General features: G+C 46.3%; 1 protein-coding gene and 1 long non-coding RNA gene across 3 annotated transcripts; one reads left to right on the top strand and one right to left on the bottom strand.

Annotated features, from left to right (window-relative positions):
- The first annotated feature begins 13,854 nt into the window (after positions 1-13,854).
- Positions 13,855-14,972, top strand: LOC135907131 (uncharacterized). Its single transcript, XR_010565903.1, has 2 exons — positions 13,855-14,063; positions 14,800-14,972. It is a non-coding gene; the product is annotated as an uncharacterized lncRNA (long non-coding RNA).
- On the bottom strand, positions 14,927-29,273 carry LOC135921360 (uncharacterized). 2 transcript variants are annotated; one of them, XM_065455693.2, is made up of 7 exons: positions 28,655-29,273; positions 27,666-27,933; positions 26,575-26,930; positions 19,320-19,584; positions 16,814-16,979; positions 15,158-15,344; positions 14,927-15,043 (listed from the first exon to the last, which is right to left on the bottom strand). In XM_065455693.2, exons 1-5 carry the CDS (start codon positions 29,003-29,005, stop codon positions 16,888-16,890), a joined length of 1,332 nt encoding a protein of 443 aa, XP_065311765.2. In that variant the 5' UTR covers positions 29,006-29,273; the 3' UTR covers positions 14,927-15,043; positions 15,158-15,344; positions 16,814-16,887. The 2 variants fall into 2 exon arrangements, with proteins under 2 accessions (XP_065311765.2, XP_065311764.2); XM_065455692.2 differs by having other exon boundaries at positions 15,158-16,235.
- Positions 29,274-72,089: the final 42,816 nt, after the last annotated feature.

Here is a 72,089-nt window from a genome sequence, read left to right on the forward strand (position 1 = left end):
AATGTACATCCATTTAGTCAAATTAATTGGGCAAATAGAATGTACATTTGCAGCACGCTAACAAACCTGTCATTGAACACCATGTTACTTGCATCAATACAAGCTGGCTAATTGCATAGCTCAGCATATGTAGACATGTAAGGAACAAGCAGTGTAATAGACCGAGAGCTTACTTGTTTTGTATTGTAGTAGCCAACGACTATCTTCTGGGTGGCTGAAGAGTTTTATACAGATTTATACAGTACCAGTGGCACCCACGAAGATAATGGAAGAGAGAGTAGTCTAGAGGAATTCGAAATCCCACAGGTATCGCCGGAAGAAGTAAAGAAAGCCTTGGGAGCTATGCGAGCTATGCAAAGGGGGAAGGCAGCTGGGGAGGATCAGGTAACAGTAGATTTGTTGAAGGATGGTGGGCAGATTGTTCTAGAGAAACTGGCCACTCTGTATACGCAGTGCCTCATGACTTCGAGCGTACCGGAATCTGGGAAAAACGCTAACATAATCCTAATCCATAAGAAAGGGGACTCAAATGACTTGAAAAATTATAGAACGATCAGCTTACTGTCCGTTGCCTACAAAGTATTTACTAAGGTAATTGCAAATAGAATCAGGAACCTCTTAGACTTCCGTCAACCAAAAGACCAGGCAGGATTCCGTAAAGGCTACTCGACAATAGACCATATTCACACTATCAATCAGGTGATAGAGAAATGTGCGGAATATAACCAACCCTTATATATAGCTTTCATTGATTACAAGAAAGCGTTTGATTCTGTCGAAACCTCAGCAGTCATGGAGGCATTACGGAATCAGGGTGCAGGCAAGCCGTATGTAAAAATACTGAACGATATCTACAGCGGCTCCACAGCCACCGTAGTCCTCCATAAAGAAAGCAACAAAATCCCAATAAAGAAAGGCGTCGGGCAGGAAAATACCATCTCTCCAATGCTATTCACAGCGTGTTTACAGGAGGTATTCAGAGACCTGGATTGGGAAGAATTGGGGATAAAAAGTAATGGAGAATAGCGTAACTTGCGATTCGCTGATGATATTGCCTTGCTTAGTAACTCAGGGGACCAATTGCAATGCATGCTCACTGACCTGGAAAGGCAAAGTAGAAGAGTGGCTCTAAAAATTAATCTGCAGAAAACTAAAGTAATGTTTAACAGTCTTGGAAGATAACAGCAATTCACAATAGGTACCCAGGCACTGGAAGTATACTGTAAGGGAATACATCTACTTAGGGCAGGTAGTGACGGCGGATACGGATCACGAGACGGAAATAATCAGAAGAATAAGAATGGGCTGGGGTACGTTTGGCAGGCATTCTCAGATCATGAACAGCAGGTTGCCATTATCCCTCAAGAGAAAAGTATACAATAGCTGTGTCTTACCAGTACTCACCTACGGGGCAGAAACCTGGAGGCTTACCAAGAGCATTCTACTTAAATTGAGGATGACGCAACGAGCTACGGAAAGAAGAATTATGGGTGTAACGTTAAGGGATAAGAAAAGAGCAGATTGGGTGAGTGAACAAACGCGAGTTAATGACATCTTAGTTGAAATCAAGAAAAATAAATGGGCATGGGCAGGACATGTAATGAGGAGGGAAGATAACCGATGGTCATTAAGGGTTACGGACTGGATTCCAAGGGAAGGGAAGCGTAGCAGAAGGCGGCAGAAAGTTCGGTGGGCGGATGAGATTAAGAAGTTTGCAGGAACAACATGGCCACAATTAGTACATGACCGGGGTAGTTGGAGAAGTATGGGAGAGGCCTTTGCCCTGCAGTGGGCATAACCAGGCTGATGATGATGATGATCTTTAGGGTTCCCTTTAAGAGTGGACGTGCACTCCTACTGTAGCAACGGGTCCAGCCTAGCCTATGCTTCGGTGATGAGGAAAATGACAGTTCAGTGCCGGTTTGCAGATGATATTGAGCCTTCTGTCTTATTGCAGTCTGCTTCAATTTTATTGTCATGCCTCCGGAATACTAAACAAAACAAGCACGCCTGGCTTTCTTTATTCCAGGTAACACTTTATATGTGAAAATTCAGCAAAAAATTAATGGAATGTCTTCAGTAGAAAAGTTACTGAGCAGTACACAACAGAAGTTTAACTGTCATTGTGGTGGCTCAGTGGCTTGAATCAATAATACTTGAATAGGTCGTCAGCCAAAGTTTTTGTAATGGAATCGTTTTCGTAAGGTCTAGCAGCGCTAGTTAGGCCTAAGCATAGGCAATATTCATGTGTTCGTACGAGAGAGTCATCAACGATTGCATTCATGGGCTATATTATACTAAGGGCTGTAGAAGCAATGTTCAGGTCCCTGGTTGACCAGCGAACTACACTGAGTGTGCCTGCCAAGTTCATATGTATGCTTATTAGATGGAATGGGTTGATCTCGCATGTATATCAATCTGAATTTGCGCACTGCAGCCTAAACTCCGGCTGTCGTACCAACAAGATTGCCTGTGGCATTTGCAACTTGCAACACAACGGGCAAATGCAAAATGCCTCCGCGCCCTCGACAGCCGGGAAACTTAAAGTGGACTGAACCACAACACTGAGCAAGTGTTATGGAAGCAAATTTTGTGTATTGTCATTGTAAAACAATGTTGACATTTTTTCATAAGAATGTCTTGGGGGGGGGGGGAATAGCAGCACTATACATACAAATCGTTTCCCAAGGTGAAACTCTTCACAACTTTGCAGGTAAAACCCTTCCGTGTCTTTTTCCTTGGGGTCTGTCCACTCTTGGATGTGAAGTCGAAGGTTTATAGAAGTCCCGCACATATTTGAACTACTCACTTCAAAATTCTACAATATTACTGTTCAAATTCATTTAGAACCAAAACATTGACATGTGTGCAAGCCTAGTTTTGCGACATCACAACCTATTATTTTGCGCTAATATATATATTTTTAAGTACTGGTTATGCCTCTGTGTCATCCTAAAGCCAGGTGTGCATATTTCAAACTGTGAGCTGGGTTCGCAGTGGTTTGCTATTATACACATTTGCATATTGCACAGTAGATTGAACACATCGTGATCTAAATAAAGTACTGCATGATGTCAGTCACTTCGTTGTGCCTTTTCTGTGTTGTATAAAAATCCATAGCTTTGCACTAACCTATGCAAATGCTGTGACAGTTGATGTGCATAGGTCCTCGTGTAAAGCATAGAACTGCTGATGAAGTGACACCTTTGCTGCTAAGAAGGCTGTATGTAAAAATTTGTTGGTGTGATATGTGCAAAGTATGCCTCTGTTTCACAATGTGTGCGCCTATTGTCCTATTAATGTTGCGCCACGGTGCATGACATGCATGTGACAATGTCGCATTATCACAATGTGCTTTTTTGCATATTTTTTATATGTTTTCTTTTTTGCGCTCACTCGGTGATCCATGTGGTACTTCTCTCAACGGATCCTATCACTAGGGTTAGCTTGTCATTAAACGATGATAAGAAAGAAATAGAACAGAGCATAAAGAATTGAACCACAGTTTATCGAAGCCGAGAAATGCATTTCAAGTCAAAATAGATTACTGCAAAAAGTACTTCAAAAGATTCAGCAGAAGCGGAGTTATTGGCAATGAAATGTCGTGGTGCTTCAGCTGCTTCTTCAATGCCTTGCACTGCAAAGGCTACGGTGGAGCAGGGCGTGCTTGCAACGCTCTGCCTACTGAATGTCACCGTGCCACGCAGTTCAACTTTAGTTTTAGATGTGCACATAGACAGCGCTATTTTCGATTTTGGTGCCTGCGACGTGCCAAACGTATTGAGGAGCTTCAACCAAACGCGGTTGCCCTCAACGAACTGCAGTGCGCACAGTCAGCAGGCTTGTTGCGTCACCCAGTGGCGGCCGCGGTGTCTACGCTACATAGCAGACTGCAGCTACATGCAACTGTAGTCCATGCAACTGCAACTGTAGATGTATGTGCAGCATCTACTTTGTGCACGACAGGGCACGCTCGCACTCATACATGCTCCAGTCTGGCGTTGCTACGTGGTGCAGATCTGCCGTGGTTGCTTAGTGGCTGTGGTGTTGAGTTGCTAAGCACGAGGTCGCAGGATCGAATCCCGACCACGGCAGTCACATTTCGATAGGGCGAAATGTGAAAACACCTGTGTACTTAGATTTAGGTGCACATTAAAGAACTCCAGGTGGTCAAAAAATTTGTGGAGTCCCCCCTACGGCTTGCCTCGTAATCAGATCGTGAATTTGGCAAGTAAAACCCCATAATATAATTTTTTTTACAAGTTGCGGACCAGCTTTGTCCTGCTCCATCTTGACCAACAAATAACAGAACATTTTTAAGTGCTATCGATGACTCAATACAAAGCAAAGTCTGCCAAGGCGTATAACCAGAAGTGGCCAGGAGTGAGCACACGCTGGTAAGATTGCATGTGGTCTAACCATAACTTTCGAATGATTCAAGGCTAGTTGAGTGCTCAAAACTAGTCAAAACTAACAAGACCCGACGGCTACGATACCCATAAGCAGGGTGATCAAAGTTCAATTGCCTATGCGGGTGGCCGTGGCCGAGCGTGAGCAGACGATAGTTGGCTTCTTCCGAAAGTATGTAGTTGTTATTGAAATTCGAAAGCAGATTTTTTGGTTACTTCAGCCTGTTTATTGAACTGCGTCAATAAATCCGCACAGTAACAGTAGGAAGAAGTGCTCTGATCCAAACACCATTCTTTATTGATGTCGGCTATTGGTGTCCAGAAAAAAGTGAGGAGCATGCTTCTGCTGAAAAGGGAGCATTTGAGAAAAAAAAAGAGAAGGCGGTTCACTTATGCCGTGCACGAATGCAAAGTTTGCATTTGATGTTCACAGCACCGTACGTTATCCTTGAAATGTATTTTTTCATCAAGCCTGAAAGGCAGTTCAGGGCCTCTTAAAACCGACCCTAGGTAGGTACAATAAAATCCCAAGAGATGCCCCACCCCCAAAAGATAATCCACCCCTGGCTAAGCTCCCGGCTCAAAGAAGCTGCAGAGTTACCCACCTGAATGTTACCTGCCACACTGAAAGTTAGCCCACCCTTTATTTTCAGTAGATTTTTTCTCGATCTTAGATGTGCTCTCTCTTGGGATTTTACGGTAATGGACTATCATCATCAGGTGTTGAAAGGGCAGCAGTTGACCTTGTGCCATGATGCCTGCCTCCCCGAAGATAATTAAGCCAGGAGTGTATGAAGCAGTTGCTTCAGCTGATGGGAATCTCCCAAGGGCAGCGCCCACCCTCAGAACATGAATGGTGTCAAAGTGAGTGACAGCGTTCGTACCTGCGTGGATCGATGTTTTGCTGCTGCGGACCACACACATTTTGGTTTGCCGTTGTCAGGAGAGACGCTAGTAGATGCATCCGCACGGTGACATTCACATGCAGGAAATAATGCTAAGCGTATGGCTGTGAGGTTGGTGCACTCTTCCGCTAGCCCTCGCAATATCTCGAAAGAAAAATTGTTTCTTATTTTTCTTTTGTTCTTTTTTCTTATGAAACCTGCTTTTTCTTCTTTACCAACCCTAGAGCTTTTCATTTCTTGGATTTGCTATATGCATACTTGTGCAGTTAGCTGCCGTGTTGGCTTAGTGGTTATGGTATTGGGCTGCTAAGCATGAGGTTGCGGGCTCGATTCCCAGCCTCGGCAGAAGCATCTTGATGGTGTGACATGAAAAAAAAAAAAGCTTGTATACTTAAATTTAAGTGCACATTAAAAAAATTCCTGGTGGTCAAAGTTAAACTGGAGTACCACATAATAATATTTGGGTTTGGGCACATGACATCCCAGAACTACATTTTTTTCGTTTTATTCCTTTATTTGTCTTAGAGTCTGGTTTGCTATGCCACCATGCTATCACACATACTTTGCACACAACAGCAGCGCACTGCAAGGTTTTGCTCTCTGCACAGACTCTTGAAGCGGTATGTGGCGCCTGTCCGTGTATTTCGAAGGCCGAACAAGCAATATTGCACTGAATGACAACATCATGTGCATCGCATAGATTTTTTTTTTTCTTTTATATAATTTTGAGTAGAAGTGAAGATCTTCATTCTCATGCTCATGAAAACTTGTCAATTTTGTGGTTTTTGGGAAGCTTTAGCTCGGGGACGACTCTGATTTCCCTATTCAAATAACAAATGCAGAAATGCTTTCACGATACGACTGCTATAGACCCATTTGAATGAAATTTGTTGCATTTGAGAAGAAACATCCAACTCTAGGAAGCAGAAATCTGATTTAGGATCTCGACGGTCTTGCACATATTGGCAAAAATTAAAATGTTAGTAAAAAATACAAATACGAAGTTTACAAATCCATTATGCTGCACCAAGAACAGATATCACGGTTCTGTAAAGTAAATCTGTTAGAGCATCTCAAGAGGATAAATTTTATATTTTAATTTGCAGCATGCATTGAATTACATTGCTTATGAGGGTTTTGCAAAAGACCTATGAAAAAATTAGCAGCACATTTCGGAGCTATGTTTAATACATCGCCTTTGTACACTTATAGTTTTTCACGCGTGAGCGTGTATGCCCCCACTTTGAATATTTGCGAGGTGGGTGTACGAAGCTCGGCGATGAAAGATGGCACAGCGGCAAGAATGAGGTCAGTTTCGCAGCTATGATGGTGCACTATGGATGACCTAGATTAGAATAGGCAAGTGGCACTGCGAATGATATCATTGGCACAGATGGCGCGGTGCCAATTGGCACAGGTAGCATGGTACGGAATGGATGGCTTCAGTGCCCGATCTTGCAGCTGAACGGCGAGCTGGAAGGACGGTAATTAGATAATGACAGAAATGGGCGAAAGTACACTCGCATGAAAAACGGGTTGACTTTGTGGATCGAGGTCGTTCTTTATTGCTGTTTTGCAGAGTTGTTAACTCGGTACTTGAACTTCTTAAAATTCAACAATTTTGGAGTATTTTTTTAAGAGAAGTTCGTGGCATAAATTGAATATTTACTCCTACAGCTACTGGCTTTTAATGGTTACTTTCAAATAACCTCATTAAAAAATGTGTATTGCTTGCCAAGAAGTATGATTTCTTCGTTCTCATACATAGAGATAGAAGCTTCCAAGCTAAAGCTTTCGTTTAAGATCGAGTAGCAATAAATTAAAGGCAGCCCTCATTTGACGATTTGGCACACTCCACTCACAAAGGCATCAGCTGACCTTCGTTATGGCGAGGTACTCATTGCTCGCAAAAGCCATTCGTTCATTACAACTTTGAATGGAAACAAGGCAGCAGACCTTTTCAACGCCAGTTGGAGCGTCTAAGTTATGTTTTGTGCTGGCTCGGGTCGAGCAGCTCTAGATGTCAGTGTTGCAGAAATGAATCTGTGTGTCACAACTATTCCTGAAGCAATATAGTACGGGTGTCACATGGCGCACTTTCGATCGCGATCAAGTCCGATTAGGATCAAATTTCTCTTACGATTGGTTTCTTTGCGCAAGCTGCATGAAGGAGCAAATCACAGTCAAGAATTTCTATCCGGATCGGGCTTAATCGCGATCGAAAGTGGTCGTGTGACACCGGTATAAATCATTGAGCTGATTTGAGCATGTACCTTTAAAAGGCGATCAGTACTGGCCACTGCCCTATCGGATACTGACATCTGGCAGTATCAAAGTTGCTGCCTCTTATAACCGGTAGAAAACAACTTGCCTTGGGTAAGCAGTTCACAGAGCAAACGGCGCCGGCAGAATCTGGATACTGTATGTCGTACAAGTTACATATGTAGACAAGAATTTGCTACATGCTTGTTTCACTGCAGTAAATATTCTGGTTTCTTAGTCAGATGTTTGAACGCATTTTTTTAATGTTTCTGGTTTGACTATATCTACCTCGACTGCCGCTCCAAGATTTGGAACCGCAAAAGAAATTTTTACAACACGCTGGACCGAGCTCCATCATGGTCAGCACTGTAAGCGCTGTTTCCAGCACAGATTATTGAGCTGTTTTAATAAATTTGTATAAACGAAAACAACTGGAAAAGCTATTTGAAATGACAGTCAGAAGTATGAAATGAAGTATTTGAAATGAAGTCAGAAGTATGACTACAGAACCAGAGCAAACAAATGAATGATCCCCGTCAGCTCCTCGCGCTTTCCAGCAGCTGCAGCTTATGTAACCGTAATGTTAACCGGAAACACTGGCAGCGAACACTATGCACGAATGCGAGCTTTACAGTACAAATGCGGCCTATTGCATGGGCCGATCTTCTGTTATTGTTTCACACTTTAAATATTTCAGTCCGAGAAGATTTAACATAAAAGGCATGCGCTGTTGGTGTTTTTGTTTCACGACATATGTTTGTGGGCTGTCATTCTCAAAATTCTGAGGAATAACTTTGTAATGAATGTAACAAGGTATGACAAACTTTAGTGGTAGAGGAACTTTAGTGAGGTATAGAATATATACAGCAATTTTCGCTCACGGGACGCCAACGTCGGCTACAACACTGGATTTTCTGTGACGCGAGGCCCTTAATTCTGTTGCGTTAAAATTCCTAAGCGCATAGCCACAGGGTTAGACAAGCTTCCCATTATGTTGACGAATGAATTATAACAAAAAAGGGGCATGACACAGTCGCACGACAATTTGCGATTTTCCACAAGAAATTGTAGTAGAGGGCTTATTATGGCTATACACGTGTAAAAACTGGGCTGTAAAAGCATATTTCTGTCCAAAATATGAGCTATAACATGCCGGCTCTAAGCAGCGCCCTCTGGCGCCGAGTGCCATATTGCCATGCCATGTGCGACGTCATGTGCTGCATGGAACCAAGCCATTGTCTGCTACAAAGTGAGCCACCGCACCACCCGAGGTCAGAGCATATAGCTGCCATTTGTTGCCGCACTTGCATATCGCACGCCGTGTCTTTGACATTGCCAACTTCGTGTGAAGAAGCAAGCGATGAATCTTTGAGCAGCAGAAGCAGCGATGGCGTCATATATACGCTGTGCATTTTGACTTTGGCCCTGTCACCACGAGCTCGAATGATGAAGACAGTGTGGAAAACATTGTCAACAGAGATGATGACATTGGTGTTGCATAACACGCTGGTGATATGCCCTTCTGCACTGGTGAGTACTATGGGTTCATTGCATCATACTTCGCGTGCACAGCGCTGCTTAGCCAGCCATTCACGGGAGACGAAGTGTGCCACTACTTTGCACAATGCAAATTGTTATGCACATAGATTGTTTGCTGGCATGCATTCCATGCATGCCTGTTCCTCGGATGCATACTCGACAAAACCAATTTTGCTAAACTCTCGCATGTTCGCACCAGTTTTTTTACTTCCCTGCTGCAGTTGCGTGCGCCAAATGTAAACAAATGCCCATGCACAACATGTGCCCACGCACACGTGTGCGTGGCACAAGGATTTTTCGTGACGTGCGCTTTGGCTGAACCTTTATTCAAACTTACTTTATTGCACTGATGTCGATTAAAAAATATATGGCAAGGCTGACGTTTGGCCGGGGCACTGCCTAGCTGCCTGAAGCCTCTAGAAATGTCAATAGAGCACCTCCAAGAGCATAATACTCGCCATACAGCTCACTCGACTGCGTGACAATTCTTTTTCGAGCAGCTTAAAAAGATTGTCAGCTGCAAATACCTACCATTTCACCTCTTCAGTGGGGTTAGTTCAATGGGCAGTGGACATCACAAGCTCGAAAATTATGATGAAAAAGTCACTGACAAATTTGTGCAAATTACCGTTTTAACAGGGCACATGTTGCAATGGTGTAGATGTAGTTAGGCGATAATATATCTCGTTACAATTAAATCTGTAAATGCAATGTGGAAGATAATGCATTCATGTGACAGTTGCTCTCGTCCTGCAGCACAAAAATGTGCACAGCAAAAGAGCGAAGTAATTGAGACAATAATGCCTTTTGCACATTATACCACGTAAACCTTGAAACTGGTGCCGCTTCAGAATGAGGGCAACAATTCTGCGATATCAACATGTCGCATAAACTCCTTTTTGTTCTGCTGTTTTGTTCAACATGCGGGCTCTGCCTTTGTAAGTGACCACACGGGATAGGCAAATTAGCGGCATCTCAAATTATTTTTAAAAATGATCTGTCGACATACACAGGTACAGTTACAAGTGACTACAACAATTTCTCTAATGGGAAGCACTATTTACTTTGGCTTGATAAAAACAATAGCAAGCATGTGAATATGGGAAATCATTTATTCCTTATTTGCAGGCGGTGCAGAAACACGGAGTATTACCACTTTGCAAAGCAGATCTGGCACAGGCTCAACAGACACAATCAAAAGCCTCTTCCAAGCTGTGTAGTGCTGAAAATCAGGAAAGCATCTCCATTGGAGCAGTACACAGGCTCGAGATACGTAGACTATGAAGTTATTGTCCATCTCCAGCTGCTTTTCCCAATGTTCAGAGAGACCTCTTCGTTTCAGATCTTTCATACTTTGAAGGAATGGGCAGAATTTGAAGTACAATGTGTCGCGTAGTTTTAATGTTTCTACCTTATTTAGAGGCATTACAAATAATTATTAATTCCTCATTATTTAGTAAGGCAATAGCCTTAGACCACTCATGGACGAAAAATCTGATCTTCGGGGTTATGGTACCAAAATTCACAGGAAATTGAACCCACGACATGTGGTGTTAATTTAAAGGCAAAGTTAATTAGGACCCACAACCTAGAGCGAATTAAGCCATCAATTTCTGCATAAGAAAGCATGAAGCCAAGTTGAAGAAGTGTCAGCACAACCTGTGGTGTTAAATAAGGCAAAGTTAATTAGGGCATAGTTAAGGTGCTCGAACCCACGACCGTTGGTGCGAGCCAAAGCCACTTGTAGATATGGGTGAACCAGCTAAACTTCCAAGTTGGATTCCAGTTGATACGAAGGTCGAGAGTCGAAGCCAGTACCTATGGTGTTAAGGCGTAGTTAATAAAGCCACATTTAAGATACGGTTAATTAGTGCACTCAAACCCACGACCTTTGGCGGGAGAAATCAAGTAATAGGAAGCAACACTGCATTCAAATTGTGCGAAGTTAAATGCGGCTGGGTCAAACACGCCCTTTGTAAAAAATATTCACACGTGTACTTGTTTATCTTTTCCTGGTGACCGCTTGTCACCGCCTAACAAATGTTATCCGGCAGCGCAGAATGCGCCTGCATAAGTTTCTGGAATGTTATCGATGATTCTATCCGCTGTCTGTCACCGGACCTTGTGTAATCTGATTGCATGTATGCGCGACGCAAATAGTAGTGTAGAACTTTGTGGAAGACACGCGGGTCCCAGCGACTACTCTGGAATATTCGACGACTGATGTATACACGCTTGACCCGCTGATCAGATTTTGACGATCGCCGACTGTGATCGCCGCTGTCGCCGTTCTTTAAGTGTAGCCTGTTCTTGTGGGCACAGGTTCGCCCAATATTATCATCAGGTTTTACGCCTGACCCGTGTTATACGACGACCCTCGCAAAGCGTGGGACGGAACGGCACACTAAATAAAAGTGCCGCGGGTCTCTTTCCTCGCTCCGTCTCTCCGCATGTGGAGCGCTTGACACCGCTCTACCGGTTCGCTCCGGCGCAGCTTTCTTCCCTGCCTCGTCTCATCGTTCGTTTCTCACTCCCCTACCAGCCGCCCGCGACGCTCACTGTGCTGCCTTTGCTTCTCCACAATCACTTTCGGCTGCCAGCGGATCTGCGTGCGAAAGCGCCAGTTCGAGGCGGTGAGATAATCAAGATAGTGGCGGTGGTGGCCTTGATTGATGCCGTTTAGTACATGCGGTCACGTCAAGAAGTCGGGAAAATCAGATGCCGAAGGGTTCTTGCATCTGAAATTTCATACATTCTTATGCATTCTCTATGAGGCACGTGGTGGTGCCGCGAAGCCGTCCGAATTATTGGGCATGTCTCAAAAAATCGGGCATCCGGAAAAATCGGTTGTCTTCCAGCCGACGACACGGCGTCAAAGACGATTCGTTACGATTCCTCTGTCACTCGAGCCAGCATTAGCGCGACTTTCGTTCCCTTTCAATAAAGTTAGTTAATTTTCCCCGATAGAAGCATATATAAATTCCCTGCGCATTTCTAAACTATTCAAAATCCACGAGAATTCCTGGTTTTCTCGGTTAGTAGACACCCTGATGTTTTCTCCTCCCCAGCTTAACGAAAACGCGGTATTCTCTTCAGAAGCGCTCTCACTAGTGCGCACTTTGCCCCCGTAGCTTTCCCTTCATAGCCACAGAAAGTTGTCCGCGAGGAGTTACGGAGTCGCCATCTGTCGGAAGCGCCGCCCTTGCGTAGCATGAGGGATCACGTGGCGCGCTCCTCATAGGTTTCGCTTACGGTGCTCAATAAAAACACCACGCGGCAGTCCTCCTGGACATTTATGTTGTACTCTCAAAACGCTCGAAGTTTCTGACTGTCGATATAATAATCTTGGGCAAACTGATAGCACGGAATTATTTACAGACGCTATCTCATTACCGAATACGTACAGTAAACGCCACATGCGCGCGGCCGCCGCGATGGAGTCTACCGAACCGGCTTCTTGCGTCAAAGGTAGCCAAACGCTGCGAGTAAACTATGTGAAATATGTTCTTATAGTGGGCTGTCTGTATAACCAAATGGGGCATAACAGAATGGAGCCCCAATCCAGCGATCGCACGGGTTCGCAGCGACCGAGTGCGCGTCTGCATGCAAAGTACATTGTCCGCGCACAGTGTTTTGCTTTCGCTGTGAGCACGTTTTCGCACCGTGCCGTGAGCTTTAGGCCGCAGCATACGAGCATTTCATAGTATACACTAGCAACCATTGTTGCGTGGACGCTATCAGAAGTGTTCAAATATAATTCCGTTATGAGACGCGTACTTCGACGCCTATAGCTACGGCGACATGCCGCCGCGACGATTCAATCTTTTTTTTTTTTTTGTCTTCTACGTTCTTGGACATTCCAACGTTTCTCAAGTTGCGTCGCACTGTATGCATGTTTATCGGTCTTCTCAGCGGGCGATTTCCCTCTGCTTGTTTTTCGTAATCCAGTGCACTAATTCATAACACAAACATGACCATATGCCATGCCTTTTTTTCATGTGCATCTTACCGCTCCCTTTCCGTTACAGTGAACTTGCCAGCATCTAGCATCAACAAGTTCATAGACCAAACCGTCATGACATTAACCGGGCAGCGGGCGCAGGCGAATGTTTCAGTGCGCGTTTTCTGCTACTCACCGAACATCGCGCAGTCCCTGCGCCGTAGCAGAAATGTTCCTCGCGTCTGTGCTTGCTGCATACCCGAGTTGTAGCCGATGGCAGTCTGCCGGTTCTAAGTTTCGCCAGCCAAGCTTCACGCAGCTCCTTGCCCTGCGGCTACGTGTGAAAGGCTGACAATGGGCTCCGTTGCGTACGTCCGGCACTGCGGCACCGAGCAGTAGCCTACCATGCTGCACGCCTCCAAAGGCAGCCACTACCTATTATAATACTTCCAAATGTTGCCAAGCAGACACCCAAGGCGGTAAAGTCTCGCCACTTAATCAGAACCGCGGCGCAGGTGGGACTTTAAACTTTCGTTTTCAGCTCACTTCGGCACTTCCGAAGCAGCCGACGCGCCCGCTGGCTCCACGTGATCCCTCATGTCACGTCGACGGTGGCGCCAGCTTTTCCAGTGGTGGAGCTCGAGGCCATATCCGACTTGGGGGGGGGGAGGGGGCGTACCCCAGAGATTGCGCCGGGGAGAATTCGGAGTCCACGCCCACCTACGGGGCCTGCCTGCCGTGTGTAGACGCGCAGCGCGCGCGGATCGCTCAGCCAGGCACGCTCAAGAGAGGTCGGTGAAGTGCGATAGTGAGCTGCTTCTTGTGCACGGGGTAGTGAGAAATACCAGCGTTGCTCGACGACGTATTCGACACAGGGAGGCGGAAGTTTTGAACAGCCGCAGCGAACGAGTGCCTAATCCCGCAGAAAGCAATGTACTCGGCGTGCAACGGTCGCGTATATATATATTTTTTTCGGAGACAAATCTACTTTGTTGCACCAATCGGCAGGTAAACTTTACTAAGTTATAACGAGGCTTCATATACGTGAATGTCTATGCAGCTTTCAAGTGGAATTTTATTTACTTCGTTATACCCATTATTTTGTTATATCCCGTTCCGTTATAACAAGGTTCGAGCATATTATCGAAAAAAATGTAAAAATAGAGCCTTACTGCAAAAGTTTATTAGTGACACTAGTAATGAGACACGAGAGAAAGTACAAAATTCTATCGTGAGGTATCACAACAGTACTTTAAGCACATGCACACCAGAATGTATACTGCACACATGAGCAGTGGCCGAACTGCGACATTGCATGCTTTACTAGAAGCACACACAGCATGCCATGTGCAGACAAAATCTGCAGCATACTCCTGATGTAGTTAGGCTGATTGCACGAAACAGCGTCCCTTGTAATCAATGCTACAGGGGAGCTCCCAGCAATTATGCAGTCCTTCGTCAGTAATACATGCATTTGTACTCGGTGCACAGAGCTGTTAAAAATGTGTCTCAACAAATATTTCATGTGTGCAAACACGTAGTGCATGCTGCCACTACTAAAGTGTGAAGCTAAGCAATCCAGTCACTGTTCCCATGCTCCCATTAAGTACCAACAACTGCTAATGTTGTAAACTTTACATATCTCTACAAGAAGAATTTAAGAGAAGTCTGCTGTACTTGTTTCAAGTGTCATTAGACAGGCCCTACAGTGTTTACCTTATTTTGTCCACTTGCGTCGTTCCAGAGTGCCATGCTCACAGCCAAGAAACGGGGATGAATGTCCACTGTGCACATCAGAAATGTGGTTCAAAATGGAGAGCCACTTTGCTACAATCAGATTCCTATCTTCATTGCTTGTTGAAGCGCAGCAGTACAGGTGACTGATGATTAATTTTATTAAAAAAGCAATAACACTGCTGTCCTTGGAGTGCTTTGTAGCCGCTAGAAGTTTCTCCTTGATGCCTTGACATTTGGAGAACACAACGAAGCTGCAAGAGTGCCACTAATGAAATAATTCTTATTTTTGTATATTTGCATGACACAGCCTCTTCAAAAACATATACAGAAGCACCGTATGCAAATATCCATCTGTAAGTGATTACCTTTTGCAAAATGCCATACATCAAATCTGTGGTCTATATCTCTAGGGCTGCAGGCAAGGCACTTCCTGGTTGGTCCATGCCTGTCAGTTATTAGTGTGGCAATTGTAATTCCTTGACATTTCAGGTATCTCGGGCCTCGTTTAAGGTGTTCCAGTTCCATGTTGTTACTGCCACCGACTTCATTCAACTGAAAGTTATAAAAAAACAAGCCAGGTGCATTTGGGTACACAAGAAAAATGATGCAGTTACCTGCACCAGCTCGAGGTGAATGACCTTGTTTTGGTTCACGTGCAACACAGAGTATGTGCCAAACTTTGGAGAAAACCCCGGCTAGTCTGAACGGCCATCACCAGCTATAACCGTTTCATTTTCCACAGCTGCTGACAACAGTTCTGTCTGGTCCTCTCCGCAAACCCCCCAAAAATTTTGAAATGAGTATGAAGAAACAATGTTTAGAAACAGCACTTTAATACAGTAGCCACAGCTAATTCTTCCAGGCAGTGTCACTACCAGCAGCTTTAGCAGCATTAGTGGCAGGGGGAAGTTACTAGAGGTAATGGGTCTTTGCAACTGTTTATCAGGCAGTTTAAATTTGTGTTCATGTCAACTGCGATGCAATAATAACCTGTATTGCACTTTACAGTCAGTGAAATAAACCAATTTTTCTACCTGTGACATTTATAATATGACGGTGGAAAGCAGACTGGATGGCACACACGATTCTTAACACTTTCTGCACAGACGGAATGAACAGGTTCTGCTGATGATGGAAGTCTTCTTTGACATGGTAGCCACCTTTGCTGATCACAGCATCTGCAAAGACTTCACTGGATTCAGGCCAGAAAAGAATTTCTGCTGCAAGAAGCACATTCCCAGCAGCAAATGGTCCAATTTGGGGCTGACTGTGCCAAACAAATTTGTGCTGGTTGGGGCAGAGAGCTATGACTTCAAGTGCTGTGTCGTTCACATTAGTTGTGATGCTTGCATGTTGAGGATAGCTGCAATAATCTACTCTACAAAACAACATATTTTTATTCATCCTGTGAGCCAGGGGACTCGGCAGTCACATTTAAAGTTCCTGAAAAAGGCAAAAAAAAAAGAAAGAAAAGAAATTTGACACACCATCAACTGTAGTACAACAAAAGGCATACTGAACTAATCACGTAAAGGAGCCCTTCGAGTACAGTCACTTCCTTAAACACCAAAGTAGGTGCAGGAGAACCAACATTGCTTTTTCAACCCTTTGTTCCCCTAATTCAAACACTGAATGATATGCTTCTTGTGTTCATAGGTTGACGCCCTCACTACTCATATTCATTTCTGAAGAGTGTAACTGAGTGGGTATAATAAACATGAGTGGACATGAATATTGCTATGCTTGTTTACGGAAAAAATTACTTTGCACAGTAGACTTCAAATCAGCCTGCAATGAGATGAACGAAGTGGCCTTGCCCGATATTAGTGGCACAAGCAGACGGCTCATAAGAAGAGCCCAAATCCTGAGAAATGAACTCTTCACCACTGGGGAAATACATGAGTGAACATAGGTAAGAGCAAGTGCACATGAATGTTGATATGCTACATTTATGGAAAAAAAATATAACTGCACAGTAAACCTCAAATAAAGCTGCAATGAAATGAACAAAGTGGCCTCACCCAGCAGACAACCATGCGCGCAGCAGCCCATGCGAAGAGTCCAAATCATGAGAAATGATGAACGGTTCACCACTTTACTGCCGGCTTTTATGAGGAGCAGAGTGCCACACTAAGGTAGTGTCAATGTCTTCAGCTCCTACTTCAAATCCAACATCAGTTTGCGAACCTAGAAGTGTAAAGTATACACTATAGCAAGGCCTGTGTTCGGGAAATCCTTGAACACATTCAGGGATTTCTACGGCTGTGCAAACTATTTGTGCCTCCAATAATTATTTGAAACTTGGTCTGAAAGATAAAAGCTACCCATAACAGCAAACATATCTGCCAATGCGAGGCAGTTGTTTTTCCCTCAATTGTTATTGCCAATGAGGTTTATGGCAACACCTCCTGAAACTTATGGCATTAGGATGAAACGGCCACATGTCCCAGAATAAAAATGATGCACCCAGCCTGCCTTCTTCAGGCCAAATTTATAGCAATTTCTGGCCTGTCTGCTGCCAGCTGTTTTATTTTCACTTCCGTCTGTCTCGCCTTGACAACAAAGCTAGGTTGTTATTTCAGCATCCTTACTGAGATTTATTCTTTATGTTAAAGGGTCTAGGTCTAGCCACTGATGGAGACCTATCATTAGGGTAATGTAGCAGCCGTCTTTGCCTTCATCAGCCACATTTGGTTTGCAGCACTCCAGTGCCAGCTCAGTGGGCTGCGTGTTTGTCCAAATAGAAAACTGACGTCCCTGCCCTAAAACTGGTCAGTCATATCTCTTGCTCGCCTGATCACATGCTGCTGCAGCAGGCTTAGCTTAGGTCTCCACAGTGACATTAGAGACAGCTTAAGATTCGTGCTGCTTGATATGCTATATACGCCAGAGCAAGCATCAGGTTGAAATTTTCGTAGGGGGCTTCCAAACAAGTGAAGAACACTGTGACAGGTCTAGTTAAACACCACCAAAACTTAGATAAGGCCCTTGCATGGCATCTTTTTTTCACCGTGGTTACATCACTACGGTGATGTAGAATGGATAGTGCAGCACACTGGTTAGATCCGGCATCTCGTGCTGTATGAGGCAAATGCTGGCAATGCAACGGCTTTGCCTCTGTTCATCTGTGACACACTGCACCTAAGCCGTAGAGCAACACAGCCTACTCTCTCTGGTGATGTCACAAGTTCTAGGTGGTGTTGGCTAGTCGCTTGTACATACTAGCCAACTTGCATAGTTGATTCGTGCAGTTGGTGATGGGTGTGTGTGGTACCACGACGAGCACATTTAACCTTAGAGGCTCTGGTCTCGGTGGGGTGTCCTGCAGCAGTTTCCGTGGCTGTCTAGTTTGGTTCAGAAATCAAGTAGCCCTAATTTTTTTAGTTCACTTGACCATGCATGGTGCTTTTCTTGTTTTTAATGAGCGGAGGGAAACAGCTAAATTTCTGAGGTTATACCACTGGCCAGTTTTATTATTATTTTTGAAGTATTACCATAAATAGTGCTGATTAATATTAAAAGAGGAAGCTTGTCACAGCATGCACTAATAAACCTGTACACTCTCTAAAGCAAGTCTGTTTCGGCAAAGCATTAAAATGCAAGAACATACTATATTTACTGGAATATAAGTTAACCCAACACATCGAACTTGCCAAATAATAAAAAATAATAACTCAAATACAGGAGTCCAACAGCTTTTGAGAAAAACCAAGAAATTCGAGCCCGACACTTTTACCATAAGCTCAGTCACTAAATCTCGTTAGTCGAAGGCACAAGCTGTATCCTCGTCGAAACTGCCAGAGCTGTTCACGGCAGATGCTTCGCAGATGTGCATAGATGCACACAGCTAACTGTATGAGTATTTCACTTTTATTCTCGTTCGTGGGGTGGCAACACACAAGCATTGGCTCACTGGCATGGCTGGTTCGAGTGTAATGTGCAAATGTACAGGCATTTCTGAGCGTATCTGATTGGTTTTCTCAATGCTACTATTGAACGTTTTATTTTTGGTATATATATTTAGCACAAACAAACATATCTAACGTACTTGTGCCAGTGCTGCATGAAGAACTAGGTGCGACAGAGGAACTCCATCAGCTCAGTACTTTTGGTAACTTTGTTCACGATTCAAGGTTGAGATTCCTTGGTCAATAATAATATAGATCAAAAGCTCATATTGGGCAACATATTCAGGCGAAAAAAAAGTTGACCTATAGTTGAATATGGCATTTAATCAAACAGGCACTCATTTAATATACAGCCACAAATTGGCCCAAGCACCAGCGAGTGAGCAGACGAGAGTGTGATACAGATGAACACAGGAAGGAGAGCTCAGTGATAAGAATAAAAAATGCCGCAAATTGAAGCACTCACTTGTAAGCACACTGTCATCAAATAACAGTGCTCATGTGCATGAGTAAACGCAAATGTAAGCATAGCAATAGGCAAATGAACAGTTTTTATAAAGTATGCTGAAAATTGGAAAGCTGTTTGTGAACTCAACCTAGATCGCTGTGGTATACTAACCTGAATCTGCAGTCTTTGTAGTGGTTTGAATCCGTACATGTCGTTGCACTGGTCGCAGAAACACTTGAACAAATTTAGAATGCCCTGACCAGTCGTTCTGTATGCTGGCATCTGTGCTACAAGAGGCAGTTGAGGTCAAGGAGTCATTTGTGCCACCTAAACATGGATCAGCTTCCACGGCCGTTGTTGCTCCCAGTGGGGAATGCTCCTTCTGCATGTCAAGCTCTTCATTCCCATCACTTTTTCTCAAGAGAGCATGAATCACCTGTGTATTTGATAGAAAGAAAGGAGGGGCGGGTGAGAAGAGGGCAAAGAAAAACACATGACACTATAATGCATAAAACAAAGACCTGCAATGCTACGATTTAGCTGAGCAGCCATGTCAACAAGAATAAACACACTAGTTCTCGAATAAATGTACACCGTTAATTGTTCACTGTGTATATTATGTGCTTTGCAATTTGCAACACAACATAGTATATGGGCAGACAAAAGTACTGGTCTAGGTACAAGAGTTTAGTACTGTTGTGTTCTTCAGGGTAGTGTACCTCACCGCTGCCGACCAGTTGTTGCGACGCCTGTTTATCGAGGCTCGACCGACGTTACTATTGGGTAACGTGGCATTGTCGGCAGGCTGCAGGCGTCCCGTAGACCATAGCGATCAGACAGGGACGAGACAACTTCTAGTGCGAAACTTGCACAGTTTATTCAACTGTTGGTGAAAGATAAGAGGAGAATGAAGTCAAAGAGTACATTGCGGGGCCCTTTAAATAGGCTCCATAAAATTGTACGCGGGATCTTGTTCACGTCAACGTCACGTGACATGCACTGAGTCCCACGGTGCTTTGCGGCGGACCCACTTTCCCAGGACGATCAGTCCTTGTGGTGCTCTTGTGCCTTTTCTCCCTGGTCTGGTCCAGTGAAAGGGACTTGCAAACCAGTCTTGGAACTTTTCGTCTCCTGTTTGGGCAAGCAATCACCCAGAACAGTGCCGGAGCCACAACCACAAAACGGCGAGCACAATGCCACTCTCCCCCAAGACATACCAGGCTTTACAAAAAAAAAAAAAAGAAACGCTACTGCTTTCCCATTCCCCGAACACTAAAAACAGCCATTTCTTGCGTTAAGACGCGGTTACTAAAATCAGCTAAAGATCAACTAGAACTTCAAGATAATAATTAAAAAAACGTACGAGAGAAAAAAAGAATACCAACATAAAAATGCCACGGAAACCTGAATGAGCATGAGGCTTTTGTTACTCTAGAGGGAACGACTCAGACCATCGGCATTGCCGTTAAGCTTGCCCTTCTTGTAGCGAATATCGCAGGTGTACTGTTGAAGAGCCAAGCTCCAGCGCAAAAGACGACTGTTTTTTGTAGACATGGACTGCAGCCATGTGAGGGGACAGTGGTCAGTCTCTATGGTGAACCTTGTACCAGTGATATAGCAAGCTAGCTTCTGCACCACCCATACTACACTGGCGCATTCTTTTTCTCATGCACAGCAGACTTCCTCACAAACTGAAAGCTTTCTTCTGACGTACAGTACAGGGTGTTCGTTCGCGTCATGTCTCTTTTGACAAAGCACCACCCCCATACCCCTGTCGCTAGCATCACACTAAGGAAGAGTAGTCGAGCGCGTTCAACACTGGCCGACTCGTTAGTGCTTTTTTCAGCGTACTAAAATACTTTTCTTTTGCGTCATCCCACTTTACCGTTCGTGGTTCTGTTTTCCTGAGAGCATCCGTTAAAGAACTTGCAATCTCGGAATAATGCAGGATATATCTTTGGTAATACCCTGCCAAACCAAGGAATGACCTGATGTCCGGCTTGGTGCGTGGTTGCGGGAAGTTGGCTATTGCGGTCAGTTTAACCTCGGAAGGCTGATGATGGCCTTGCCCTATTAGGTGACCTAGATAAACTACCTCAATGCGCCCTAACTGGCATTTGGGAGCCTTGACAGTTAAGTTGGCCTCTTGTAGACAACACAACACGGTTCGCAGGTGTTGCACATGGTCCGTCCATGATGAAAAAAAGATTGCTATGTCATCGAGATAAGGAAGTGCAAAGTCCTCTATTCCCCTAGAACCTGGTCCATAAGGCTAAAGAAACAATAAGGAGCATTCTTCAATCCAAAGCTCAGGACTTTCGGCCGAAAGGTTTCCAGCGGGGAAATAAACACCACAAGCCTGCTTGCCCTCTCGTTCAACAGAACCTGCCAGTACACTTTGAGTAAATCGAGCGTAGAGATGAAATTAGCACTGCTAACTCTCTCAAACCTTTTCTCGATATGTGGTACTGGGTAAGTCTGGTTCTTCGTGATTAAGTGGAGCCTGCGGTAGTCTATACACGGTCGTGGCTCATTTCCAGGGACCTCAACCAAGAGGCGAGGTATAATCACTCTCTCCGGGTTCGATTACACCTAGCTCTAACATCTTGTTTATTTCAGCGGCCATGACTTGACGTTGACAAGGTGAAACGCGATAAGCTTTCGAACGAACTGGGTTTGATGAGGTTAACTCTATATCGTGGATGATCACAGTGGTTTTGCCAGGGGTGTCTGAAAATATGTCTTTAAATTCAAACACAAGTTCCCTCAGTTCTACCCTTTGTTTTGGGATTCAACTTTGCCTGCTCTACTAGCTTGTCAATGGTCTTTTGAACGTCTTTTGCCTCCGTTACTGATGTTAACTTCGGAAAGTCGACAGGCATCTCCTCAGGCTGGTTAAGGGCCATGTTCACAATGGCCTCCCTCTGCGGGTAGGGTTTAAGTAGATTGCTGTGGTACACTTGTGGTGTCCTTCGTTTTCCCGGTACCATGATTACGTAGTTTGTTTCAGATAATTTCTGAATTATGTCAACCGATCCCTCCCATTGAACCTGTAGTTTGTTTTTCAATGAGGGTTTCAGGATCATTACCTTTTCCCCAACTTCAAAGCATCACATTCGAGCCGTCCTGTCACAGTAATGCTTAGCGTTGCATTGTGGCTTATGCATTTCCTGTCCTGGTAATTCTTGAGAAGTGTGCAGACAGTCTAACAGCTCTACCACGTAGGCCACAACCGAAGGATCGTCTGCCCGGCCTTCCCAGGCTTCTCGAAGAATGCGAAGAGGGGAGCAAAGGCAGCGACTATAAACAAGCTCTGAAGGTGAAAACCCTGTTAACTCGTGCAGTGCAGTTCGAAGCAGGAACATTGCTGCAGGCAAGCAAACGTCCCAATCGGCTTTGTGCTCATAACAAAGGGCTGGCAAAAGCCATTTCATGACTGAGTGGACTTTCTATACCGCGTTTGACTGCAGGTTGTACACTGAGCGATGAATAATTTTAATACCGCACATTTCCAGAAACGTCGAGGTCAACGTGCTTGTAAAGACAGATCCTTGATCTGATTGGATTTCTGCGGGAAACCCTACTCGCGTGAAGATAGACAAAAGCGCGTTGACGATCTCCACCGAGCTCAGTTCTTTGAGGGGCACTGGCTCTGGAAATTTCGTTGCGGGGCATAGTACAGTAGGAATATGCCGATAGCCAGACTGTGTTGCAGGAAGTTGTCCTACTGTGTCTATTATGCGCCTGCGAAATGGCTCCGTGATAATGGGAACAAGTTTCATTGGTGCTTTAGCCTTATCTCCGGGCTTGCCTATGCCTTGACATGTGTCGCAGCTTCTTACGAATGCGTCTACTTCTCGAAAGCAGCCGGGCCAGTAAAATTCCTGCAGTAAGCGGTCCTTTGTTTTACGAATGCCCAGATGCCCAGTCCAAAAGCCGCCGTGAGCCAGGTACAGGAGCTGCTCACGATAAGGATGCGGCACCACGAGTTGGTCAAATTCACTCCCTTTCGACTTGTGTACTTTCTATAGAGGACGCCTGCCCTCTTGAGGAACTTTATGTTCTGTTTGGCCACACCTTCTTTCGTGTTTGGCCTTAGGTTACGCAGGGTAGAACCTTTTCCTTGCTCAGCAATCCATGTGGCAGGGCTTACATTTAATAACTTTCTTCTGCATTCTGCCTCTTGAGACATTTCAGGCTCCGGTGCTTTCCTGACCTCTTTATTAGCCAGTGTACTTTCCACGTTATCCCCTAGAGGGCTGTCCTGTTAGGTGTTGGTTGACGAATCCTCCGTCAAAACTGTTTCCTCCACCACTGGACATTCGTACGCTGCCCTGGCTGCGAGCTCCCTTGCCTTAGAACGGGTTATGGCTTGCACTATTCCTTCACTAAACCCGACTCCCCCGTGTCACAGCAAGTCCTCAGATTTGTTAGAAAACAAATATGGATATTGTGGCGGGAGATGTGCCGAGACGGCGGCTTCAGTGTCCAGTACTCCAAAAGGGCCTTCGATACGAATCTTGGCTACAGGGTGACAAACACTGGAGGTCTCTATGGCCTGCCTTATCCAAGCACATTATCCCGTGAACTCACCTTCCTCTACGTACGATGGATGCACCACATCCATCGTGGCTGCCGAGTCGCGAAGCACCCTACACGGTTTGCCGTTTACCACGAGGTCTCGAATGTACAGTCCTAGCAATTTCAGCTTTTTCTCGTTACTAGTTAGTGACATGAACACTAGTTTGGGATTTTTGCATCCCATGGTCATATGCCCCGTTTGCTGGCAGTTGTAGCAAACTACTGGTTTCTTGGCCTTGAAATCTTTTTTCTTTTGCCTTTCTGCCCTCTGTTCGGGTGGCTCCTCCCTTCCCTTGCTGTTCTCATCACTATTTTTCACCGAATTTGAACTTTCCTTTGAGTTATACTGACTCGGCTTTGACTATCGCTTTGGCTTGTCGGGTCTGTATTTATTTCTCTCCTTCTTAGAAACTTCGTTGCCTTCGAATGCACGACGAGCTACATACTCCTCAGCGAGATCAGCTGCTCTTGTGATAGTGTCTACACCTGGCCTATCCTGAACCGAATACTTGATGTTTACTGGCAGCTGATGGTAGAACTGTTCTAAAGCAACGCACTGCATTGTCTTTTCGGCGTCGCCGAGTGCACCCTCTTCGCTGAGCCATTCCTTCAGATTTACCTTCAAGGTGTACGCAAAATCTGAGTAGGACTTACTTTTGGTCTTCTCGACTTCCCTGAATTTTCGCCTGAATGCTTCTGCTGATAATCTATACTTTTCAAGCAGATTCGCTTTGACTTCATAGAAGTCCTCTGCTTCTTCTTTCCCCATGCGGGCAATCATATCAGCTACCTCACGTGGCAGTAACGTAAGCAAGCGTTGCGGCCACGTTTCTCGCGTGTTTTGCTTTCTCACACACGCACTCAAAGTGCACCAGAAAAAGACCTATGTACCCTCCTACTGCGTAGGGTGCCATGAAGTCTGTTATTCTGCGCTCGATTTCACGTGCCTCTGTGCTAGGTCTTTCAGTATTTTTAGCTCTCAGAAGCTCAATCTCTAGGTGCTTTATATCGAGTGCATCGCATGCTGCCCGCTCGTGCTCTTCCTTTTCCTCTAGGCGCTTAAGCCCTTCCTTTTCTTCGAGGCGCTTATGCTCTTCCTCCTTATTTGCAATGCTCTCTAGGCATTCCTTCAGTTCATCGTCGTCTGCCCCGCTCACTTCGATCGCCTCAATGATCTCCGGCTTTCTCACTGATTCGGCAATTTGGAGGCCCAACACTGGCCAAGCTCAACAATTCCGGCTTCTTTAGTGCCTTCAAGTTCATGGCTGCCCTTAGTGCTGCTAACTCTTCACTCTATAACAACCTCGACATACTCAAAACTTCCGTCAATGGTTAAAGAAAAATCACTGCTCTGTATTTCTAAAAAAAAAAAAAGTAAAGCCAAGTGATATCTTAGTGAAGAAAAGCCTTGCACTCACCACATGCAGTCATTATTCCTGACACATCCCTTCGGAACGTTGTCACCAGGACGAAGAGGAGACGATTTTTTAGATGTCATCCAAAGTTGGGGTCTCCAGGGTTGCGTATTCCAATTGCTGCCAACTAGTTGTTGCATTCTCCAGGGTAGCGTACCTCACCGCTGCTAACCGGTTATTACGACGCCTGTTTATCGAAGCTCGACCGACGTTACTATTGGGTAGCGTGGCGTAGTCGGGAGGCTGCAGGCGTCCGGTAGACCACGGCGATCAGACAGAGACGAGACGACTTCTAGCGCGAAACTTGCACGGTTTATTCAATCGTTGGTGAAAGATAAGAAGAGAATAAAGTCAAAAAGTACATTGCGGGGCCCTGTAAATAGGCTCCCTAAAATCGTAGGCGGGATCTAGTTCACGTCAATGTCACGTGACATGCACCGAGTCTCACGGTGCTTAGCGACGGCACCCATTTCCCAGGACGTTTTCCAGAGTTTGCCTCCACTGGTGGCAACCCGCGGGTCATGGGGATCGTAGGCAGCTGAGCCCTTTTCTTTCGCTTGTCGTTGGTTCGCGGAAAGGGCATGTGGTTGTGGATGGGCGACTGATCCATTCTCCCAGTTGATGTCTTCACAAGCGTGCCTCCGCTGGCGGTAGCCCACGATTCCTGGCTGGTTCGCGGAAAGGGTTTTCACGCACACACACAAAGGGGCCTGTGAACACTGCGGGGCGTCCGCGAGACCGGCATCCACTCGAGACAACCATAGCAAATTAGGAATCCACTCTTTGTTTCGCTTAGGCATGCACGCACACGAAGGGGCCTATAAGTACTGCAGTGCACCTGACAGACCGGTGACAACTCACAACCACAGCAAATTGGGAATTCACCCTGCGTTTCGATGAGGCATGGTGGTAAAGCATCCTTTTTTCCCAGGGTGTTACACGCCAACCGTAACAGTACCCCCTGTCACATGGGCACATTGCATTGTGATCGAGCCCGATTTGGATCAGACTACCAACGGGATCTGGTGTTGCTAAATGAACAATTTAGATTGCGATTTCACTCTATCTGGAAAAAGTAGATAGCAGTCCATGCACCGCGATCGAGCTTCTCGATTGCAATCATAGGACGTCGTCTGCATCGGCATGAATGCTCAACCAAGTCAATCTAGATTGCTGAACTATGAAGAAGCTACCATCCTTGATCGTGATTGAAAGTGCCGGTGTGGCAGGAACAGGCTAGCCATATTTTATGTGAGCATACTCACAAGTGATGACACATTTTTATCATGCAATCATTCGTTCACACTTCCACATGTTCATGCCTGCCACTCACATCCTTACAATCACTCATTCATAATGACACTCACGGCCACTTGCACTCACCAGCACACGCTCACATTCAATCTTTAAACAAACAACGCAACACTTGCCTCTTTCCTTCGACATTCTTCCAATGGCCCAATGCCATGGCCCTTGGCTTGCAGGATGGGTCTGTGCGCGAACTTGGTCGGCACTGCATCTGGCCGCAGCCTCAGCTTTTTCACAGGTATCTTGAACTCGGAGAGCAGGCGCAAATCGCCAAAGTAGCTGTCTGGCGTGAAATGTTCCGAGCACAAAACAGAAGTGCCACATGCACGCCAGTCCTTCCTGCCCACATTCATCTCCCAAGCCTTACGCATGACCGGATCCTTGGGGAACGTGAAGAACGATACGGAGCTCTCCTTGCTCTTTTTGCTCCGACACCCCACAGCGCAACAGGGGTGCCGTGGTAGAGTTGGTTCAGCCACTGCAAGATGAACAATTCCAATGGCAAGCTGAACAAAACATAAGTTTCCTGCATGCGCGCAACAGCTGAAACGCAGAGGGGTAGCGCGTGCACTTTGCAAGAACGCAGCTTGTGATGTCACACGGTGGTAGTGGTGGTCTTGCCCTTTGTATTGGGTTGCTGCAGCCTGTCCAAAACAACATTCTTAGACATACTTCGGTTTCACAGCTCCACTTGGGAGGTGGCCGAAGTAGTGATCATGCAAACTAGTGACCCTGCAATCGCGTCTTTCGTCACTTCTGCCGCTTCTGGTTTCACCTCTGCTGACTCATTTCGGTGGTGCTGCTTTTGATGTTGCTACTGGGGTCATGTTGTTGGTGTCGTGTGATAATTGAATATATATTATTAATTAATAATAATTAATAATATAATTGACCTATAATTGAATAAATACAGTATTTATTCAAACAGGCACTCATTTAATATACAGTCACAAGTTGACCCAAGCAGCAGCGAGTGACCAGATGAGAGTGTGATACAGATGAACACAGGAAGGAGAGCTCAGTGATAATAATCATAAATGCCACGAATCGATGCAGTCACTTGTAAGAACACTGTCATCAGAGAACAGAGCTCATGTGCATGAGTAAATGCAAATGTAAGCATCGCAATGGGCAAATGAACAGTTCTTATAAAGTATGCTGAAAATTGGAAAGCCGTTTGTGAACTCAACCTAGATCACTGTGGTATACTAACCTGAATTCGCAGTCTCAGTAGTGGTTTGAATCCATACAAGTTGTTGTACTGGTCGCAGAAACACTTGAACATATTCAGAATGCCTCCCACAGTCGTTCTGTATACCTGCATCTGTGCTACACGAGGCAGTTGAGGTCAAGGAGTCATTTGCGCCACCTAGACAACATGGATCTGCTTTCACGGCCACTTCTGCACCCAGTGGGGAATGCTCCTTCGGCATGTCAAGCTCTTCATTCCCACCACTTTCTCTCAAGATAGCATCAATGACCTGTTTAGTTGACAGAAAGAAAGCAGAAGGGGAGGGTGAGAAGCGGGCAAGGAAAACCACATGACACTGTAACGCATGAAACAAGGAGCTGCGATGCTACGAATTAGCTGAGCAGTCATGTTCTCTGTCAACAAACAAGAATAAGTGCGCTAGTTCATGAATGAATACACCATTAATTGTTCATAGTGCATTTTGTACACCTTGCATTTTGCAACGCAACGCAGTACATGGGAAGCCAAAAATGCTAGTCTAGGTACAAGAGTTTAGTAACCCTCTCACACGGGCATTTTGCATCGCGATCGAGGCCGACTCGAATAGGACCGCCATCCGGAGGTGTTGCTGACTTCACTCGATCCGGATAAAATGCATCGCGATCGAGCTTCTCGATGGCGATCGTAGGACGTCGTCTGCATCGTCATGAATGCTCAACAAAGTCGACCCAGATTGCTGGACCATGCGGCAGCAACCATTCTTGATAGCGAACGAAAGGTAGAACGAAAGTACCTGTATGGCAGGAACAAGCAGCCATATTTTATGTGAGCGTACTCACAAGCGAAGACACATTTCTTTCATGCAAATATTCGTGAATACTTTCACATGCTCATGCCTGCTATGTCGCTCAAGCCCACACAATCGCTAATTCATAACGAAACTTGCGGCCACTCGCATTGAATCTTCAAACAAACAAACAAAAAATTAAAAAAAGAAACATTGGACTTGCCTCTTTCCTTCGACGTTTTTCGAAAGCGCCACGGTGCTTGGCTTGCAGAATGGGTCGGTGCGCGAACACCGTCGGCACCGCGTCTGGCCGGAGCCTCAGCTTCACGGGTATCCTGAACTCGGTGTGCAGGCGCAAATCTTCATTGTAGCAGTCTGGCATGAAGTGTTCCGAGCACAAAAGAGAAGCGTCAGATGCGTGCCAGTCCTTCCTGCCCATATTCATCTCCCAAGCCTTACGCTTGACGGGATCCCTGGGGAATCTGAAGAATGATACGGAGCTCTTCTTGCTCTGTTCGCTCCGGCACCCCACAGCACTGCATGGGCGCCGCAGCAGCCGCAGCCGCTGTGGCATTGTTTCAGCCGCTGCAATTGCACAATTGCAATGGCAAGCAGCACGAAGCAGAACTTTTCCGCATGCGCGCACAGATCAAACAGAGGGTTCGTGCGCGCGCTGCAAACGTGCAGCTTGTGACATCACCTGGAGCATAGACCTGGATGAAGGAAAAAGACAGTAGGTAGCATTACGTCGTGCTACCAGCCTTGGCGAACGCTTCGTGAAGCTATGTGTGTATGGAATGGGGCAGCAGTGTGCCATCCGTACTAAAAAACAATGGGAAAACTGGGACGCTTCTGCGATGACGCCACCACCAGAGTGCTGCGATCGACCGGCCTGCGTAACGCGCGAAATTTAAACATGTTGTGCAAAACTTTCTGCATTTATAAACTAAAACGCTCTCAAAACACAACTCAAATTCTTATAATTTGCAAAAAGAAATAACACAAACTGTTAAGATTCATCAACAACGCCGTCTATGCTTGCACGTTTCCGACCACAGATCATGCAGTGTTCCTGATCGTCTGCTCAGCCAATGGCTCAGCGTTTCGGTTACAGAGAACAAGCGCTCGTCAGAAATCGAGGTGCTTGCGCGATCGCACCCCTCCAGCTCCTTCCGTTCGGTAAGCACGCATATGTTTTTAGTATTTCGAAAGACACGAGGATGAAAAGCCCGGAAAGAGCACCTGGACTGTGCCTAGTCGGTTGCACGGGATTCCCATCATTTTTGGGTCACCAGGTTTCACTGAAGAAAAAGAAATATCACTCCGTGACGAATGCAGCCGCTAACGTTTACATATTTCACTCCGTGAAAGGGCGCCGAAGGGCAAGAATACAGCCCTGTCAATGTGCCCGATCTGAAGCAGCCCGGAGTTATTATGATCGTTATGCAGGAACCTCAATGCACGCGCGCGCGCACACATACACACACACAAAGTACACTTGTAAACCCAGCGCTTGCCGTGCACATAAAGGATGTGCGAACGCGGCAGGAAAAACCACAGCAAGCGATCGGCGAGCTCTAAACGTACATGCATGACCTCCGCGACAACCATAAGTGCTGATCCCGGAGGCCCTGTGTTGCACCATTACTTATCCTCTTGCCAGCAATGACTCCAGGCTGCAGTGACAGATGGCGCTGCAGTAGACCGGCGTGCTCCAGCACTCTCAGCCGTCATGGCAAAAAGAGCCACGTTTTCGCCCCCACACGACACACTATTCAGACTAAACAGAGAAGTGCATAGAGCAGGCTTTGGCGGAGGCTGTACATGAAATGGCATCCACTTTAATGGAAGGCTAGGAGCCGAGATCGGCTGGCACCTGGTAGTAGCTTTTTTAGGGGGTCCACTGCGTCTCAGGGCGTAGGGGTAGGTAGAAACAATGTAAAAAGTGCAACAATAGAGGCTGAGGCCACTAGGAGGTCCAGGAAGAAAACTACAAAAAAAGAAATTTAACACCAGGATCAGGTGCATCAACATGTAAGGCGGTAGAAAGAGAGCGAAGTGGTTAGAAATAGAACAGCAGTTAAAGGACGAACAAGTAGGTGTATACGCGCTATGCGAAACACATCTCAGGGATCTAGAAGACCGACCGTTTATTGAAGGCTACGTCTGGGAAGGGAGCAATAGAACTACAACGGAGAGGAAGGGAAGGGGAGTATTTATGGTGATACATCAAGGAAGAAATTGGCAAAGAATAAAGTTAACTTGCAGAGAACCTGTCTGGGTATCAGGTACAATTGCCGGTAAAAATACATGGCTAGGAGTAGTTTATTTAGGGACAGGGGACAAATGCAGGCAAGAAAACAAGGATATAGTGAAGTGTCTGAATGACGATATAAAGCAGTTTGGAGAAGGTGCCGATATTTGTCTGCTGGGTGACATGAATGGCCACATCGAGGATCTGGATGGATACACAGATTGTAACGGGAAGTTGATGCTAGACTTCTGTGAGCGACACAACTTCGTTATAGGAAATAGAGAAACTAATTGTGAGGGACAAATTACGTGGGAATCCCGTAAAAGACAAACGACCATTGACTACTGCTTGATGTCGCAGGGGATGTATAGCAAGCTCGCAATAATGGAAATAGACGAAGAGGGGAAGTACATGCAGCCTCGGAAGTGATCATAAGCGTATTAGTCTACAGTTCGGAGCCCTGCTCAAAAGAGAAATGCAGGGAAGTCAAAAAGAATACGCAAAATTAAATGAACAAATAGCGCAAATAGCGGCCGGCATAGAGGAAGCAATAGAGAAACATCCCATGGAAAGGTGGGATTATAATCAGTTAGAACTACTCATTAGTACAAAAATAAAAGAAGTAAAAGGAGTAAACCGCTGGAGAGGAAAGAGGAAGCCACGAAGTTGGTGGAATGAGGAACTTAGAGAGGCCATAGAACAACGATGGTTGGCATCATGGGAACACAAAGAAGCAAAGAGGGCGAAGTTATCTGAAGAAGAAATAGGCCAAAAATGGGAATCTTTTGACAAAAGAAACAACAAGTGCAGTTCCTCGTCCAGGCTAAAATAAAGCAGTCCTCTGATCGCTGGCTGGCTGAAGTTCGCGATGCAAATGAAGGGGGGTCAAGAAAATTCTGGAACCATATAAGCTGGCTGGGTAAAGCGAATCACAGAAAGCAGGAACAGATTCACGATGCCGAGGGAAATTGTTTAGAGGGAGATGACTATGTGAACTACGTCGGTTCAGTTATAGCAGAGTCATTTAGGAAAGACGATAGGATAATCGCGCCAAATGAGGGAGCAACACAGGATAGCTTAATAGAAAACAGCTTAGAGCTGACCACTGGAAAAAGGCGGAAGCAAATGTTCCAAAATGCACGTCCGCAGTGATACAGAAAATTCCAATCATGCTAATTAATGAACTTGGCCCAAGAAGCAAGGAAACGTGATAAAAGCATTGGAGACAGTCATAACAAATAAGCAAATTCCGCTCAGCTGGAAACAGAGTAAAATGAATTTGATTTATAAAGGGAAACGTGATAAGAACATAAAATCCTTCCGACCAATTACGATAACATCAGTTATATATAGGCTGGCGATGCAGGCGGTGAAATTAAAAATGCAGTCATGGGTAGAAAGTAATAGAATACTCGGAAAACTTCAGGACGGATTCAGAAGTGGTAGGCGCTTAGATGACAGCGTGTTCGTGCTTATCCAGTGTATACAAATAGCTAAGGCGGAAAATATACCTCTGTATTTAGCCTTCCTGGACATAAGCGGTGCATACGACAACGTGAACAGGGAACACCTGTGGAACATATTAAAATATGAAAGTATCGGTCATGAGGTAATTGATTTTCTACAGGAAATATATCAAGAAAATAATGTTCAAATAACATGGGAAGGAATGAAGAGTACGACAACTGTCGAGGTACACAAAGGATTATGGCAAGGTTGTCCTCTATCACCGCTGCTGTTTATGCTTTATATGATAAGTATGGAAAGAAGGTTACAAGGAAGCAATCTAGGGTATAATCTGTCGTACAGATTAGGCGGGAAGGTTGTTGAGCAGCGACCACCGGGTTTAATGTATGCGGACGATATTGTACTGTTAGTAGATAGCCAGGAAGATTTGCAAACTCTGGTTAATTACTGTGGAGACGAAGGGGACAGTTTAGGTTTCAGTTTTATTGCAGCTAAGTCCAGAGTGATGTTTTTCAACGATACAACTGATCAGGAGCTTACAATACAAGGCCATGAAATACCCCGAGTGGCCGAATATAAATATCTCGGGGTATGGATAAACAAAGGACAGATGTACACGAAAAAGCACGAACAGTCTCTCATAACAAAAGGGCTAAGAGATGCCGGGATAATGAAACATAGGGCATTGTGGGGGCACAACAGGTATGAGGTACTGATAGGTCGGTATTTGGAAGGGAGTAATGGTGCCGGGGCTTACTTTCGGGAATGCGGTCCTTTGTTTAAGGGCAAAGGTTCAGTCGAGACTAGAAGTAAGTCAGAGAGCTGTGGGAAGATTAGCACTAGGTGCCCACGGGAGAACCATTAACGAAGCAGTACAGGGGGATATGGGCTGGGCATAGTTCGAAGCACGGGAAGCTCAGAGTAAAATCCTATACGAAAAATACCTGAGGAAATTGGATGATAACAGGTGGGCAGCTAAGGTATTTAAATACCTATACAGAAAGAGCGTTGACTCACAACGGCGGAAAAGGACTAGGAAGCTAACCAGTAAGTATGCCAAACACGAGGACGAAGAAAGACGCAGCATTAAACGACAGGTTAAAAACGCCGAAGGTAAATATTGGATAAATTCAATGGAAAAGAAGCATAGTGTGGAACTATATCGATACTGGAAACAACAGATCAGGAAGGAAGCGTTTTATGATAACTCAAAAGGCAGTGTCCTACTCTTTGAAGCTAGGTCAGGATGTCTTGGAACGCGTAGCTATAAAAAGAAATTTAATGAAGAAGAAGACACATGAACTGTGTGTGGTAAATATGTAGAAACAATAGAACACCTCATCCTAAAATGTGATGGTATCCATACTGATGTCGATGCGGGCACAGTCGCGCTTCCTGAGTCTCTAGGGTTCAGAGCACGATGGAAGCCTACCTTCCACCGTGGTTCAGAGATTACAATAGTCATGTAAATAAATATGCGGTGGAAATTAGCAAAAGGCGATTGGAGGATTGGTGGCTAAAAAGCAGAGAGGTGACATAAGGTTAAAAGGGGAGGAAGACGTATTTAAAGAAAATGGTTAATTTTAATAACGCACAACACAGGTAAACAAAAATAAAAATGGCCAGGCTTAGCTTGGTTAAGCCAAGAATGCGTTGCATATTGCGCGAGTTGGGGCCCAGCTTTTCCTCCGGCTGTTGTGACGTCACGTCACGTGGTTGCGCTAAAGGTCAATGGTGGCTGCTCGGCCGCGCCCAAGGGCTGAACTGAGTGATTGCAATATGCAACGCATAAAAATAGAAGCAACTTAATAACAAACGTAGCAAACTTAAAAGAGTATATATCGACCCACATATGAGACGCGCAGCGATGAACAATGGCTCATACCCTCAATGGTGGCTGCCCGGCCGCGCCCAAGGGCTGAACTGAGTGATTGCAATACGCAACGCATAAAAGCTGAGCATGGTGGCAACTGCCATCACCCCGTTTCAAAGGGGATGCTCCTACCTTCCATCCATCCATCCCTACCCTATTCCAGAACACTATAGCGAAGCCACAGTGGCGGCCCAACGCGTCACCGACGTCACCTCTTGCGTCGTGATCTCGGAGGAAATTCGAGATTTGCCGAGATGTTTGGTTACTGGTAGTTTTTATTCGGTGCGCGCCGGGCCGGCGGTACAGTGTACTAGAATATAGTACACTGTACCGGCGGCTGCTAGCTGCTCAGATGGAGGCTGTGGAGGCCTCCATGGCTGCTCAGCTGCTCTGCCCGTATCATTGGTCGCATTTTTGTCTGCATGCTTGCTCCGGTTCGCTCGTTACCTGCAAGGCATGCACTTTGAGCGAGTTGTGAGCGGTTCACAATCCGACGTCAGAGCATTTAGGTGTACTTTGGCCGAAGTAAACAGACTGCAGTGAGCGATAAGAAGCGATATGTATTCGTCACATTTTTGACCGGGGCCTCGCTCGTGTGTACTTTGCCCTGTTATGCGAGGTTCAGTGATTTGCATTGTCGCTGGATCAGCGGCATCTTACGCATGAGGGTTTGCATGCATGCGATTGATCGCATTGAGGGAGCAGCGTCATCCTTGCAGGCCAAACGCGGTCGAGCTTATTGGTTCACATGACGCTGACTCCCGCAAGAAACGGGGAGTTGCATTTGCTAAGAGCGTGCTATGCGGTTCTCTCGTGAAACGCGGTGCGTTGTCATTTTATCTGCTCCTAAGGAAAGCAGCAGCATCTGCAAACAGTGATTTGTTCCAGCTTTTGGAGTTTGAGACTCATATACGGCGGGGTCATGCGGTCTCTGCCGCTATGTTCCCAAGCTCTGACCCTGCTTCGAACACTGCGAACACGAACAAGCAGTAGGGCATCGGATGCAAAGGATCTTAATTTATTACAAAATATTATGGGGTTTTACATGACAAAACCACAGTCTTATTATGAGGCACGCCGATCTGGAGGACTCCGGAATAATTTGGGCCTCCCGGAGTTCTTTAACGTGCACCTAAATCTAAGCACACGGGTGCTTTCGCATTTCGCCCCCGTCGAAACGCGGCCGCCGTGGTCGGGATATTCGATCCCGCGATCTCGTGCTTAGCAGCCCAACACCATGGCCACTAAACATCCACGGCGGGTAAAACATAACATATATCGGCGAACGAAAGAGAAAGGTGCACTCCAACTCAAGCTAAACTTTGTATTATCCCTCGCACGTTAACTGACCACTTTACAAAACAGTTTTTAGCCTCTCTTTATAAGTGAAGGATATGGGTGCTTAGCTTCTGAAATGACAACAGACATGACTATGAAATTTACTGCAACACGAACCGCAGCGCACACTTATCGCAAAAGCAGTCAGCAGTGTAGCAAAGCCGCGCACCTTTCGGAGAGGCCTGCAACATTTGCCTTCAACTTCCGACACGCTTGAGAGGCATTCTCACTGATGCGGCTCGCCGCACGGACACGCATAGCGCGACACCGCGATTCGATGCCACAATGCAGAAACTTGAGCGCGACAATAAGCGAAAGTGCCGCCGTAGTCCGCGCAAGAGCTTCAAATGATTTCGAATATGTACCGAAAAAAAAAAAAAAAAACTACCGGCAGTAGTAAAACCTACCGCGCGCTCTGAAGTTTTTATCACATGTTGGGCCACCACAACGGATTCAATCACGTTGCGGCATGCGTCCTCCCTCGCGTGCGTGTCCTTCCTCCATGTGTCGTACAAAAATCCTTCACGTGACCTGATCCTAGGTGCTTAGGGACGGGATAGGTTAGGAATTTTTGAGAAGGCACGATGGTGACGCATGGCGTGTTCGTCCTCGGCGTGATCGTTCTCTGGCCCGCGCGGACCGCGCATTGTTCAACGTTCCTTATGTGATTGTGCTTGCGTTGTTTGTGTGTTGGTTGTAGGTTCTCTGTTACTTCGCGGAAAGCCGTGAGTAGTGGTGGTGCGACAGTGCAGCTTTGGCCTCGGTGAGCTCTGGCAGTCCAGAATCTGCGTTGTGTGACCCGTACTTCCTTGAGAACTCGGCGGTGGTGACAATTGAAATGTCGAAGCGGCCAAGTGGCCTGGCGCCTCGGCAGCGAAGTTCTGCGAACCGCGATGTGGCGTCGCCGTGTCCGACTTTGCTTGACGAACATCGAGGGATGTGCTGCTCGCTACAAGTCATGTAAATGCGACTGCGTCGACCGCTCACTGCTCAGCGCTGAATGTGTGTTTGGTGTGCTGTGCTTGAAACGAGCGGTGCAGCCGTGCAGCGGTGTAAAAATTGGGCTCGGGCATGAATTAAGTGGTAGCTGGCCCACGCTGTCGTCCAACTCATCCACGCTGAGGACGTTGTTGAAGGGAAGGACTTGTCCTCAACGAGAACGAGGAATATGCGATTTATTTACAATATCTACGTGAAGCGTGGAGAACATTTCATCAGTCTAGCATGACTGAAAGAGAATGCACCCCAAGCGGCCGTAAACGGCTGCTTAAGAAACACTCTGTCCTCCCTATATCTCTAGGTGAGGCAAAACTGCCGTTCAACCTTCGACCAATGGGAGAGTCCAAAGTAATCGTAGACGACCCGCCTTTGAGGGGGAGGGTTCACACACTCACTTCCGCCCTTTGGTTTCACTGAACAATCCGAGGGGAGAGGGTTTTCGTAGACAGAGGTCTTGACCCCAGCAGGCGCCTCTTGATCCCAGAGCTGATCCCGCAGTCAGTAGCCGCCGCGTCTGTATATTGACTGTGACGACCTTTGGAGCTTATGGGAAAGCACCGCAATAGATCCCCTTCCAGGAGTTCCCCCGCTCCAAGCAAACCGGGAAGGCGACAGCGAATCAAATAACAATACTCGGCCTGCCGAACGTGGCTAGACATGTCGGCGCCACTGGGCTGTTGAGGCGGCTCATTGTTGTCTTTACAAAGCGAGTCGTCGCAGCGGGCTGGGAAGGGTTCGGAGATTGCTTCTGCGAAGATCGTCAGACCCCGCAGACCGATCGTAACAACAGGGGGTGGTGGAGGAGCAGAGTGGCCTAGGGGCTACATTGTCGCGTTCACAGACATGTGATCTCGTTTTGGTCTCATTAGCGGCTGTCGCGGGATTGTGGTGTCCTCCTTGCCTAGTATGAAGTTTGCGATGCTAACACACAGCATGTTTACGTTTTTCCGTGCTATATGTCATTGCATGACGACCGAGTTGAAAACGAGGCATACGTCTGTGTTCTTTGCGTTTGTGTGTTGTGAATTACTTTCTATTGTGGAAGTTCTGGCAGTCTTATTATGCAAGGAGTACGAACGTATACATATAAACATACTTCTGTGTGTCTGGAATTTTAAATTACCCATAATACCCTTTACGACTGATAAGTGGGCTACACAGCCTGTGCGAATCAGCTACCTTTTATTTCGACACTCTTCCATGTGGTAGACTGATGCATGGTGTGCGTTTATTTCTGCACTGTTGTAAAAACCATTTGTTCCTTCACTCAATACAAATGTACTGCTTTTTCGCAGCAGTACATTTTAGTTACGCGGTGAAGCATACTAAAAGTGGGAGCAGGGCCGCTATCATCCAGCATAGTATGTCCATTCAGGCGACCTGAGAGGCAGCGGGTGCGCGAGTGTATAATTAAAGAACTCGTATGTACTGTGACAGGGGCCCCTTTCCACTTTTAGTATGCTTCATCGAAATACATTGCTTAGGCTTCACCACGGAACATAGGTGTATTTGAAGAAAGGTAATCTTAAAAAGCACAATTATGCAACGTTTCTTTTGTAGCTTGCTACACAATACAGCGGTGAAAACAAGCATCGTGCAGTAAAGCATGCTAGGAGTGGAAAGGGCACATAGGTTTACACTGCGCTCATTATTTTCGATTGTGACATAATTTGCAAGTGCATCTGTCCTCATGGTAAGCTTCATTGAGAATTCTTTGTACATTACAAATTCATGTTGCAGGGAAGCTTACTAAAGTACATTCACCGTTACGGAACGCATTATTCACCTTCAATACAGGAGCACAACGCGGATTCATGCCCATGCTTTTGGCTGGACTGCACATGCTCTTTGAGAATTCATTCGTTGTTCATAAGTGCACTGGTACTTCACTCTAAACTGGAGGGCTGAAGTTGATATGGAAGCAAATTTTTTATTAAGGGAACAAGATGTTGCCAAGATGGTTACAGCACAGCCTTTTTTTCTTCCAGGCACTTTTTCTACTAGAAGCTTCCATTGCAGTGTTTCGAGCCTCTTTGAGCCAGCACATGGTGCTTATAAAAATCGGACGCCGATTAGGAACATCACCTATGCTTTCTGCAGTAAGCTGTGCACAGGGCCAGTTGACGCCTATCTATAGAAAAAATATAGTACGACCAGACAAAATAAAAGAAGGGGGTTGGCTGCAGCTATACTAAGTGTTAATTGGTGCTTTATCCGTTCCCTTAAGTTTTCTGTTTTTGTGCTTTTTATTATGGATCCTTCACAGTAACCACGCGAGTGCAGAACTTGAGCTTGTTGGTTTCAGATCTCATGGTTGCTGCTAGCAGAACAGTGTGATAAACGAACAAGGGCTTGGAGGCATCTAGTCACCCTGCTTGTCTCATGGTGTCGCTTCGTGAGCACCGTGAGCCTCCAGACCAACTAGGAAAGGAGGTTTGTTGCAATCGCTTCTGAACTGTATTGCCACCAAACCAACGGTGCTCTCAATCACAACTTTTGGACGGTAAAATGCTTGCACCCAGCAAAGTCTAAGAAGGAAGCATTCAGGATGTGCGAAGTGGGCCTTTGAAGCTGGCATCATTGCTGAAGGGGCTTTGCCTGTCTGCCCTCTTTATGGATACACAAAGATGATTTGCTCTTGAGAGGGATTGTTTCAGAGGTCGTTACATGACAACAACGCTGGGTGTGTAGTAGCAGAGAAGCTTGGCTTTGCCCACTGTCAATAATCTCTTCCTTCTCCAGTGCCCATGTGAGCTGCCTACTTTTTGGACGCAAAGTGCTCTCCATGCATGCATGCATTTTTAGCTTGTAAAGACGTCTATTACTCCTTGCCTTAAGCTGGTCCTTGCTAATGTCACCCAAGAAGGCATTGGGGACTATGGCGCTGTACACTTACAAAACACCAGATTAATGGAGCTGCTGTTTTTTCGTCCACTCCATCTTCATAAGTTAATATGAGCAGTTTGTCCGAACAGAAGGCATATGTAGTTGGTCATGCATAGCCTGCGCACTAAGACTTAGCGTGTTACAAGAGACCTGCCTGAGAACCTTAGCACAGTGTCTATATGTAAAAACCTTCTGATGTGTTGATGACTTCCTTCTCTTTATCACACTTTGCCCGATGAAGCCAGCAACTGGGTCAACCAGATGTTCAACAGGCTTTCCACTAGTTTTCCCAGCGTCTCCTTTACCAGGGTGCTGCTCATAGATATCTGTTTTCTTGACCTTGCGCTGCACTTCAACCATGGTCACACCTGCTAGACCTATAGCATGCGATCAGAAAAATGCTATACACCATGGTGCTTTAAACTCATGACATGTGCTACGAGGCCTTGAGAAACACCCTCATTTATTTGCCTTCATAATACTGTATGAAGCTTCGCATGATAAGTGCGACAAGTAACATCTGCTGGTTTTTCAGTGTTATTCCTGTCCAGCTTGCTGAAAGCTATCCTGAGTGTTTCAAAAGCAAGACTGCTGCCGAACAAGAAGTGCATAAAGAAAGGGTCGCTATAACCACAAATGTCACACAATATGAAGAAGGCCACTGAGTCTACAGGCGGTGTACTTCATATTCAACAAGCTTGGTTCTCCCTTTGCAAGTGAGTAAACTCAACTTGCCCCGAAGACATGGCCTGCGACAAACTGTGTCAGATGCTTTGTCCCCTGCAAAGCTGAAGATGTGTACAATATCCTGACACCCCGCAGCGGCTTCTACACTAGGCAAACAGGCTACTATAACAACGACTGCGTTTACTAATATGCTAATAACATGAAAGCGGGCAGAAATTTAGCTATTCATTGGGCCCAACTGCAGGTGCAAGCCACTCTTCCACCAGATGTGTGTTGTTCATAGGAACTGGAGCTATACAAATACATATAAATACAATGATGTTTGAAAGTAGTAGAGGTGAACTATATTCCGCACAAGCAGTGCTACCTGCAGCGCTGGTAGCTGATAGCTACAATACATGGCTGCACCACTATGCAAAGACACTACTCTTGAATTATTAACTTTTACTTATTAAATTTATGGTGGCCATATATTGCAAGTACATATCATCCAGATTGTGTGCAATACTGCTAAATGAGGTCAACTATGATAGCCATTCCTAATCTGAAATGCAACAAAAGAACAAATATAGGGAAGAAATTGTAATTCATAAAGACAAAGACAACCAATGCACAGGATACGTGACAGACTTCCTTTTATTCAGCAAAAAATGTCACATGCGCCGTGCCACCAGCAGTTGGTAGCAATATTTCAAGCTTCAGTGACAGAGGCAAAACTTAGCAAAATGCTATATGTATACAATCACACTCAAATGTAAAACGGCCTTGGACATAAAAAACTGACATCATACTGTACAGAATGAAAGGCCAAGACTCCATCCAAGAACACTCTATGGTACCACATACAATGTTAACATGCCCGACCCATAGAAAAGCAAAAAGAAAACACAGAAAACACGCCTTAAAATGCAATGTGCATAGTCTGAAGTCAAGAAAAAACAACACAAAAAAGGTTTTGCTAAGCCTTTCAATGATTAAAATTGTCAAACTGTCTCGTCACTTCTTAATGAATTTGCACAGCTGAAAAGGAAGGAAAGAAAGCGTAATAGCGGGGCCGCAGAAGATGTCACCAAATAAACATAGTTTGCTTACCAAGGATACCTCTGCTTTAGTTGTGGTCTGACTTTGCACAATAATTGCGTATAAGCTTTTCTTGTTAGTATAGTATACAGGCTAGAAGATAGTATAGAGATAGATAGTATAATATGTATAGAGGCTAGATAGTTTAGAAGATAGTATAGAAGCTAGAAGACCTTCTAGCTTCTATACAGATAGGGAAGAAATGACCATAAGAACACCAAGTGTATACATAGTCTACGTACAACAAGCCACTGCTTTCTTACTTTTATTTTTTTTTATCTACTACTATCCGTGAGTATTTAAGTACCTCAATAGCACTGCTAACATCCAACTGCGAAACACAAAATTGGGCAAGTTTTGGCATAAAGAAAATTGCATTCACTCATAATGGGAAACAATGATGCAGTAGCTGGCGAAATATGTGCATGAAGCTTGCTTCATGCAGTGTTTGTTGAAGTGAACACTTGCCAATGCAAGTCAGTAATCTCCTTTAAAGAAGTAAACAAGACCCGCACGCCCGGTACGTGGACGCCGCAGAATACAAGCGGGAAGGCTTCGCGGCAGTGGTCATTGCGGCGGCTACCGGCACCAAGACAACGGCAGTGAGCGTGCGGTGCACGAACGCCACAGACGCTGAGGAGGCTGCCATCGCTCTGGCGATCACCGAGGCCGAGTGTCGCACCGTGCTCAGCGACTCGAGGAATGCCGTGCGCAACTTTACCAAGGGGCAAATATGCGCGCCGGCGGCCGCCATCATCGGTAAGCTCCAACTTCAAGACCGCGGCAGCACCGTCCGTATCAAGTGGTTCCCGGCGCACGCCGGCGAGTGTGCATCCTCACCGAACCACAACGAGATGGCCCATGCGGCGGCACGAGCGCTTACTTTCCGCGCCCCCGAGAGTGACCGTTCCATGTGGTGGTTCGAAACCAAGGACAGATTGACTAGTTATGCCGAAGTAACCAAGTGTTACCGCTTAACTCGACGGATAATGCCACCTCTCCACCCAGCACTCAGTGGGGAGGAGGCCGTAATCCTAAGACAAATACAGACCGCGTCACTCCTCACCCCCGCAATGCTGCACGTGCTTCACCCAGAGCTCTATCCGAGTGGGCTGTGCGGTGTTTGTGCAGCGGGTCCGGCGGACCAATGGCACATCATGTGGGACTGTGCCATGTTCCCGACGGCAGCTACCTCCAGGACTTACCCGCCCGAACTTCAAGGTGCACTGCAGTCTGCAGACAAGGACTCGCAACTATGGGCCGTCCAGCAGGCTCGGGGTGCGCTCGAAAAGCACAAGCCTCATGATCCACTACAAACGGGCCCAACTGGGCTAGTGCAGAGTAGGGTATAACCCCGGGTCGACGCTTGGCCAGCGTCACGACGCATTAAACCGTCGTTTACCGGCACTTTATTAAAGTTATCCCTATCCTATCCTATGAGTACGAGTCGTATTTATTTGTGCGAGTTGTGCCTCCCAGTGTTGAAGTGGAAAGACTCGACTTTTCTTCCTCCTCTTTCATATCCGGACTTGGCCACTGGTCTCCACCAAAACAACCATTTAGATTCTTACTGCTGAATTCGTTTTGGTTTTCTCAAGTATATATTTGGGCTACCCATTGCTAGGTATCGCGCTGTGCTTGAGGAAAACAAGACACCAACAGCCCCATCCAGTAAATATGAGGAGCCAAGCACTAGAAGAAGTTTAATGAAGCGGATGCACCCAATCACTGTCATTACATGTAAGAAGAAAATTTAACATAGGACTGCCTTCACAAGTGGGAAAGTGATGAGTAAGAACATGAAGGTGTGGACGCCAGCTCTATATACAGTACGCAGACATTGAGCAGGTGTAAGCCAATCATGGCACATTTGGCTACATCGCACTCTCCAGGATCAGTATTCACCACGACTGTGTGTACCTTCAGCAGAGTGGCTGAAATATAAAATTGTGAACTGTCAATCTTTTGATGATATGTTTGAATCCTCAAAGCACGATGAGAACTTTATCTGCAATAATCTAGCATAAATTTAGGAATTCGAGTGACAACACCAGTAGACATCAGAATAACCAGGGGAGTTAGCTCATAGCAGCTATTGGTGTAAAAAAGAAGACTGGCATAAGCACAAGAATTGAGATGGGCACACTACATGCCTTTGTTCTGGTAGTGGTTGACTACTTCGGTGCTACAGTTAATGATCTCGAATGAGTTCAAGAAGCAAGAATTTAGCCCAGAAAAAATATTACGCTGAACAACTGTATCTAGTTGTATCAGTTTGCCTATGCAGCTTTATATAACCATATCCACACTTACCTAAAGCACATGAGTGGCATAATGAAAGAGAAATTGAGCTTTTCATATTGCTTTGGAGAAAATTCATTGGTTAAGGGCCAACAGTATATATACATACTGCACATACCTGCATTCGGTATATCTTATCACCAACTGTTAAGTCAGCTTCTTACCTCATCAGCGAATCACTCCTGCAACCAAGTGTGCTAGTCCGGGTTTTGGCTGTTAACTGTGACTTCATATTTCAAACATTTGGTTGCATAAGAGGCTTTGGCAACACTGGCAACCCTAATGCCTGGGCAGGCTTCACGAAAGGCCACCAGTACCTCGTCGTTGCAGACTGTGCTCAACGTCCGTCTTGGTTCGACCGTGACTAAGAACCCATATATCTTTCCTCCGAAGCGGCTGGCATTGGCGATGCTTTGATGCAGAAAGAGGCTATGGTCGCACATGTCAACCTTAGGACAGAAACCAAGCTGGCGCAGGTGGAAATAGTCTTGTCCTTACCAGATGGTGGTTCGTCCTCGCGACGCGCATTCCTTCAGTCAATTTGCACACTCTCAATGTGAGTGAGACTGATCAAAGGTTGGCTACGGTGTCAGGTTTCTTGCCTGGTTTCGGCAGTGGCATCATGACCAAGTGTTTCCACTCTGTGGGGATTTCCAATATACCAGATTTCATTGATTACAAGCAATAGCACTTACTTCCTTGTTTTGGCAAGATTACTAAACACCTGCAAAATGCAGATGTTGAGATGCAAATGCAAAATGCAACACCCGCAAAATGCAGATATTGTTGCAGATTTTTGCCGCGTGCACTTTAGGTGCTGACATGCTCGAGCGCAACAACAGGTTTTGCCATTGCGAAGAGGCTTTCCAATCCTTCGTTGGCAAGTGGTCATTAAGGTGCGCACAACTCAGGTGACGGTCAGTCACTTTGAGGTGGTCGGGGAAAGCACCTGCAACTTGTTCCTCAAATTTCTCAGATGTACACTGAAGATCGAGCAGCAAGTTTTCAATAGTATTACAGTATTTGGCTCATCTTGTTATAGCCGAGAATGTGTTACAGCTTACTGAGACCTATACGTTCAAATGACGCCCAGCGGTCCATCCACTAGTCTCTGGCAAGTTTCTTAGCATGATATCTTGCCGGCTCAGTCTTGTGCAGAACATTGATCAGGGTTTGTTGCGTGCAGCAACAGTTTAAGTATGTAGTACGCAGCTTGGCTTGCTCACCCCAATATTGCAGCAGGTGCTTGTCAGGGCTTGGTGCTGCCCCAGTAAGCTCTAGTTCGCACGTCGCTCTTTGCATTGTGTAAAGGATGCGTGTTGCTAGCGATTCTTCAACACCTTCACATTCTGCAGACTCAAGTGTATCACAGAAATGGTCCCAGCCTGAAACCCTGATTTTGTTAATGTGGCACATTTTAACCCCTACATCAAGTGTTACACTGGATAATGGTTGCTACCTCTTGGGGCAGAGTCGCACTGACACTCTGGATGAAGGCCCCAGTTGCCCATGCTAGGTAAGTGGTACTGCCCTTGTGGTTTTAATGGAGAGTCTGGCAGGTGGGACAGGTGGTGTCATTTGTTAATTTGAGGTCTGTGGTGTCTGCCTCGTCAAGGTGGCATCCTCTTGGCAGTACGTCATTGCATCCCCAATGTGGGTGATGTGCATTGAGCTCACCTCGACTGAGTATTTTGTGCTCGGGAAAGCGAATTCGAAGATGTCAAAGCCAAGTGAAGTCGCCTCGACTGCGGTGCCTGGTTTTGAGACAGAGGTAGACCAATGCCAAAACAGCTTCCTTTCACTGCCTTAGCCTGCAGCACACCACCACAACTTTCTGATCAGACAAATGTCTATTCAAGCTGTTCTTTCCTTCCCCTAATTCAATAATACTCAATTTTAGGAGCTGCAAATTAAGCTGACTTCAGAAGACTGCTGATTTTTTAGCTACTTCTAGTAGCTTATTGCGTGGTTAATTTTATAGTTGGGCATCGCATGCTTCGTGTTTAAAAATGAACTCTTTAACGAATTCTTGGAGTAATATTAGGACAGGCAACTCTAACTGAGTGGTCACTACTTTTGTTGCAAAATGTGGCAATGAGTTAGGCAGATGCTGTCACGAACGCGTAGTGTTTAGGTTGTATGAGTATAGAAGAAAGAAAATTGGGGTTGTGAAGTTCAAAGCCCTATTTTTACAGCCTCTCTTTATACTGCTGACATTAGATACCTTTAGATTAGTGGACGCAAGCAGCATGCGTAAACAAGAACCCTGTTTGGGCATTTCTGGGACCCATGTGGTTTGCATAGCCAAGCAGCACACGAGTGGCTTGCATGCTCTTATCCAATATTATTATTTTCATTGTAAAGCAACCAATATAGCAGTAAGTCTGATCAACCTGCATCAATATGCTAGAAATTTTTAAGCACTTAAGATGTGTCTGTTGAGTGTTTTTAAAGCACATCACCACACCCTTGGCCACTATACTTGTGCTTTCCAGTATTAAATGCTAATCAACTGTTGAGTTATTTACACTGTTTTGCTGTGCTGTAAGATTAGTGCGACAGTCCTAATAAAACTGTTAAAGTGAAGGTCTGGGCTGTTGTATTGGTCATGTCATTCTGAAACTGTTAGGTGTGACACTGTCAAAGCATTTGTCAACTTTAATAAGCTTCACCTCGCTACATATATGTATTGCGGTTGGACCATTCAGCATGTGAAAATCAAAATACCGCAAATAGAGAGTTCAAGAGCACCTGATATTATAGTAAAGCGGGCGGCGAAGTATCTTCAGGGTAACGGGGACATCAAAGCTGGAAATAGGGCTGCCACACATCCCGTCACCGCAATACACTGTTTGCTTCATCGCATTACACAATTTTTATTTGCGGTGAAGTTATTGCAGACGCACATATACACAACTCGTCCCAACCATTGCTAAATCCAAGAGCGTGAAAAACTGGCAGAGATGCAACTGAACATAACAGGGCACAGTATTAAGCTCCACCTCACTGTGTTTATAGCGCCCTTAGTACCAATAATATTATTACGATATCATCGAGCGATGCTCAAGAAACGAGCCGTCGCGAGAACGACGATGAAGTTGGTCGGTGCGCTTGGCGCGAGCGAGTGTCGGCCTGGCTGCCTGGCTCCAGTGTAAGTAGCCTGTAAATAGCCTCTTCTGTCTGTCTTTCCACACGCAACATTCTGGTGGAGGTAAGCGATTAAACATTTACTCTGCATTTTAGTTAATGGAATTTTGGCAGACCATGCGATGTCACTAAAGCTCCGTTAAGTTCACAGCACTACACGATAATTGGATGGGCCATCCAGATAAGAGATGGACCATATAGAAAGCGCATCTGAAATTATCACGGAAAAGACGCAGATAGCAGACTGCTTCAATATATTCTTCCAGTCAGTATTTACGAAGGCGAGAACAGAGCAAGGAAACAAGGAGCGCAGTGAATTGGGCGCCTGCGCAATGGCTCCACTAGAAATCACTCAGGCAGGCAAAATTCAGCAATTCCTTACACTTGATACCAAAAAAGCAAGTGGACCAGACGGGATCCCAAGTGAATTTTTGCAGCGATATGTTGAATGGGTATCATTTTATCTAACAATAATCTTTGGAAAATCCTTGCAAACCAGAGGCCCTATATCGTAAGATTATTCCAATATGTTTTTATTCCAATCCCCTGACATCAAATTTGCGTAACCGCCGAAGCAAGCATCGGGCGGTCACCCACGGGGTTATCTGAACAGACCAATCAAACGCTCTCCTCGTTCATAGAAGGTCACTTTTATTTGCTTGAAAAACGAATGACATTGCCTGCCCTGAGCGGCTCGTCTTATCTAATTGGCTCGCAAGAGGCGAGGAGGACGCTCAAGTGGAAAGGGATTCGATGGGGCCGAGCCACTGCACTGAAAATCGATAACCGGATGAAGAGGGTGGTGCCGGCATCTGCGATTGGTCCGCTTTCCCTTACTTAGCTCGCGGTGGCACGTCGACAATCACGGCGGCATGCAACGGAAGCTTAAGAATGAGGCTAAAATAGATTCTCAGCAGAGTTGGCAGAACGAGGTCGTAAACGTGCCGAAAGTGCTCGAAAACGCTACACGGCCGCGTAGAAAGCTTATTACACGCAAATAAATCCATGCTCTCCGGCAGGTGCGAGTAGCGAGTGCCTGAGCGATCGGTGGCAGCCATCTTTTATTCCTTTCGGAACGGGGCAGCCTGCGGCTATTCAGAAGAAAATTCAGTTTTGTTCGGCATATTAATGCATCTTTAACAGGTACACGTCACTTTGACGCGGTGAGTTTTTGCGGTTTTGTGACGTCGCGTGAGAGTCAGGTGAAGTAAGCGCAGCCCGAAAACTTTTCACCAATTGCCCAGGGCTAATGGGGAAGAGGCGTAGAATCAGAAATAACTATTTTTCTTTTGTTCGGTCAAATCATGCATAATCCGTGTGTACACGTTATATCAGATGGGGAGCTATCGCAGTTTTCGCGACATCGCGGGACAGACAGGTGAAGTGGGGGTGGTCCAGAAAAGTTTTTGACCAATCGCGGAGGGCTGATTTCAGAATTGGAATAGAAAAGATTGAAATCGTTTTACGTTATAGCGCCCCAGCTCACTACCTCAAGATTGGTGCAACACTGTTATGATTCTGATTTTTAAATCTCGCAGTCGAGGTCAAATTAGCAACTATCGTCCTATGTCACTTACCTCTGTGATTGCACGCTTTTAGAGAGCATGCAATAACAAAGCATTATTTTCCTTGAAGCGAATAACTTCTTTTTTTTTCGTCACAACATGGATTCCGAAGCGGATTATCCACTGTTTCATAACTAATTGAGACGCTTCGTGATTTTTATCTAGCTTTGGTTGCCTGCGAACAAATTGTCCTCATCTGCATATATTTCGCAAAGGCCTTTTATAGGGTACCGCTTTGTAAATTGCTTTTTAAAATTCAGAACGCAGGTATTGCTCATGCGAACTGGATTGCAGCCCATTTGAGTGGTCATGTACAATCCGTAAGCATCGAAAACTGCTTGTGTCATTCACTAGAAGTCCTGTCTGGGGTTTCCCAAGGGTCAGTATTGGGGCCGCTATTGTTCTTGATTTAAATCAATGGTATTTCCAGTGTTCTTGAATGACCTGCTAAAATAAAACATTCTGCCGACGATTGTTTGCTGTAGTCTACCGTGGCAGATAAAACCGACCAAAGGAAAATTAATCGGTGCCTCCGAGGTTTACATGACTGGTGCATAAAATGGGGAATGGAAATAAATTACTCGATATCGACGTTTGCTCATTAACAAGAAAGAAAACCGCGCGTTCCTTTGGCTATAACCATTGTGAGAACTCTTTCAGCAAGAGCATACACTTCTATAGAGCCCAGCGGCCGAATCGGCTGTAGCATGCCAAGCCGCCGCCATTATTACCTGAACCACACTTGCGGTTTCAGCTTAGGGGCGTGCGCGTTTAAACGGCAGCTGGTACGCGTCGTGTCGGCTGCACCGATCGGCACGGCATTTTATTTTTTGCTTCTACTGCTCCACCGGGCGCGTTCTTCATGCGGAATCGTTTTATTATTTAGTAAAAACTATGGCGAATGATGTTTACAAGCCTCAATCGAATCTATGCGACGTACAATTGCATAATGTAGACGCAAGACGCCTTCTGAAAACAGGAAGTGCTTATTTTGTTCTATGTAAATGCTTGTTCTAGGCGTTTTGTGCATTCATCCAACTTTGTGGCACCAGGTAAGCAGGAGCAGTTCCCGTACGAAGCTCCACCGGACGGCATCAGCTGAAGAAAGTCAATTGTGAGTGTGCGTCATTTTGGTATTTAGACCTTATATGAAAACTGCGAGTAGAGACGAAACGTGCGGAAGTTGTGACTGGGCGGCGTTAAAAACAAAAGCAATTCGCTTTCGAAAAGATGGCGTAGAAAATACTCGACTCATCCCGAACAATACAATGAAATATGATGAACGCATCTGATTTCCAAGGATTTCGTTTATCCCGGGTATTATTTCCTGCACCTCAAGAGCGCAAATACACGGGTGAGATCGCGTTTCGAACACATCTTGACCTTAGCCGACGCGACGGCACGCTGCGTAAACAGAGGTGACAACAACACAGACCCTCAGTGAGACCATGCGGACGCTCGCAGAATGCCTTCTACTCGCCAGTGGCGTAGCCAGCAACTTCGTTCGGGGGGGGGGGGGGGGAGGGGGCACACGCTGCAGCTCGGCTTCCTCCTTATAGAATTTGTCGGGAGAACAAATACATTAATAATAACTCCATTGCCATTGCAAAAGATGCTGCAAACGAATTCTTTAACGCTACGTGTTGTCAAGACAAGTAAAATATGTATTTCGTCATAAAAGAATATACTCGTATGTCTCAAAAATTGTGCTCGAAATAACTTATATCAGTGTTTCCATGCTTTCTGTCTATTTAATACGTAAATGAAATATCACACGAACTTAGAATTATATCAGTTTGAAACCAGCAAAGCAGTGCATGCCGCTGATATAAAAAGTGTAAAAGCCATGAAATGACGTTCAGGACAAATACTTTAATAAAACTTTGTTAACTTCCTTGCCTTTCTCTCATTTGCACCTTTCTCTCTGTGTCATTCAAGAACCTTGTTTACATGTCTGTGCATATGCAACGACCACGAGAAAATCTCATTGACGCTGTCCTTTGTTAGAATGTATTGCGCAGTAGTTGCTGTCATCGGCCGTGAATTGTAATTGCACCGAAATAAAAGTCGCAACAGAGAGCACATGTAGAAAGCACGAGTTCTGCAAACTATGCGAGGGCGAGTCAAATGAATGTGAGCCAATGTGAATATATGACTAACGACGTGCTTTATTTAAAAGTAGTATCCGTGAGCATTTAGACATTTGTCCCACTGACTAACGAGTCGCGTGATTCCCGTCTCACAAAACTCCTTGGGTGTCTGCTTCACAAAGTCTGTAACTGACTGTTTCACGTCATCGTCCGACACGAATCTGGTTCCCTTAAGCTGCTTTTTTTTTCAGATGCTCCAAAATGTGGAAGTCGAAAGGTGACAGATCTGGCCTTGTATGGTGGATGTTGCAGCATTTACCACTTGAACTTTGCCAGTTTTGTATTAACCACATCAGCGACGTGGGGTCGGGCAGTATCGGGGGGCAACATGATCTCATTGCTCAATTTTCCACGTCATTCTTGATTGGGACACGCAGCCGATCCGGCGTTTTACAATATCAGAAGCGATTGACAGTCTCTCCAGGTTTAGCAAATGGCCGCTGACAACAACAACAAAAAAGTCAACAAAACCTTTCCGGCGGAAATGACGGCCTTTGATTTCCTTGGGGTTGGTGAATTCAGATGTTTCGACTGTAAGCTTTGCCGTCGTATTTCAGGCTTGTAGTAGTGGCACGACGATTCGTCCCCGGTCTCAAATGCAGACAGAAAGTCGTCACCCTCGTTGTGATACCGGGTTAGATGAGTCAAGGCAGCGCCGAACCTCTCCGTCTTCTGGTGGTGGTTCAAAATCTTGGGCATCCATTGCGCACACAAGATCCGATAAGAGAGGTGTTCATGAATTATGGTGTGACCCGAACCGCGACTGATGTTCACACACCCTGCCAATTCATCGATTCTTATCCTCCGTTCTTGTGTAATCAGTCTTTTCAATTGGGTTGGGGTGATTGCATGGTGGTTTCGGCACGGTCTTGGACCGTTTTCTCCAACGCTTCACAGTGGCCAATGAAATGCAATGTTCAACGTACACGGCAACCATGAGACGACTAATTTCTTTTTGGGAAGCATCTTCAGCTGCCAGAAACCTCACGACACCACGCTGTTAAATTTTGGAGTGTCCGTTATGCCATGAAACCAAGTTCAACACAGCGTACGAGATCATTAAAGGACCCCTCACCAGGCCGCAAAGCAAATTTCGATTATACGCTGGAACTTGTTACGTGTCCTCTTGGGAGTGCTTTACCCTGCAAATTTTTCAAGTCGGCTCGTTGATAGCCTAGATAAAAATATTTCAGTGCCGCGAACCCATGATTTCAGGAAGCGAGCTCCACTGCATAGTGAGACTCTCTCTCCACTCGCCCCGTCTAGCCTCCGCAAGCGAAATTCCTTCCCTGAGTTCCCCGATGCCGGACATCGAAAATCGCGTGACGTATACGTCATGGGCCCCGCCTTCATTTTTTGTTCCTCGGTTTTTTTTTTCGGCGCCGCGCACTTTCGCTGGCGGCGTGGCGCGTGAGCTGTGACCGCACGACCGTGGGAAGAAGCAGACAAAGCGGAAGTACATCTCTCTTGTTTCACTGCGAAGTAAAAAATAAAAAATAAAAAACGCAAACATTCCGTTTACGTGTTTTATTATTTCTCTAAACTTCAATCCTATTCAAACGACAGATCACACTGATAACAGATGTTGTCTTGACTAATTTTCGAAGTCACGTGTCACCACAAGCGCCTTTACACTGCGGACACCAGTGCGTAGGCGCAGGCACAAGAGTACGTCATCCTACAGCTTAAAGCGCGGTGGACGCGAGGAGAAGGGAAAACGGTGTTCGGTCTGAAATTTCGCATCTTTCCGCTGCGCATAGAGATGTAGTACTTTTTAGACACGATGGTTATCGCGCAATGTATGCTCTGCGCTTATCAGCTCTATATGGCCAGACCTGGTGAGGGGCCCTTTAAAGACTAAATGACAGATGACTCTGTGCCACGAGCATGCCTCGCACACAATGAACTGAACCATTATTGCGCGGGGTGGGTTGGCTCACTTTCATTTAACTCGTCCTCGTGCATTAGAAATGCGAATATACAGTGGAATATACAAATGCGAAGATACAGCTTGATAAAGGGCAAAAAAAGTGTCACTGACTGGAAACAAAGTTCACTGCACGTATACACAAAACCTCGTGACAAGATATTTAAATATACGTATAAGTCTCGAATAAACCTACGTATCTAAAAAAAAAGTCACTGTATATAATGCGTCAAACAAGGCAAATAAACATCTTGCGCAACAACAGATTCGCAGATCACAGCCCGCCCTCGCTCCACTCCCCCTGATGTATCGCGCGCGACAGGAGGCGGCGCACTTTCTCTCCGCTTTTCTCCCTTGCGCACACAAGACTGAGCCACCATCATCGGCTCACCCATGCCACCCCTGCCCCCTAAGGCACATACAGCAGGCTGCGCGTGGTCACGATGTTATCGCCTTTGGACTTTATACGGAACATGAGGGTGACGTCGACGGCAGGAATGCGCCTAGAGTGTCCATACAATTGCTATCGCAATAATATAATAAGAGTATCCGACAATTGAAGCATCTCGTGGCCTATTACCTTCCTCAAAAGAAGTAATAAAATTGAACTTTCACCATGGGACAATTTGCTGCTCCACAACAATGCCTTTCTTTCTTTTGTGGGGCGGATGCACAGGAATGAAAAAAAAACGCAAGGAAAGCATGTTGCCCATAATCGAATGCCTACTTTGGGCACCTAATGTGGTTACCGAAGGAATATTGAAGGATACGTGAGACGCTTGGTCCACAGAGGACCAACCATACACATACTGCTCGGTATCCTACACCGGCGAGACAAAATTTTGCTGAGAGGTTGCGCTCAAGCTAACGCGTTGCAATCCGTCGAGTCCCGGCAGTGATCGTGGCAAACGACCATGCATTGTTTCTTTTTCTCGTCTGCTATCCAGAAAGGGTCGAAAACTCTTCCAGGTGAAAAAATGTTGATATTCTTTTCTGTGAAATAACGACACAAATGAACCACAAAAACGCTTCGTCTCATCGACCTCGCTGCGTGCTTTGTCAACTTGTCTGACAGTGTGTTGATTTGGCTTGTCTCGTTGTATGATCCTATGTGCGACTTTAGGAAAGTCAATGCACCGTTGGCGTAAAATGTTTAAAACAACATTAAACCCACAAAATTCCGGAGCTGAAAATCTAAAGCACGAATTTGGAAATGTCAATGCACCTTTCGCATCAAAAGTTTGTGAGAACTTTATAACCATAAGCTTTAAAAATTGAAATCCGTGCACGCCGTAGATTCCGTGGCCTTCACGAGATGCCGCGATGAGCCCGCTCGCTATCAAAACACCCTTGTAACTGTCCTTGGATGGGGCTCCTTGCGTTAAGATATATGGCTCCCGGTGCATGGGCGTTGCCGCAAGATCCAGCCCGATTTCGCAAAGTTCGCGCGGAAATGTTTTTTCGAGCGTGAAAAGGACATTCTAGACAAAATACAGCATGATTTCCGGTGCCGGGGGTTGTATTGGTCGGCGGCGCACAACACGAAAACATTGCGGGGGGGGGGGGGCGCTGAAGCCCCGTAAGCCCCACGGCACGCCCCTGGCTACTCCCCTGCTACTCGCACTCAAGAGAAATGCGTGGGTGCAAAGCCTGCTTTCAGTCGTTCAGAAGACAACATTTTCGAGTTATGAGTTCCTCGTTGTTGAGCTCCTTGGCCTTATCTTTTGCGCGTTCGGCCGGCGCAAGTAACACACTCCCGTGTTATCACTCTTGGCAATCACTCGTCGCGTTATCGACAAGAGTGAGTACCGAAAGAAGGTATACGTTGTTGCGGGGCCATGAAAAGCGTCACAAACTTGCCGCACTAAGATTCAGTACACGCCAAACTAACTTCATGACCACGGCCGAGCTGCTTTTTAGTGGCGCGAGAACCGAATAACACTCTCGTTTCTTGCGAAACACTTCCGGTTCACCTCCTGGGACGACTGGGGAGGGAAGTTAGAATGAATCAGAAAAAAATAGTACGGTACAAAATTTACGAGTTTCATTATAGATATGATATCAGACAGAGTTTCATACAATAATTGCTAGAGGAAACTCTGTTGCTAGTGTTCACGGGAGCTGCAATGGGAATGGTTGTACCAGCGTGGGAAGTACATGGATTCGCCTTGACTTCGTCATAATAACTTCAAACGGCTTTGTGACTTTATAAACTTGTCATTTTCAACAATGTAGTGCGCAATAAATACTTCAAAACATTATTAGAATTGTCCGACGGCAGGATTCGAACACTGGACCTCTAGCACAGAGGCGTGATACTGACACCATTAAGCCACGGACCCTTTTATTTCTTTATTGCAGTGGTATTATAATCAACCCCGTAATGTCAAACACACATGCTTCAATTGTTTCATATGTAACAAAGATGCCATACGGGGCACCCAATTGGGTACACACTTTCGTGCTTTTTCAATTTCCCGAAAATAAAAATGAGAGACTCGGGAAAGTACTCTATAGCCGGACGAGCATCAACATCTTCACGGCGAACAGCCATGAGTGAAGTCCAAATGCTATGCAAAGCCAATAACATAGTAATACCATAAGGAAAACCATCCGCGTTGTCAACCACTAGGTACCTTATCCCCTGTGCATTCAAAGCATAATCCTTCTTCAAGGCCCTTTGCAGGACATCCCAAAAGAACACGCCATCCCAGCATTCCAAGAACACATGTTCAATCATTTCTGGTTTGCGGCACAAGAAACAGTGGTGACCCCACTGAATGGAGAAGTCCTTTTCAGAAAGCCATGTCTTAACTGGCAAAACGCTTGCCTGTAATTTAAAGAAGAAAGTTTGCACCCCTGGACACACAGGCATGCTTCTTACACGTTTCAGCACTTTGCACCATGTTCCCCCATAGAAATGAGACCGGTACAATAGAATCGAGAGAACAAGGTCGCATAAATCCTTCAAAATTTTTTTTGTAGGATGAAGTTCTTAAAAATAAAAAAAATTAAGCCTCCAGGAAGCGACACGACTCAACAACCTCTTTGAGGTAACCCTGCAGTCGACCTTCCATTTTATTGGAAGAGATGACAAACTGGGGCAAAGCACTGGCCAGTCGTACTTGGCAAACTGCGCGCAGGAAAGGATCTTGTACATCCCGAAGGAACAAAAAAACCATTTGCAAGCTGTCTCGGAAACAAATGCGATAAGCTCAAGCCCTCATTGCGGACACTCCTGAAAAGGTTTGTCCAACTTGTTCGTTCCCTTGTTGATCCCCATATAAACACGGCAAAAACCCGATGAACTCTTTGCACATTCGCTCGAGAATAGTGGAGCACTTTCAACACGTACCACAATTTACTAATGAAAAACAAACTGCAAACTGTAGCATGAGCAAAGATAGACAAATCTTTGCCCTTCTATTTTTCGGTCTTTTCTCGGATTTCTTCTTTTTGCCTCCACCAATACAGATCGCTGCCGGTATAATATTCTAAGAGTACGTCTAAATACTTCACCGGCGCTAGCTGTTACCCACTGAACATTCAGAAAAACCTGTGGCGTGAGATCCCAATCCCCCTGCCAAAACCAAGACATTTTCCCCAATTGACGGCACTTCCGCTTACATCACAAAAGCGTTTTACAACCGTAATAACCCCCGCAATACTTTCGAGATTTGAACAAAACATAGGTCTATTGTTTGCATAGGCCAGAACGCGTACGGCGCATGCATGAAGCCTGAACCCCCCAATTGTACTGCAGTTAATAATACTTAGGCGAAAGCTTTCAATAAACATGCAAAAAATGGAGAGGAGAAATAGGGCATCCTTGGCGAACTGAATGCCACACTTCGATGAGATTTCCCACTTCATTGTTAACAACCAACCGAGTACTGCAACCACTGTACGCCATACGAACAGCTTCTGTTATTACCGCACCAACGTTCGCATGTTCTAAGGCAGTTATAAGCAAGCCATGTGGCACGGGGTCAAAGGCCTTCTCAAAATAAATCTGGAACATCGCGACTGCGCCTTTCATGACATCACAACACACTGATATACACCTCATTATGTGAATGTTCGTAAAGATGCTTCTGTCCTTTATTCCACATGTTTGATGCGGGCCCACTATTTCTATTTTTTTACACTCTGCAACCTTCTAGCCACTATTTTCATAAAAATGTAATCTACGTTTGTGGGACTGATCGGCCGATAGGCTGATACCTGCCGAAGTTTGATAGAATCGTTCGTTTTCGGAATGAAAATAGTATGGGAAGTGAGAAAGGATGAAGGAAGAGATTTAAACTCAAAGGCTTCTTTGAATAAGCGCCGAATTATTGGAAGTACTTCTCACTTGAAGGTCTTGTAAAAAGCCGCACTTAGCCCGTCAAAGCCAGGGTGTCGGTGTCGTGACACCAACACCCTGGGATTTAGGTCATCGATCGCCTTCTCTACATCCCCTACCGAGACTGAAAGTTCCAAGCTATCCTTTACTCCGTCATCTAATTGTGGCATGAAGGACAAAAATTCACGTTTGAAATGGTCGCTATTTACCGTACCTAACGAAAACAAAGCACTATAATACTCGTAAAAGGCTTGCTTGATCTCGTGTTTCGCGCTTGTCACGAAACCGTTATATACAATTTCTGCTATAGTATTACGTTGCGCATAACTTTTTTCGGTACCTAGTGCGAGCTTTGTAGGCCTTTCGGCCATTACCGTTTTCTCTGTCCTCGCTCTTAGAATTGCACCTCGAAATCTTTCAATGTCTGTCAACTCCAGTTTTTCTTTCATCACGCGGATATGTGCCTGAAAGGTAGCAGGCGCTAGACTTTCTTTGACAAGAATTTGCTAGTTCGAACGTAACAGTTTGTCGTGAATTCGTTCTTCGTTCTTCATATTTAAGTGTGCTGCTTCTTTCTACAGCTTTCATTTTCATATTTTGGTTAAACGTTTCCCACTTCGCCCAATCTTTGAGTTATTACCTTTGTTCAGTTCCTGCATGCCCTCAAGTGCTACAGTTTTGAAAACATCGTCATCAAGTAGTTTATTATGAATCTTCCATGACTCCCAGGTAAATTTTCCTGTACCCGTTTTTTACTACAAATGCCAAACATCGCGAGGCTATGGTCAGTAAGGGAGAGAGGGGTTACGCAATAATCCTTACACAGACGCACAATATCCGTCGACACATATGCACGATCTAAGCGTGCATGACGAGAACCTTGAAAATGTGTGAATTGGATGTCATGCCCACGGGTACTACATTCTCCCACATCTTCAACAGCGAAGTCGTGATGATATGCATTAACTTTACCGTGCTAGTCTCAAACTGCGGCGAAGTACTCGCATTGTCTCGTGATGAGCACACACAATTGAAATCACCGAGAAAGATGAGTATATGACCAGTGTTACAATTCTCACTAATGCAGCAGAAGAAACCTAAACGCTGTGCAACGTGAGTTGGAGCACATAAACAAACCACGCGACACTCATTGCAGGCAAAAGCAAAATCACAGACTATAAAGCGGCTTATTGGACAACTTGTAACCAAATGTATAACAATCCCTAAGGAACTACGTACAAATAGGGAACACCCTCCTGGCTTCCCAACCGTATGAGTGACGCACACATCATAATGCGCCGAGAACGGGCGCAATATGCCCTCGGTCTGGTCTTCACCTTCAACTTTTGTTTGATGCACTGCGATTATATCTAATTCTTGTTCCGTCACAATACGATACAGCTGATTTTGCCTTATTTTAGTTGCTAATCCGTAAACATTGATAATTCCTATGCGCAGGCACCATTCCAACAACACACTTTTCGTGCCTGTCATCCCTTTCAAGCATAGAGTTTCTCGCCATAACACCTAGAGGAAAATCTGGCGCCACCGTCCATGGGAGTTTCTTAAGGGGCGCTGTGCCGTCATGGGAATGACGGTATATGTGTCTGCGAGGCTTGTGTCGGCTAGTGTTGTCAGAGGCTTCATCTAAAGCGTTGATATGAACACACAAATAAGGCGCTCGTAAAGTAAAATCTTCATAAAATGTTTCCATTCCCGCAAATTGCATCTTTACTCCCCTACAATGCATCACGAAGGGAAGAAAAGCAAGAACAGACGACAAACTGTTTCAAAGCGAGCGCGAATCTTGTCGTCTGTCCTCCAACTTTTGCGGCCCGCTGATACTTTTTAAGTTTTATATAACTTTACGTGCAACAAGTTCTCATAGTTAAACAAAACCTGTTTTTGTGCAATAATAAAGCTAAAACAGCTTGTTACGTGCTGCTTTAGTGTAAAATGAATCATTGTGACAGACGGAACGGTGCTTGCCTGGCTCTCCGAGAACGATGCCAATCCGAAGTCACAATATACCGGAATTCCTATAGTGTACTTTAATAATGTCATTATTCTAGTTCACTATAGGCATTCCCATGCATACCACACCGCAGCAGATCCAGATTTCCCTCTAGGTAATATAGTGAGAAACTATATGCTTGGAAGAGACGCGCGCGGCCGAAAGGCGCTGCGAGGTTTCTTTTTCACCCCATTCGCATCCAGTGATGCTTCAACCTGTCTAGACGCTGCTCCTGCGACACCGCCACCACGCCGTCATGGCGACGCTTTGCCGGAGTTGACGCTGCATCCATTATTACCACAGCACTTTCGTCGACCACCGGCTTTGTGCTTGCTACCTGCTGCGTCTGAGGGACGCTGGTCGTGTCCGTGGACTCCCTGGTGGTGGTGGTAACAACTTTATTTCGTCAACAGAAAGGATGTGGCTGACTTCAGTGGGCTTCCAGGGTGCGTGAAGTGGCCGTCCAATCAGTTCCTCTAGTGCCACTTGTTATGGTCGTGAGGCCCTGTCTGTCAGCGACTTCCAAAGCCCAGCTGACGGCCTGCAGTTGAATCGCCGGGTCCGAGCTGGACACCGCATCCTCCCACTCTTGCTTATTAGAGAGTTGCCATTCTCTTTTCGGTTTTAGATTGTCGCAATCGAATAAAATGTGTTTTAAATCTGCCTTTGTGACCCTGCAGAGCTTACATTCGGGGGTGTAGACTCCTGGGTAGGCCTTGGAGTATATATAGGGGTTGGGGAAAGTGTTAGTTTGTAGCTTCCGCCTGGCAACTTGTTGATGTTTATTAAGGCTTTTGTCCGGCGGCGGGAGCGTCCTTCTATTGTTTCTGTAATATAATGTTATCTCGTGGTAGGCGGTCAAGGTCTTTCTGGGCGACTTCAGGACCGGCTCGCCCACTGTCCGGTCATGGACTCTCTCGTTGGTTCTTCATCCGGAAACATCCGACCAACGCCGGCCGCGTTCACTGTAGCGGTCTTTTGGTGCTCACCAGCGCTGGGCCCGATCACGGCCGACGCTCGCAGCCCGGAGGCGCTGCCTTCCTTGTCTGCCCCCTGATCGGTTCCGCTCTTGTCAGCTGTAGCGGATGCTGCAGCTAGCTCTGCCTCTTCCTCATCCATGACCAGCTAACTTTGCTCTACAACTGTAGATCCGCCAACAGCTTTGGCGTAGCTGCGAGTACATGCCTCCTGTCCGTGGCCAAACGCATGACATTCGGCGCACTTTGGAACCCTACAATCTCGACGTATATGACACGTGTTCTTGCAACGAAGGCACAGACAACCTCAACCTGGCGCCACAATGAGCACTGTACCGCTACCAAGACGCTTTTGGTGAGGTATGTGGTATAGTGTGGTACCCTCGTTCATAAACGGTCGCACAAACTTTGTTAGAGAATCAGCACATTCGAAGCCCTCCACTTTCCACCTATAGTTGGTCACCTCCTTCACTTCAGCACATTCACCGAATGCCCTCCGAACGTTATCGTTCGGGGCATCCAAAGCCACCCAATGCAACTTGAGACGCACCTCTTGCCTGTTGAGATCGATGACGATGAAAAGACTGTCCTTGACGACGAAGCGTCCATCTTCTGTGAGCTTCTTTTTAGCTTCATCCGTCCATAGGTTATTGAGCCAGACGTGGGAAATCTGGTAGGCACCTATCACAGCAACGTCCTTGATGACGCCGGCGTCTTGCCAGGGCTTTCGAGAGACTTCAGTGTGATATGGATGACCTGAGACGTCGCAGTGCAGCATGACCACATGGACGGAAAAAACTTTAATGAACAGAGGGTCTGCGAGGCTGCCAGCCCGGGCTCAGGCCACCGGACATTATGTGCGGTGAGGCATAGCCTTTCCACCGCTGCCCGGGCCCGCTGGGTAGCCCATAGTTCCGAGCCAGTCAGAGTGCTTAGCCATCGCTCCTCGAGAAGGTCCGGTTCTATGTTGGCCTCTACATATATTGATCTGATTTCTGTGCGCTTCCATAAGATGTGTGCCATGTCTGCGTTTCGTGCTTGCAGAGCTTGCAGCTCGCGCCTGGGTATTGTCTTGAATTTACTCTGTTTAAATGTGCTGGGTTTCGGAACGTTCTGGTTTGCAACCTTCTCCAGTCTGTTTCTTGAGACCTGTCGAGTTGCAACTGGAAAACAGTGAATTAGGGTCTGATTTGTCTTTAATGAGTAATTGAAAAATCTCGCAACAGAAGGTCCCTAGACTGATGTATGATGATGATATTATGCCACTAGCGGACAATGCATGTGATTTAGACACAGGCGAATATTTGTGGCAACGCAGCGACAAACGCAGGCCTTAAGTTTAGCACAGAAAAATCGGAAATTGTGATCTTTAAGGAAAAAAAGGAATAATTCCATGGTGTAAATTCGACAGCAAGTCATACCCATAGTCAAACAACGTAAATACCTATGCGTATATTCAGGGTGTCCCACGTAAGTTGAACCAAACATCAAAAATATGCAAATGCAATGGACAGAACCAATGTAATGTTGTTTGGCATCACTCGGAGATACTTACACTATTTTTTTCATTTGACCTAATGAGATAATTATCCTTAATTAAATGATCAACTTCCCCAATATTATAATTAGGTGAAAAAATTAAGTGAAACGTGTCAATGAGAAAATTGTAGACCAACATGAAAACTCCCGATACAGCTTTCTCTTGGCACATAAAAGTATTTTTGCGAGCGTGAAAGAAGCTCACAAATACGAGCAAAATTTTCGCACGACTGGCTGCTAGAGGCACTTTAAGTGTATTCGTGGGCTTGTTTCACTTTCAGAAAAAACACTTCTATGTAGCCGAGCAACAGAAAGATGTATCGGGAGTTTTTTTTTCATCTTGCTCTATGATTTTCGCATTTACGCTTTACTTATAATTATAATATTTGAGAAGTTGATTAATTAAGACTAATTATCTGATTAGGTGTAAGGAAAAGAAATCTGAGTATCTGCAAGCGACGGCAAACAATACCTTCGTTGTGTCCAGCGACGTTGCGTTTACATATTTTTAATGTTTGCCTCAAGTTACGTGGGGCACCCTATATACGCATAGAATACTTGCCTTGCTTGACTACGATAATGACTTGCTGCTTAAATGACACCCTGTAATTATTCACCTTTTCAATAAAGATCATAATTTCCAATTTCTTTGTGTTAACTTAAGGCCTAAGTTTGTCGCTGTGTTGCCACAAATATACACAGATTCCACACGAGAGAGAGGGTGATAACGGAGATGAAGAGGCGTTATTTTCGGCAGCACTGCATGAATGAATTTATAAAGAAAATTGAGCACCGAGCACCGAGAGAAGCACGTCTCAGCACATTGCGAAAGGGGCGAGGGACATGAAGAGAAAAAAAGAGAAGAGTCCTGGTGGCCGGCGAAGTCCCAAATAAGGGTCTAGAGTATACAAGAGGGTGTTGGCGAAATCAGTTAAATTCCAGTCTAGATGTGTCATGTGGCGAGCGAACGATTGCAGTCGCCACCCAACATGCGTCCTTTGCAGTGGTATAGGCGCCCGTAATTCATGGTAACAAACGCTTCCTGAATAATAATTTAGGCAATTATTTCGTCATCGGCCATACCTCGTTTCGTAAGCGGCAGGCGCTGCACTCCGTTGTCGTGGCAACTTACAACTTAGAGAAGAAGTCATACTTTCGACTCTTGCGATTGTGGAAATACTAACAATACGGGCTCAGCGAAAGGCTATTCTTCACAGGCAGTTTGAAATAGCGTATCTCGGCTTACATACGTAGGAGGGATACGTTACATATGTTTAACGTAAGCCACACTACTGCCTGTTACGGTGCGCGTCCCTTCAGAACTGAGTTTACTGTACGGGAACGGCAGCATAATACGACGTTAGAAGACAGGGTGCTGTCGTGGGTCTCCTGACAAACATATCCAAGTCATCAAAATGCATTAGCAACCATCCTGTCATTTCTAGGCCAACGCGCGTCGTTAGATCTATGGAGGCTGGACACTCAACGTAGTTTCGAGCCAGTCCTCGAGATCATCTATAGCTGGGCGAATAAATGTTAAACATGCTTTGGTTTTCCACAAATGTTTTGCAGGTAAACTCTTTGAAAGCATAACTGACACTGAAAAAGAACGTCTTTAAAAGCGACCTGATCGAGCCCAGCCTTTTGTGATATTGTCATCAATGGCGTCGCTGCGTGAGCATGTTTCTTGCGGCTAGCTAGTCCGTTTTCGATACGCATTTCCGATTTTTTTTTAAAAGTCAGCAGTTTAAAATTTTAATGTCAACACACACTCTTAAGCGAAGTTACACCCTTTGGCTTGTCCCTTCTGCCACACAACAATAATCGTTATCTGCCTTGATGCGTGTGATATCCTGTGTTAACTTCTGGTTTCGGTTTTGGGTCTTTACACTAGGGCGCCACTCAGCCTCAAACGCTGTAAGTTGCCTCCTGCTTCCCCTCGGAGAAATAAAAGAGCATTATTTGTCTGATCCCCGACTGAAGCAGTCCGGCTCTTTCTTACGGCGCTGCGCGCCCCGGCCGTTTAGGCCTCATGCCGTAACCCTTTCATCCGGCCGCCCCGTCAAAGCTACAACAAACTGGCGACGAGGTAAACCATTACTCTGCTTCCTACGTGCCCTTGCCGTACTTCTGCTCCTCCTCCAGCTTCCGGAATGCAAGACGCCGCAACTGCGTCTCCTCCGCTTTTGTTTTCGGTGCCCAGCACGGCGTTCGTACCCCCCATGCCGCTTTTCCTGGCGCTACCCGGTACTCCTGCGGTACCGTGGCTCACGTGGAAACGGTGCTTTTGCACGTTTTGCAACCGTAGGCGAGGCACTACAAGACGAGAGGAAGAAAGCCATTTTACTGAGCAAGTTAGGCTTCGAGGGGCAGCGTCTCCACTACGACCTCGCGTCGCAAACGGACCAGACGGCTACTACGTTCGAAGACGTTCTCCGCATCTTCCACCAGCACTACGAAGAATGCACCAATCCCCTGGTGCACTGCATTATCTTCCGGGACAGGAAGCAACTACCTGGGGAAACCTTCCAGGACTTCGTCACCGCGCTACAAAGGCTAGCGCCTGCTTGTGCGTTCAGCGCTTGGCACGACGAGTCTCTTCGCGATCAAATCCTCCAAAGCGTCGCATCAAAAAGAGTACGAGAACGGCTACTATACGAAGGATCGTCCCCCACGCTCAAGAAGGCCCAGGAAATCGGCCGAACCATACAGCAAGTTCACAAAGAACTTCGTCTTCGACAGCTCGTCCGTTCAGCGCGTCTCGACGTAACGCCAAAATGGCGTCGACAGCCATCACCTTCCTCGCCCGGGCGCGCGAGATGGCGGTTCCCGCCGCCCTTCTCCCTCGATCCGGCGGCTTCAAGATGGCGCTCGGCGGCATGGTGGAAAGTCGCGACCTGGGGAGGCCGGCCGACATGGCGGGCGACCCGAACTCCGCGAAGCCAGTCGAGACATTGCGGGCCATTGCTACCGATGTGGTTCACCTCACCACATCGCATCTGATCCAGGCTGTCCAGCCAAGCACGTTTCCTGCTGTGCGTGCGGTAAAGTAGGACATTTCGCTTCAGTTTGCCGTTCGAGGAACCGAAAGCTTCGACAGTCCCCTGCTCGTACGCAGCTCGTTTTCGCTGCATGCCAACAAGTGTCAGGAGTTCCAGCTGACCCAAGCGTTCAGTTTCCGTCTGTCCCGCACAACGCTCCCTCGGAGTTCGCCCAGCCGCAGTCAGGACAATCGGGACTTGTAAAGGACTTCATCCACGATGTTCATCTTCGAGCTTCAATGCAACCAGTCTCGGCGAAGTTGCGTCCTCAACCTCGGGTTCTCCGTGAGCAAGCCTGCGCTGCAAACGGTATTTTGCCGCTGGAAAACAAAGTTCGGTCAGTTGTTGAGGCACCGCAGCCAACTGACAAGAAGTCGCTGCATTCATTTCTCGGTGTCACGCGATACTACGCTAAACTGATCCCGCAGTACGATGAATTGGTAGAGCCGATTAGGAAACTGCTAAAGCAAGGACAACCGTTTGTATGGGATCAGGATACCGAGTATAGCTTCCAGACTATTAAGGAGGTAATTGCATGCGAATTCGGCTCTTACGCCAAAAGTGTTAAGACGTACGTGAATCGTCGTCGTACATCGAAATGCCCTCAATTTCGTTCAGGAGATCTTGTCCGAGTACGGAACTCGAGAAAGTCCGATCCTAAATACTCGGGACCATTTAAGATTTACCGTAGGGTAGGTCGCAATACTTTCACGCTTGAAAATGGCAAACGATGGAATGCATCCATACTTGTGAAATGCCCCGCACTACAGGATTTTCTTGGAAAATTCGCTGAAAAGAGTCCCTCCAGTGACTACCCGTCCCTTGACGATTGTCTCCCACCTTTTCTTCCAGTTACTACTGGTATAGGGGATACATTACGTTTCTTGTAGCGTATTGTGCAGTACGCACATCATTACTACGGTGCTGACCACCATACTAATTTGTCTTTCATACCAAAAAGTTTTTAGCATTAAAAGTCGTTACCATTCTTACGGGGGGACTATGGAGTGTAAAGCGCTTTTACGCACAATGCCAAATCTACGAGTCTCGAGTCAGGCTCAGGGCGAATGAGCCACCCATCAGTGCTGTCCCAGGGGGCACACAAATGTTTGTTACTGTCTACGTTTGTACTTTGTGAATTCTTTGTGTTATCGGCGTGTTCAAGGCTGCATCTCATCGTCCTCCCAAGACGAGTACTGAAACTGCAGAACTGGAGTGCAATAATGCATATTCATTTTTCATGCTGTGCGTTTTTCAAATGGAGAAGCCAAAGATATCATTTATTATTGTGTAAAGATGTCATCACTAATCATGTGTGTTACAGTGCTAACATGTGTCCTTTGACTCGTGACTTACTTTTGTTGCGAGGAGAGCGAGTAGAGCATTTTTCCTTTCAAGGGAGAGGTGATGTGGTATCCTGTGTTAACTTCTGGTTTCGGTTTTGGGTCTTTACATCAGGGCGCCACTCAGCCCCAAACGCTGTAAGTTGCCTCCTGCTTCCCTTCGGAGAAATAAAAAGAGCATTCTTTGTCTGGTCCCCGACTGAAGCAGTCCGGCTCTTTCTTGCGGCGCTGCGCGCCCCGGCCGCTTAGGCCTCATGCCGTAACCCTTTCATCCGGCCGCCCCGTCGAAGCTACAACAATGCGTTTCCTTTCTTTAACGCTGCGAGCCCGGAACTTTCCAGTAAGGAACGGCACGCGCGTTATCAGAAGGGCTCGCTTGGTCGCAGAAGGGATGCACGAGGAAATGATGATGCCGATTAATCGCGCCATCGTCTTCAAAACAATCGGCTGCCGCCGAGGCAAGGAAGATAACGAATGCGAACAGCTAGCAGCTCTTCGCGGGACCGTGCCGATGGTGATGGTACCATCGTGACAAAATACAGGGCGGCAATACTGACTGCGCAGGCGCTTTCACAGCGAAGATGTATACCTCTGCCCGAAATGCATTTCTAATGTCAGTGAGCAAAAATATGGGCCGATCCCGGAGGCTGTGGAGTATCGGGCCGTCATGCAGCAGAGATGAAACAGGCTTGAAGTGCTCCGCCCATAATAATAATAATAATAATAATAATAATAATAATAATAATAATAATAATAATAATAATAATAATAATAATAATAATAATAATAATAATAATAATAATAATAATAATAATAATAATAAACTCAGAAGAAGAAGAGGAAAAAGAAGAAGAGGAAGAAATAAATAAATAAAGATGCATTGTTTCAAATTCATCGCTATGCTGGAATCGTTTGCGAAGAGCACATGGATTCGCGAGCAGAAGGCATTGCCATATATGCAGAGGAGGAAACGTATGTACGGCCATACAACCTCGACTCGTAAGAGGACAGGGGCACTGACTGTGGGGTTGTCTGTGCTAGTACAAAGGAAAGACGGAATTATGATATCAGCTGTCTATATACGTAATTCAGACACACAAGTGTGATATCCAGAAGTGCATGACCACGCACTTTGCATTGGTTAGCCGCGATGACACTACCCTTGTGATCAGGATTGAAGAATTCAATGTGGGCATTTCAAAACCAAAAAAGGAATGGTTCACTCAGTATGTGCAAAAATTTTTTGAAGTGCGATACCAATCCAAGGAATTCAATTAAGTAACAACGGTCGTGTATCGATTCAACTTTGGCCCAGATTCTGTCTAAGGTTGCAACTGGACCAACCCGTATATGTCACAGTAAGCACAAGGCTATCGTCATTACCATTTCTAAATGATGAAAATAAATACATGTCCCCTTGTCTAATCCTGTGTGATGGCCTACAGCTTAGCTGGTCATCTATCTTCACAGAATGGAGTAGCTCCTAATATTTCTTTTTCTTTTTGCGTCGGTTTCGCTATCAGAAAGCGATAGTGTTATAAAGGCACTGCAATTTGTTCTTCTCTATGTGAATATAAATAGGATTCAAGAAAACTATATCTGCGCCATGCTTACTTAGTGTCTGTGGTGTTGGGCTGCGAGGTCGCGGGATCGAATCCCGGCCCCGGCGGCCGCATTTCGATGGGGGATGAATGCGAAAACACCTGTGTACTTAGATTTAGGTGCGAGTTAAAGAGCCCCAGGTGGTCGAAATAATGCCGGAGTCCTCCACTACGGCGTGCCTCATAATCAGATTGTGATTTTGACACGTGAAAGCCCCATATTTTTAAAGCCTATTACCCATTTTCATCCGAGAGTAGGTGCAAGTAAGGAAATGCTCGCTTCTCACACGCGCTGATACACGCAGACATATATTCACCACTCTCTTTCCCTCCCAAACATACAGACGCACAGATAACTGGCATCGTCGCCTCCATGCGCATTTACACGCTCCCACGCATGTAGAAACAAAGAAAAATGTGCGCACGCACGCACGCACGCACGCACGTACACTGAAATGCACACATATACAAACACGCGTATGCTAGCAGACGCGTACACACACTCGTGCGCACACAGATTCAAATACGGAGACACAAGCACGCGCAAACACACAAGCTCAAGTACATACGTATGCACAGTCAAGACGTGCAAACGCATATACACTCGCTCTCGCTCCCTGCTGCCTCTCAAGACGCTACTGCGTGCAGAGTAAATCACACTTGCTCTGCAATTACAGTTCCAATGACAGCTCTAATAAATCGCCCTGTGGTTTTAGTTTGGTCAATGGGGTATTTTTTTAATCTACACTGGCTACACGAGTGTCGTTAGTGTAGGAAGTCGCCATTTTATGCGAAGCATATTACTAGAGCTCAGCCCAGCTCCTCAGGCGCAGCGGTGTCGCCTTCAATACCACGTGACACCGTGACGTCACGACAGAGGAGAAACGGGGCTCCAACTCGCGCCGTCGCTCGCGGCGTCGCGGCGGTATATAAGCAGCTGCGCTTGCCTCTGCTACAACACTCACGAGGTGAGATGCCTCCTGGAGGCAGAGCTGCTCGTTGGAATGAGAAGCGAAGGTTGCGGCGTGCTACAGAGACTGTTTTTAGGTGGCTTTGCTATGGCGCAGCGACTACGCGCCCCGCATCGGACGCGGTGAGTGTCGAGCAACGCAGCGTTCGGCGCGACAACGAAATGTGCGCCTGAGCAAGCGCCGCACGCCTGAGCCGACGCCGACGACACCGGCTTTTCTGCGACACGAGCTCCTTAACGCTGTCGCGTTAAAATAAAGGCTAGTATGCTTCGCATCCTGGGCTTTACCTTAGCTAAGCCACAGCCATTTTTTTTTCTTGGCGTAGAAAAGTATACCTGCGCCTACCTACACGAAGTAATTTTTATAGCTGAAGTGTAGCATGAAAACTACACTTTCTACACTGCTGTTTCGATGAATGCAGAGAGCGGACGTCAAATAATATTAGCGATATAGCGCGGATAATAAATATTTGCCGCAAAGACGGTAGCGAAGTGCTTGCGTGACCATGTGTCACAGGGGTACGTGTGCTAGTCTTACAAAAAGGTAAAATTATCTTACTCACGGATGGTGCAGGCTGTTTCAAACTCCGCGCTGTCTTCGTGCACTGCCCATTCTTCGGGCATTTAGCTGCAGTTTGTCAAGATTTGTTGACGAAAGCAAAATGGTACACTCCAGTTTAGTTTTAGGGTAGCGTGAGGTGGGTAGTGCTATACTCGTCCGTGGTGTCGTCAGTCCGTGATACCAGCTTGTGCGACGGCGATCCCTGCTCCTGTTAGAGGCGATGGCAAGCCGCTAAGAGTAAAGCTCGATGTGACGCTTCCTTGGATGTCGCCGCTAACACTGAAATATGCTGCCGGTAAGTGCGAAGTCAAGTGCTTTTCGTCTGCTGGTGCAGAAGACGACACCCAGTCTGCTGTGATTCGCTACAGCCCAGCGAACCAAGTGCAGCACACGTCGTCATAACCTCCGCCCAGCACTACACTCGTCTACACGAGCCTGCATGAAGTGAAGGTACAATGAAATTGCCCTAATTTTCTCTCTGCCGGGAGGGTTCAAAACAATTATCTCTTGAAGAGAAATGTGACTTCGCCGCCGATCGCTGTCCAAAACACTGCGTTAACGCCGCACCAATGTTCTGACTAAGTGCCATAAGCGCATGTGCTGTTAGAAGGGGTTGCAACGCCAACAGTCATCTCGTCGCAGTCCCGAAACCCAGGAACCTTTTTTGGGACCGACAGTCTTGATGTCGATGAGCGACTCCAAATGCACCAGAGCGTCAGTGCCCACAACAAGTGGTACCAAACTGCTATGCTGACTAACATAATTTTTTTACGTGAAAGGAATGGCATGGCTTTGGTTACGGAGAGATAGGCAGGGGAAAGGGGAAAACAGGGAGGTTAATCAGAGGGGAAGATCCGGTTTGCTACAGTACCTGGTTTCGGAACCACAAGGAAGAACTGACAAGCTGGGAGGAACGTAAGCAAAAGTTCTAAGGGGAGCCTGTTGGCCGTCGGCGAGCTGGGCAAAGGGGACTTGGGTCCCGCGTAGAGGCGTCGACCGAATCATGTGACATACATCCAGGTCTTTCCCGCCCTTTGCCGCAAGGTTGATAAGAGCATCTCACAAGAAAACACAGTGAACCACGCACTTAAAGGCATAGCAGACGACGCTTGTAATTTTTTCGTGCATAAGATTTTTTCCACCACAGCCGACATCATTAATGAATGTCGACGCTTCGAAAAAGCAAAAAGTCGTCGCAGCACACACCAGTTGATGTGTCTTCGAAATACGGCTGCTATGTCTTCGTGCGAGGACTTTCACTCTGCGCATCCGCCGTCAACGCCTGAGAGTCTCGTCCGTATCGTTCGCCGAAAGATCCAGACCTCTTCGAACTATTATCGACCGACGATTTCCCTTGTGCAGTCTGTTGTGCGCGATGAGTTGGCGAACTTTGGAATTCAGTCTATTTTGTCAACCGAGCGGACACCCACACTTTCCTACGATCTGTTCTTCGTGGGGCCGGTACGCCTGTGGGCCTTTTCGCAACCCAGCAGAATGGCGAACATCCGATGACCGGCCGATACGCATCAAGTGCCGGCGCGTTCGCCACATTTCCCGCCACTGCAGAGGCGTAGCTAGGTCGCCTGGCACCCGGGGCCGCTTAGCTCTTCTGTCACCTCCGCCCCCCCCCCCCCCCCCGGGTGTAGTCGAGGAAGGCGAGGATATCGACAATTTTCGGGTGTCTTCAGACGTGTATGACACCCCCCCCCCACTACTGGCCCTGTGCACCCGGGGCCCACGGCCCCCCGGCCCCCCCCCCCTGTTGCTACGCCACTGCGCCACTGCCATAATATCTGGACGTCATGCCAATATCAGCCTGTGCTCCAACCTTACCACCACTCACCGGGCACTTGTCTATTACAGCAAGATTTCACAGAGTCATACGCAGAGCATGCACACATCCTCATCTACACGGCAGAGTCGTTTAACTTCACCACGACGACCCATCTATCGCTCACCCGCTATTTGCCGTTCTCCGTTCCCCACGTACCTGAACTCTACAGGAAACTGAATGGTGCAGCTTCGAGAGGTGACGCTGCTAGAACGACCGGCATTGCAATCGGCTCTACTGACCTTACCGACGGAAAAAAAAAACTTGATGTGACGTGAATGGTGTCCCTGTCTCTGCTCTGCTTGATATAGGCACGCACACCTGTGTGATGAGCGACCAGCAAAGTAGCCAGCTCACTTAAGTCCTGACACCTGCGGCACAATGTCTTCTGTGAGTCGCTAGCGGATGATCACTGGCCTCAATAGAAATGTGTGCCGCTCGCGTTGGTGTCCGTGCCCGCCGTTTTGCTTACTGTTCTTTAAGACTGTCTCAATGACATTTTTCTAGGCCTTGATTTCCTATCTGCTCACTCCACCCTTACGTCTGCTCCGCTACACTTGGTTCATTTGATTTACTTTTTCATCGACGGCTGCAGAACTCGCAGCTATCCGTGCTGCTTTAGAGTTTATTTGTCACAAATCGTCACAGTCATGGTCCCTCTTATGTGACTCGAAGGCAGCTCTCCAGTGTCTGATGTCCCCTTTCAACCACGGACCAAATATGCAACTAGTGGCAGACATCCGACTACTCCACCATCAAGCAATCAACAAAGGGCACAACGTCATCTACCAGTGGATACCGGGTCATTGCGGAATTGCGGGCAATCATCATGCGGATGATGCCGCCCGATCGGCCCACGACGGTGCCCGCGTTGTACCACTACCACTGTCACGAACGGACGCAGCCACAAGTCTTCGCTCCCTCGCCCGCGAGCTTACGCAGAATCTGTGGAACACCAATGAGTTCACGAACGAACGTCTCCACAGATTGGATCCATGTCTGCAACTCCGCCTACCACCAGGGTTACCACGAGCGGAAGCAACACTTCTGTGCCGCCTGTGGCTCGGCGTGGCTTTCACGAACTCCTATTCATTCCGCATTGGAATGGCCGACAGCCCTACTTGCGGCACCTGCGACTGCGAGGAGACGATTCAGCACCTCCTTTGTGACTGTCCCAGCTACAAAGTGCCAAGAACAGTGCTCGTAACCGCGCTCGAAAAACTGGACAATCGCCCCTTTACAGAGGAGAAGGCTCTAGGACACTGGTCCAGGCGGGCTTCGGCACTCAAGGCCTTAAGGGCTTTGCTGAAGTATCTAAGGACTTGCGAATTGTGCGATCGCCTTTGAGTGTTGTATCGCGTAGTATCGCGGTACCGCGTGAATTTCCTCAATTTTTTTTTCTCCTCTTCTTCTTCTTTCTCCTTTTATTCCCTTTACCCCTTTCCCCAGCACAGGGTAGCCAGCCGGTACTTACACTGGCTAACCTCCCTGTCTTTCCTCCTCTTTGTCTCTCTCTCTTGATTTACTTTGTCCTGACCCTCCTGAGGAAGTTCCCAGCAGGCTTTGCTTCGCTGAGCAAATTTGACTCTGCCCACAAGCCATGACCACCGTCCTGCTTTATACAGATGCACCTGCGCCTGATGGGGACTGTGTTGTGTCTCCTCTCGCGGAAGTCCTGATTGCTCATCACGTTGCTCTTCCGCAAACTGTCGTCAGTATCAGCAGCAACTCTGCCAGCTTTCATCTCAACAACTTCGGAAT

This window comes from Dermacentor albipictus, chromosome 4 (assembly GCF_038994185.2).
Source record: "Dermacentor albipictus isolate Rhodes 1998 colony chromosome 4, USDA_Dalb.pri_finalv2, whole genome shotgun sequence".
Classification (NCBI taxonomy): Eukaryota; Metazoa; Arthropoda; class Arachnida; order Ixodida; family Ixodidae; genus Dermacentor; species Dermacentor albipictus.

Excerpts from the sequence above, each read along its gene's own strand:
- LOC135921360 (XM_065455693.2), bottom strand. The coding sequence starts at position 29,005 with ATGCCACAGCGGCTGCGGCTGCTGCGGCGCCCATGCAGTGCTGTGGGG. Across the intron at positions 26,931-27,665 it reads TACTGAGACTGCGAATTCAG|TGGCTGAACCAACTCTACCA; the intron begins GTTAGTATACCA and ends TTCATCTTGCAG. Across the intron at positions 19,585-26,574 it reads AAGAATGTCGAAGGAAAGAG|GTGATTCATGCTCTCTTGAG; the intron begins GCAAGTGTTGCG and ends TCAAATACACAG.